General features: G+C 33.0%; 2 protein-coding genes across 7 annotated transcripts; both read left to right on the top strand.

The window, feature by feature from the left end:
* Positions 1–43,061: 43,061 nt before the first annotated feature.
* On the top strand, positions 43,062–44,897 carry LOC121222981 (uncharacterized). The gene is made up of 3 exons (XM_041103850.1): positions 43,062–43,414; positions 43,718–43,846; positions 44,433–44,897. The coding sequence occupies exons 1-3, from the start codon at positions 43,112–43,114 to the stop codon at positions 44,499–44,501; spliced, it is 501 nt and encodes a 166-aa protein (XP_040959784.1). The 5' UTR covers positions 43,062–43,111; the 3' UTR covers positions 44,502–44,897.
* Positions 44,898–45,237: 340 nt separating this feature from the next.
* Positions 45,238–63,579, top strand: LOC107886294 (uncharacterized). 6 transcript variants are annotated; one of them, XM_041103846.1, is made up of 26 exons: positions 45,238–45,633; positions 46,671–46,783; positions 46,967–47,093; positions 47,889–47,987; positions 48,063–48,131; positions 48,241–48,375; positions 48,466–48,534; positions 49,243–49,295; positions 49,416–49,575; positions 50,368–50,532; positions 51,925–52,009; positions 52,101–52,328; positions 52,443–52,537; positions 52,646–52,688; positions 53,362–53,519; positions 54,678–54,788; positions 55,039–55,107; positions 55,225–55,368; positions 55,614–55,688; positions 55,772–55,948; positions 56,061–56,146; positions 61,681–61,735; positions 62,338–62,463; positions 62,553–62,666; positions 63,011–63,139; positions 63,230–63,579. In XM_041103846.1, exons 1-26 carry the CDS (start codon positions 45,514–45,516, stop codon positions 63,293–63,295), a joined length of 2,871 nt encoding a protein of 956 aa, XP_040959780.1. In that variant the 5' UTR covers positions 45,238–45,513; the 3' UTR covers positions 63,296–63,579. The 6 variants fall into 6 exon arrangements, with proteins under 6 accessions (XP_040959780.1, XP_040959779.1, XP_040959778.1 ...); XM_041103845.1 differs by having other exon boundaries at positions 52,437–52,537; XM_041103844.1 differs by having other exon boundaries at positions 52,434–52,537.
* The last annotated feature ends 8,510 nt before the right edge of the window (positions 63,580–72,089 follow it).

The raw sequence follows: 72,089 nt of genomic DNA, 5'->3' as shown, positions 1-72,089 counted from the left end.
TGCGAGCAATGAGTTGAGCCTCAAGACACGCTGAGGTAATTTCAATTTCTATTTTCAAAATTCAACTCATATTGCGAGTAATGAGTTGAACCTCAAGACACGTTGAGGTATTTTCAATTTATGTTTTCAAAAATCAACTCATATTGCGAGAGGTGAGTTGAGCCTCAGTTCACATGCTGAGGTATTTTCAATTTCTATCTTTCAAAAAACAAAATTAACTCATAATGCGGGAGGTGAGTTGAGCCTCGGGGCACGCTGAGGTATGGGCAATTTTTGTTTCTTAATTTATGTTTCAAAATTCAACTCATATTGCGAGAAATGAGTTGAGCCTCAAGACACATTGAGGTAATTTCAATTTCTGTTTTCAAAATTCAACTCAGATTGCGAGAAATGAGTTGAGCCTCAAGACATGCTGAGGTATTTTCAATTTCTGTTTTTCAAAAAAAAATTGACTCATATTGCGAGTAATGAGTTGAACCTCAAGACACGTTGAGGTATTTTCAATTTATGTTTTCAAAAATCAACTCATATTGCGAGAAGTGAGTTGAGCCTCGGTTCACATGCTGAGGTATTTTCAATTTCTATCTTTCAAAAAACAAAATTAACTCATAATGCGGGAGGTGAGTTGAGCCCCAAGACACGTTGAGGTAATTTTTATTTCTATTTTCAAAATTCAACTCATATTGCGAGAAATGAGTTGAGCCTCAAGACACGTTGAGGTAATTTCAATTTCTGTTTTCAAAATTCAACTCAGATTGCGAGAAATGAGTTGAGCCTCAAGACATGCTGAGGTATTTTCAATTTCTGTTTTTCAGAAAAAAATCGACTCATATTGCGAGAGGTGAGTTGAGCCTCAGGACACGCTGAGGTAATTTCAATTTCTGTTTTCAAAAATCAACTCATATTGCGAGTAATAAGTTGAACCTCAAGACACGTTGAGGTATTTTCAATTTATGTTTTCAAAATCAACTCATATTGCGAGAGGTGAGTTGAGCCTCGGTTCACATGCTGAGGTATTTTCAATTTCTATCTTTCAAAAAAAAATTAACTCATAATGCGGGAGGTGAGTTGAGCCTCAGGGTACGCTGAGGTATTGGCAATTTTTGTTTCTTAATTTATGTTTCAAAATTCAACTCATATTGTGAGAAATGAGTTGAGCCTCAAAACACGTTGAGGTAATTTCAATTTCTGTTTTCAAAATTCAACTCAGATTGCGAGAAATGAGTTGAGCCTCAAGACATGCTGAGGTATTTTCAATTTCTGTTTTTCAAAAAAAAATTGACTCATATTGCGAGTAATGAGTTGAGCCTCAAGACACGTTGAGGTATTTTCAATTTATGTTTTCAAAAATCAACTCATATTGCGAGAGGTGAGTTGAGCCTCGGTTCACATGCTGAGGTATTTTCAATTTCTATCTTTCAAAAACAAAATTAACTCATAATGCGGGAGGTGAGTTGAGCCTCGGGGCACGCTGAGGTATTGGCAATTTTTGTTTCTTAATTTATGTTTCAAAGTTCAACTCATATTGCGAGAAATAAGTTGAGCCTCAAGACACGTTGAGGTAATTTCAATTTCTGTTTTCAAAATTCAACTCAGATTGCGAGAAATGAGTTGAGCCTCAAGACATGCTGAGGTATTTTCAATTTCTATTTTTCAGAAAAAAATCGACTCATATTGCGAGTAATGAGTTGAACCTCAAGACACGTTGAGGTATTTTCAATTTATGTTTTCAAAAATCAACTCATATTGCGAGAGGTGAGTTGAGCCTCGGTTCACATGCTGAGGTATTTTCAATTTCTATCTTTCAAAAAACAAAATTAACTCATAATGCAGGAGGTGAGTTGAGCCTCGGGGCACGCTGAGGTATTGGCAATTTTTGTTTCTTAATTTATGTTTCAAAATTCAACTCATATTGCGAGAAATGAGTTGAGCCTCAAGACACGTTGAGGTAATTTCAATTTCTGTTTTCAAAATTCAACTCAGATTGCGAGAAATGAGTTGAGCCTCAAGACATGCTGAGGTATTTTCAATTTCTGTTTTTCAAAAAAAAATCGACTCATATTGCGAGAGGTGAGTTGAGCCTCAAGACATGCTGAGGTATTTTCAATTTCTATTTTTCAAAAAAAAATCGACTCATATTGCGAGTAATGAGTTGAACCTCAAGACACGTTGAGGTATTTTCAATTTATGTTTTCAAAAATCAACTCATATTGCGAGAGGTGAGTTGAGCCTCAGTTCACATGCTGAGGTATTTTCAATTTCTATCTTTCAAAAAAAAATTAACTCATAATGCGGGAGGTGAGTTGAGCCTCGGGGCACGCTGAGGTATTGGCAATTTTTGTTTCTTAATTTATGTTTAAAATTCAACTCATATTGCGAGAAATGAGTTGAACCTCAAGACACGTTGAGGTAATTTCAATTTCTGTTTTCAAAATTCAACTCAGATTGCGAGAAATGAGTTGAGCCTCAAGACATGCTGAGGTATTTTCAATTTCTGTTTTTCAAAAAAAAAATCGACTCATATTGCGAGAGGTGAGTTGAGCCTCAAGACATGCTGAGGTATTTTCAATTTCTATTTTTCAAAAAAAAATCGACTCATATTGCGAGTAATGAGTTGAACCTTAAGACACATTGAGGTATTTTCAATTTATGTTTTCAAAAATCAACTCATATTGCGAGAGGTAAGTTGAGCCTCAGTTCACATGCTGAGGTATTTTCAATTTCTATCTTTCAAAAAAAAATTAACTCATAATGCGGGAGGTGAGTTGAGCCTCGGGCACGCTGAGGTATTGACAATTTTTGTTTCTTAATTTATGTTTCAAAATTCAACTCATATTGCGAGAAATGAGTTGAGCCTCAAGACACGTTGAGGTAATTTCAATTTCTGTTTTCAAAATTCAACTCAGATTGCGAGAAATGAGTTGAGCCTCAAGACATGCTGAGGTATTTTCAATTTCTGTTTTTCAAAAAAAAATCGACTCATATTGCGAGAGCTGAGTTGAGCCTCAGGACACGCTGAGGTAATTTCAATTTCTGTTTTCAAAATTCAACTCATATTGTGAGCAATGAGTTGAACCTCAAGACACGTTGAGGTATTTTCAATTTATGTTTTCAAAAATCAACTCATATTGCGAGAGGTGAGTTGAGCCTCAGTTCACATGCTGAGGTATTTTCAATTTCTATCTTTCAAAAAAAATCAACTCATAATGCGAGAGGTGAGTTGAGCCTCGGGGCACGCTGAGGTATTGGCAATTTTTGTTTCTTAATTTATGTTTCAAAATTCAACTCATATTGCGAGAAATGAGTTGAGCCTCAAGACGCGTTGAGGTAATTTCAATTTCTGTTTTCAAAAAAATCAATTCATATTGCGAGAAATGAGTTGAGCCTCAAGACATGCTGAGGTATTTTCAATTTTTGTCTTTCAAAAAAATCAACTCATTGCGAGAGGTGAGTTGAGCCTCAGGATGCGCTGAGGTAATTTCAATTTCTGTTTTTCAAAAATCAACTTATATTACGAGAGGTGAGTTGAGCCTCAGGGCACGCTGAGGTATTTTCAATTTCTGCTTTCCAATTTCTGCCTTTCAAAAAAAAAGAAAGAAAGAAAATCAACTCATATTGCGAGAGGTGAGTTGAGCCTCAGGACACGCTGAGATAATTTCAATTCCTGTTTGTCAAAATCAACTCATATTACGAGAGGTGAGCTGAGCCTCGGGTCACATGTCAAGTTGCAGCAGAGTTAATCGAGGGCATCAGATCTTGCCTTTCTGAAGTCGCAGAAGAAAAGACTACAAACCTTACCTCATTGAAGCGATAGAAGAACAGATTGAAGTTCTAGATCTCACCTTCCTGAAGATGCAGTGAAGCAAATCAAAGCTACAAATTTTATATCCTTGAAGTTACATTGGAATAGTTTAAAGCTACAAGGCATATATCAAAAGATGCAATAGATTGAACCAAAGCTACAAGATAGGGTGGACTGAAAAGAGACTACATGAACAAGAGAAGCACCAAAAAAGTCGAGACTCGATGAGATTAGGCAAAATTGCCCTTTCTTTGTGTCTTTGCTCTATTCCCGTTATACGACAATGAGCATTTAGCACCCCAAACCCGGCCCAGACGTTATGGTCGGATCCGACATGCCACATCGAAGCATTCAAAACATTTTATATTGTTGATCCAGAAAAACTTACTTAGTGTTTTAAAAGATGATTATAGGTTAAAGTGGATGGAAGCTGTGCACCAGGTAGGAAACCGGAAAAGAGGAGGTGAGTCCATCGGACTGCTTAAGTACCAAGCTCCCTTCGGATCCAATCCTAGACATGCACACCGCCATTGCCACACCTTAACGTCATGTATATTTCTAGGAAACCGATTTGATTAAGTCTTTTTTAGGAAAAGTGATTAATTTTGGAAAATACTTTCATTGCGGAAGCTTTGCTTGTCATCGTGGTATTTTGAAATCAATTGTTGTTTTTGAAAACGCGCCCCAAAGCTTTCCAACTTCAACAGTTAAAATAAGTAATACTTATCTTAGTAACACATATTAACACCATCAAAAATAATTAAGCGGCCTTATTACATTTAAAAACCCAAAACTTCAAACGTAAAAAAAGGATGTCCAGTTCACCAGAAGAAAATCAAACTTTCAGAACGGGTGGCCACTCCGAATTCCCTCACAGCTCTAAGCCCACTATGGTTGGGGATTACCTGCGTGGATGAAAATAAAAGGGGTGAGTTTGGGGAAACTCAGTGTGTAAGGAAAACCCATTCAAAGCCCAAGTCAGCTCAAGCCCATTGGGCCTAAGCCCATTCAGGTAACAGTGATACTGGGCCAGAGCCCTTTTTAGATTACAATAAACTGGGCCTTAGCCCCTTATTCAGATAACAGTATGGCCCATAGGCCCATTTCAAAATACATGCAACATCAATAACATATGCAAGCCCATTTGGGGAGACTACTCAACCCACCAACCACTACACTCCACCCGTACCAGCCCTACACTCCATGTGGGGAATAGCTCAACCCACCTAGCCCAACACTCCACAGTTGCAGCCTTGCTGCTCAATTAACAGTAAATTGAGGCAAAGCCTCCAGTACGTGGACAAGCCACTTTCAGTACTTCCTCCGTCAATATCCCAATCCCATGCATCAGATAATAACAACATGGCATGCAGTAAATAACAACAGTCAAACATGCATTTAGGTCAATTTAACCCTAGGGGTATTTCGGTAATTTACCTACTAGGGGTAAAACTGTAAATTTTCCACTTTTAAAGTTATTTCAGTAATTTATCTATTTTAGGGTTTTTCATGCATATTCCTAATTTTCACGTACTAACAGAATCACGTACCGAGGGTTCTTACCGAATTGGGCCCGTTGGCCCATCATTCCAATTTTGGCCCATTAAGCCCAAAAATATCGAGGGCACAGAAATCATGCACTTTGCAATCCAAACATTGCATCTTACCGAAAACATTAATCGATTTACCTCACGAGCATTCGCACACTCACAAATCTACAAAATACCGGTTTTCGGCATTTCGGTATTTCGGCTTTTGCTGATCTAGACTAAGAAAGAGGGTGTTAGTTACACACCTGTTTGCGACGATATGCTGACGAGATCCACACACGAACTGCCTACAATTGGATTACTAACACGTTAATCTAACTATTCAAATACAAACTACATATTAACCCCTTACAATATTCGGCCAACCACACCTACAGATCATAGTAAGCTTATAAGAAATCAATAAGCAACTCATTAACAAATTTTTGTCAATGTTTACCACATAATCATAATTTCACTGCAAGCTGTCTTCCTGAGCAACAGTCACTAAATCATTTATAACTGGAGCTACTAAACTCCAAATCAAGTGCCGTTAATTTTCCCTGAAAATAGACTCATATATCTTATATCCATAAAATTTTCAGAATTTTTGGTTTGGCCAATCAATACCAGATTTTCTCAAAGTTTCGCATGTTTCACTGTTTGACTAATCTGACCACTCTTCATTACGAATCAAATTTCTCATTTTACAGAATTCAAAATATGTTCTCGTTTATTCCATTTGAAACTAGACTTATTAAACTTTAATCACATAATTTATGCAGCTTCTAACTCATCTCCCACAATTTATGGTGATTTTCTAAAGTCACGTTATTGCTGCTATCCCAAGCAGATTTATTACCAAATCACTCTTTCACACATAACTTGCATGCATGTTTTTTTTTAAACATGTATATCACCAATCAATCATCACATATCTATGATTTTACTTAAGTATAATCTCCATTTCATCATTTTAAAGCACAACATATTAGCCGATTTTTCCCCTTAGCATCTAAGCACATGCATGCTCATTTGTTTGGCTCAACTTCACATATCTTCCATTTTTCATCAAAAGAACATGAAACAACAACCATTTCCTTCATTTTAATTCATGACCAAATGCTCACAACACAACCAAAAACCAAAATATGCTTCAAGAGTTAAGGTAGAATCAAGAAGAACTCATGAACATCAAGATAGAAGCAAACTACCATGAACTTACCTTCAATTTTCTTCCCCAAGTGACCGAACATTCAAGAGCTTTCTCCTCTCCTTTCTCTTCTCTAACTTTAGGCTATGATGAACAAAGATGGACAAAACTTTGTTCTTTTCACCCCTTTTTCTTTTAATAAAATTTCATATTTCATCCATTTAATTCTTTAATACAAAAGACATGAAATTCCAATCATGGAACATTTACCTAACCCATTATCATGGAACATTTACCTAACCCATTCTCAATTTGTACCAATTTGTACCATAAATTATGGATATCAAGTGCACATTTTGTCTACAAAAACATGATGGCTGGCCACTTCATGTAAAATGGGAGGTTTGTCATGCAAATCCTCCTATTTTGCACTCGTATTTATTTGGCCACTTCAATTTAGCCTATAGCATTTTCAAACATTTTCACATAGGTCCTATTTCATAATTTCACCTCCTTTTTCTTATGGAACAAAAAAAATTAACTAAAATTGCCGGGTTCTATCTTAAGCTTGGGCCTTCTAGAGGCCCACTAACATAGTTAAACCTATGCCAACATTCACAGAATTCCCGAAAATTGGGGCGTTACAGAGCAAAGAGGGGCAGCTGTTATAGGCCAATTTTGGGCCCATTCACATTAAACCCCATAAGCCCATTTACATTACAGTACCCGGAGCCCAATAAGATAAACCCAATTACCCATTTACCCCTTTTAACTACCCAAACCCGAATGGCCCATTTACACCCAAATCCTTTGACCCATTTACAACTATTACCCCTAACCCTAAGCTAGCCCAACCAAAACCTTAGTCCCTAAATTCGACTGACTCAGCCACTTGCCTCTCCCCAATCTCTCATGTTGTCTGCCACCAGCACCATCACACACTCCCACCACACCTGCAAAGACAGAGGAAGGAAGCAAGCACGCAACAATAGTAAAAAATAATAGAAAAAGAACTTGTAAAGGGTATAAAAGCCGAAATGAGATCAATGTACAGGGGGCTGTTTTGAGAAATAAAAATATCAGATCTTTGAAATAAAAGCCGAACAATGTTTTAGTACACAAAAATAAATAAAGCAGTCCAAAGAAAAAGAGTCAAAAACGCCAAAACAGTAGCCGAAACCTTAAGGTGATTTTCCTTTTTTTAAATCGGTTTCTTTTACTCCTTTCTCGTTTACTCAATCACATATACATATATATACATATATTATTAAGCAAAAAAAATTACCTTTTCTGGTCACCGGTAGTGGCCGGCGGCGGCGGCCGACGACGGTCCAGCGATCAGACTGGTGACCGGTCCATGGCCGGAAGTCCTCTTCTCTCTCCCTTCTCTCTTCCTTCTCTCCCTTTTTTTTTCTTTCTCTCTTCACCAAATGATTTTTTTTTGTTAATTTTGGCCTTTATATAGCCTCCCAAAACAATGTCGTTTTGGGGGCTGCCATTTAACCCCAAAACGACGTCGTTTTGATGCGACCCGGTCCAACCCGACCCGACCCGCCTCAGGATCCGCGTGTTTTTGGAAAATGGGGAATTTGCGCATACGGTCCTTCCGCGTTTTCAAGCTTTTGCAATCAAGTTTTTTTTATTTTAAAATTTTCCCCATGAAGTTGTTGCGCTTTTCAATTTAGTCCCCACTGATATATTGTGTTTTGATGGGAAGGAATACTTGCTATTTTAGTCCTCCCAGGTTATGCGCGTGTAGCATTTTGATCATTTTTCTTTATTTCTCTTTAAAATTACCTCAAAACTTTGTTTTTGTTCAAAATTTAGTCCTTTTTTAGATTTTAGTTTATTTTCGTATTATCTTTGTTATTTTATTCCATTTTAAATATTATTCAATTATCGTTATTATTATATTAGTGTATATTTTTTTTACATACGTATATGTATTTATATCTACAAGTATTTTTTAAATTATTTTATTTTAATATTATTATATTATGTTTAGTTTTTTTGAATTTCTATATTATTATTATTATTGTTACTTATTATTATTACTGTTATGTACATATTATTTATACTATACTTAATATTATTATTATCATTATTATTATTATATTTACTATTATTATTTATAAATATTAGTGTATATTTTATTTTAATATCATTATATTATGTTTACTTTTTTGAATTTCTATGTTATTATTATTATTGTTACTTATTATTATTACTGTTATGTACATATTATTTATACTATACTTAATATTATTATTATTATTATTATTATTATTATTATTACATTACTATTATTATTTATAAATATTAGTGTATATTTTTATTATATATGTTTATATATACTCTTTACGTATGGTATTTTTTAACATTATTATATTTACTATTATATTTGTATATCTAATATATTATATTTTATTTTCCTTACCTCATTATTACGTCATACTTTCTTTTGTATTTTGATTATTATTATTATTATTATTATTATTATTATTATTATTATTATTATTATTATTAATAGGTACTTTTAACATTATTGTTTCTAATATGTAAATGCTATGTAAATACTTTTAATACCATATTATGTATGTATTATTATTATATCTATTTTTATCCCTATTATATTGTTAATATTAGTATATACATTTTATTATACGAGTATATATATACTTTTATACATAGTATTATTTTCATATATCATTATATTTATTACTATACCTATTATTTTCACTGTCATCATTTATTATTTTATTTTAATATTATTATGTATATATTTTTCATATACGTCGTGTACATACATTTTTCAATATTTATTTTTTATATATATATATGTATATATTATATATATTTTAACATTACTAGTTATATATTTTTACTATCTTATGTATATACTTCAAACACTATATATAGTATATTTCTAACACTATTACTATTTATATATATATATATTACGTACATACTCTCAATATCTTTATTATGTATATATTCATTGTTTTTATTTCACGTTAGATGCTATTATTACGTTTAATATATCGCATGCATAGTTATTGTTTTAAAATTTTGTCATATTTATTATTTGTTTCAATGTATTTCCAACTAGTTTATTTTTTGTCTCCCGCCCATTTTATATCATTCTGTTGTTCATTACTTTAAAGATTTTTATTCATGTTTTTATTAATTTCAATAAATAAAGCAATGTTTCGCATTCTGGAACGTCGAAGAATTGTGCCCTAACTTACGGGGTTTCGATTCTCTCGTTGGTTCTAAATAGCTAAATATCCTTTTGAGTTTTGAAATACACGGATTTCCAATATAAATTAAAAGATGACCTTATGCTCGGGAATTCATGGTATTGTATCCTAACTTACGGGATGTGATACTCCGATATCTCGAGATAAGGAAATCTTTAAACAAATTGATTTAAGCCAATTCAAGAATTTTAAAATCAGTATTAATAGAAAAGATCGTATTTCAAGTCCCTTGCCGATTTTTAATTTTCGACATTAAGACACTAACTAATCAATTCGGTACCAATTTTTGGGTGTGTCGAGGGTGCTAATCCTTCCTTGCACGTAACTGACTCCCGAACTCATTCTCTCAAGTTTCGTAGACCAAAGGCTTTGTTTTAGTAAACTAAAATTGATTTATTAAAACAAAGGTGATCCGATCACACCTAATAAAAGATCGGTGGCGACTCCCATTTTAATTTTCACTTTCAAACAAAGTCGATCCCCGTTTTCAAAAGAATGGTTTCGACAATATATATATATGTAAGTTTAGCCACACATAGATATATGCAATATTTATCTTTTAACATAAAAATTTGTGTTTCAACCACACATATATTTTTATATATATAATTTACATTTTTCTTTTTATTATATTAAAAACTAAAAATTAAAATTGTATAAATAACAAGAAACATGACATAATAATAAACTAACAATAATAAAATTAAAAGTCAATTCAAACTTGATTCAGATCTGACCTAAACAAAATATAGTTACTACAACTGTCCCTTTTTGCATGTTGCAGAGTCAGAAACAATTCAAAGACAAAAAGTTGTTATTTTGTTTGGGATAATGAACTTATTTACCTCGATGTTAATATTGAGGCTCAACCTATTTCTTGAAAATAGATTTGATTTTTGATAAAATGAAAAACTAAAAATAATGATAATCTCAAGGCTTGACCCATTCTGAAAACAAATTTGACTTTTAACAAAATGAAAAATTGAAAGGACCTCGACGGCAATCCTAAAGCTCAACCCATTTTTGAAAATAGATTCGACTTTTGATAAATTTAAAACTAAAAGGATCTCGACGAAAATCTCGAGGTTCGACCCATTTTCGAAAATGAATTCGACTTTTAATAAAATGAAAAAAAAACTAAAAGGACCTCAATAGCAACCCCGAGGTTCAACCCATTTTTTGAAAACATGTTCAAATTTTGACAAAATTAAACTAAAAGAAACTCGACGACAATCTCGAGGCTCAATCCATTTTCGAAAATGGATTTGACTTTTAATAAAAATGAAAAAACTTAAAAGGACCTTGATGACAATTTCGAGGTTCAACCCGTTTTCGAAAATGAATTTGACTTTAATAAAATGAAAAAAACTGAAAGGACCTTAATAACAATCCCGAGGCTCAACCCATATTAGAAAACAAGTGTGACTTTTGATAAAATGAAAACTAAAATGACCTCGATGACAATCTCAAGGCTCGATCCATTTTCGAAAATGGATCCAACTTTTAATAAAATGAAAGAAAACTAAAAGGACCCTGATGAAAACTCGAGGCTCAACCCATTTTTGGAAATAGATTTCACTTGATAAAATGAAAAACTAAAAGCCTCCATGAAAATCTCAAGTTTGAAAACAATTTGGGTGAATTTTGAACTTCTTTAATAAACTTGTGTGGAACCAGAATCTGAAAAGACTTTTTGGACGAAACCAAAATTTGAAAAATAGACTTGGCCAAACCAAAACTTCGACAATGGACCTAGATGAAACCAGAAATTCTAGAATTAACCTAGGCAAAACCATAAAATTTGGAACGAACTTGGGTGAAACCAGAATTTGGAAGGACTTACTGGGTGAAACCAAAACTTCAACAATGGACCTGGGCAAAACCATAACTTCGACAATAGACCTGGGTGAAACTAGAACTTCGACAATAGAGTGAGTAAAATCAAAATTTGAAAGGACTTACTAGGCAAAACCAAAACTTTGACAGTGGACCTAGATGAAACCAGAAATTCTAGAATTAACCTAGGCAGAACCAGAAATATTGGAAAGAACCTAGGTGAAACCAAAATTTGAAAGGACTTACTGGGCAAAACTAGAACTTAGACAATGGACTTGGGCAAAACTAGAACGTTTGGAACAAACCTGGGCCGAACAAGAATTTGAAAGGACTTACTAGATGAAACCATAACTTCAATAATGGACTTGGGCGAAACTATAAATCTCTGAACAAACTTGGGTGGAACCAAAATTTGAAAGGACTTACTAGGCGAAACCAGGATTTCAGAAATGGACCTGGTCAAAACCAGAATTTGAAAATTAAACCTGGGTGAAACAAGAATCTCTTGAAAATTAACTTGGGTGAAACCAAGATTTGCATATACCTATTGGATGAAACCAGAACTTGGAAAATAAACAGATAGTGAAGAAACTTTGAATTGTAATGACAAGATCAATTTTGTAAAGGTTCACAAAAAGTGCATTTATGCATGCGTTCCCTGTTATAAATGTGCATACTTGACAGTGATGCAAAAAATCCAAGATAATGCAAATGCTTCATAAAGCAGTGCAAATGTTATTATGATACCAATAAAATATGATTATTGTTTCGTGACTAAATAACCACATGCATATGCTCTTGAATGATGCAAATGCTTCATAAACCAGTGCAAATATTATGATATCAATAAAATATGATTATAGTTTCATGACTAAAATAACCACATGCATATGTTCTTGAATGATGCAAATGCATGGACGCATAAGGTGCCTTGCCTTGGTCACTCTTCTCTAATTCGGCTTGATCTTCCTAACTCATTTCGCTTGCAAATCAGAATGCATTTTCAACACTCATGACCCACATTGTATAATTTATTTTCAAATGTTTCATTGTCTTTTGCCCCAACAGTTTTTCATACTAAACTTTCACACTCTCATGACTTGTCTTTTCTCTGTGCCCTTTAGTAGAATAACCCTTGTCCCTTTTGAACATCATGCCAAAAAATTTCCAAAACAACTGTTTATCTTGTGAAAAAAATTGAGCTAAAAAATTTTGAGTGTGGCACCTGAAACTCGGCCGGAACGGTCCAACTCGAATCTCGAACGTCACATTAGCCACCGAAGTGACTTTTCGCTTAAATTACCACAAAGCGCACCAACAGACCAATCACACCACACAATCATTCAGAGAATATCTAAAATCCTAAAACCATGCTTCCACTACACTACTCTGATCGTCAAATCAACAACAAGGCTAATTCACAATATAATATTTAATAAACAATTACCTTGAAAACTTTAGTTGAACATACATGCATGCAGTAGGTATTTTTAAAAGAGCTATATTTGTAAGGACTTGGAAAACCATTTTGTTCAAAAATAAATGATTAGATCTAAATCCTAATGTAGTAAAATGTTGGAAAAAAACTCCATTTCACAAGGTCTGAAAATAGTATTATAGAATTCATACGTATAAGTCTTATTTTGTAAAATTTATGAAAGCATCTTGCACAACCTCATAACATTATTAATTAATTAGTTAGCAGGCACTTAACAGTTTACATGACTTGACCAAATTTTACGTTACATCTCATGCATACCAAGCACATGTTTGTATCCAAATGATACATAAGACATATAAGGCTTACCTCGATGACCAACGACTTTTCAATCTGCACTTACAAGTTAGTCGAACAGTTATCCAAACCAATTATCAAACAATCACAATCTATCATTCAATCATCAGTAATATCACGCAATGATTAAAGTTTTAAATCAAACAATTAAAGAGTCTATAATGTCCAATTACAACCCGACAATTATAAGTAAGTCTAATACTAAATCTCATAATTTGGTCCCACATTGTCTTCCTCATTGGATTTGGGAACACAACAACATACCTAGGTATAGCCTCGTTATGGGTCACTTGGTTGGCTCACTTCCCCACCTCTTCACAAGCTAAATCATTACAATGATATAAAAGAGTGGGTAAACTTATTGAAGCTTAGTAAGTGCTCAAATATACTACAAATAAACACATTGGTTATGTTAAAAGGTGACATACTTTAACGGTTCAAATATTATTAAAGTCTATGCAACATAGTAACCCACACGATACAACAATTCTCATATAATAAGCAGTGCACATATAATAAGTAATTTTCATAAAATGGGCATATCACATAAATGATCAATTTGCACCAAACATCTATTCATATGAAATAACAGTTCATACCAAATGATAGCTCATGCAAAATAATAATTCATATGAAATATCAGTTCATACCGAATAATAGTTTATGCAAGATAACATTTCATACTCCATCATAACTAATATATTTCAAATAATTATAAATTGACATTTTTTTATTATGAAACATATAGGGGACTCTATCATCACTTATAAGTGGACTCTATCACCACACATTGGATAAACAGGTCTCCCTATAACGCCTCATTTTTGGACTCAAAGAGTCCTACGCTGTCTTCGATATAAGTGTAGCACGAATGCTCACACTCTCTAAACAAAGCACACTATCTACGGCGAATGGAGCTATACTCGACATTCCCTTATCTCTCCAACGCATGCCCATCATAATAAAAAAGGTGAGTACATATAAACCTATGGCATGCCAACTATATCCAATGGTTCTATAAGGTCACAATGCCAACATATCTCTTTTAACACATTCACAATATTCAGTATAATAAGGCTTACAATTAAGCAGAGCTCGTACAATATAGCATAGTTCGCAATTCACAATTTGTAATAGAACATGATTTACAAATAATATAACTTGCATGCAACATGTATTGCACTCGTAATCATAGTTCACATATCATTCATGTCATAGCTCACATAAATTATAGTTTGCATATTTTATTAAGCATAGGGTATGTAATAGCTTAGCTTACATACAATACAACTCAAAATCACACAATACACAGTTTGGGAAATTAATACATTTCGTCATATTAATACAGATCACCAAATTAACACAGTTCGCCGTAATAATATAATCACCAAGTTAACATGGTTCACAATATTACACAATACACAAATATAATTGGGTCAGACTAAAGTTGAGCTCTCACCTAGCATTTCATGATAATATAATTTTGCACTAATCAAAGCTTGCATTATCGTACAACTCATAATTCTCATGCGGGTTCGTGCATGCATAAATATGCCTTATCAATAGAATTCGCATGTGTATATTATTTATTTTTATATTTGTTCGCAAGCACTACATAATTATATACAAATATATATTACATATATATACATACCTATTTAGTGATCTTTGTTCGTCAAATTTTAATGTACATTAAAATTCCATAAATATATATTATATAGAACCAAACCCATAAATATATAATATATATAATAAGACCAATGCATATATAATAAGACCCACACATATAATATAATATAATATATGTATAATAACCCATGCATATATACATATTACAAACCCCACTCACATATATATATTTTATATAACACCAAAACCAACATACATATTTATTATCTATATAACAACGCCACGCCTATATATATTACATATAACACAAAACTTGCACATATATATTATATATATAACAAAACCATGCACACATATTTATATTATATATACACCAACCAATTTAGTGCAACAACTCACAAATATATGTATACTCACTTAGTGCAACAACTCACTGTTAGTAATATGCACCACACACAACCGTTAATGTACAATCCACTCACACATGCAACAATTAAATTCACAATTGACACACACTTATCATGCAAAGTACATAGTTTACAGCTATGGACTGTCTATTTTATTCCTATAGCTGCATGCACATCTTAAATTCATGCATTTGACTCATTAAAATCGCACAACATGTATTCCTAACACTCAACAAAATTGCAATGGTTTGCATCAAGAGAAATAAAGGTTTGCATATTAATTAAGAAATGGTTCGCATATGTTACCTTAGCATGCGTACTAGAGTTTAAATGTAGTATATCGATCACTCACATTAGTTCTTGCTTCAACTACCATGCGCAAGTAAGTTTTAATTTGCCTTTTTTAATGCTTGTAGAGGCTCCCAAATACTTGACACTTTACATACACATCAAGCACAATAAAAAGGCATTATTAATAGCAAGATACATAATCAATTTATTCCAAAATCACAGATCCAACCTCTTAACTTTTATACAAAAGAATTAACTAGTTTTGTTGAACTAGGTGTTTAACCACTCAAACTTTGTTTCTAAGTTTAGATTTCAACTTCATACATCTTAAATATCATCTAATTACAAATCTAAACCATCAACTTTACCCAATTAAATCGATCTAACTTTTTTGGAAAAAATCAAGCTTATGTGATATTTTGAAAGGGGAAAACATTCAATTTGCTTAAATTCATTATGGATTTATTAAAGAAGACCAAAAGCCTTTTAATTAGATCAAAATGAATTAGAGATCACTTTAAAACCAAAGGTTAGCCAAGAAATACGAGATCTACCACTTTTAAGTAAAAAATCAACTTAAAATCAAGTAATATATTGAGATCTTGATTAAACAATTTAAATCTCGAATTGAAATAACAGTTCACTTAGTTTAATCATAAGAAGTTAGAATCTCACTTCAATTTTGCAAAATTGACGAGCTATGGAGCTAATTTGAGCTAAAACGTGTGAAGATCTCTTGAGGATTTTAAGGATGAAGATATGAGTGTTTTTCAAAATTGAAAAGAAATTTTGTGTATAGAGATCTTATGAATAAAAAAGGATGAACTAATTTTGAAAGAAAAACTTTGATTTGGTGTTTACAAAATTTTTGAAGAAGATGAAGATTGGGAGAGAAGAAGACGTGGGGGTTGTTAAATAGGCACAAAATTTTTCAAATAGGTCATTGGTTTTCAATTAAAACCAATTCCAAAATTATTTTCAAATCAAACCTCGTTTTTAAAAATCTATTTTAACCACATTAATTCTTGGACACTTAATTTTAATTTCCTGACCTAAAATTATTAATTCTAATTATTCTAATATTTTATCCAATTAATTTTGAATAATTTGATTATCTAACCTATTTACGAGTTCCAGTTCACTAACCTCTGATCCTACTTACCCAATTCTACTAACCTGATTTTTGGGGTGTGACATTGAGTCTTTTGAATATTGTTGATCCCTAGATAAAAAAAAATCTTTGGGCTTAATTTTAGCAATTTCCAAAGTGAAAGGTTTAATAGAACAAGTCCTTGGTTGCTTTAGGAACTATTTGGTAAGAGAAATATGCCCCACATCCTAGACTCACAAGTGAAACAACTTTATAAAAACATGAATTTCTTTAAAATCAAGTAAATGAGTTATTCTTTGTCTTTGAAACTTATAACCTTTTGACACATGTAAATTTTGGCTGTGGCAATGAAAAAAACAAGGGTTTCTAATGTCAAATTTCCAAAAAATAAAAATAAAAAATAAGATGATGAGTTGGGATTCCTTTTTGTTTCTTATTTTCTTCATAACCAATTTCCATGATATTGTTAACTTAGTGGCAACCTTTGAATTCCATTTTTTTCTCTAGACTACCCGTTTTGGGTTTTCACCCTAAAACTTATTCTTTCTCTTTTTTGTTTGCTTCTCTTTCTATCGTGCATTAGAAAATTTAGACTTCTTCCAAAAGTAAGATGAGAACTCTAAGAAATGAGATAAGATTTGAGGACAAAATTTCTGACTTAGATATTTATACAAGATCAAAATGGACTTGAAAAGCACGTATTGTAGGACTAAACAAGTATTTAAGGGTAATTAAACCAAGATCATTTTTCATGAAGAACTTCTTTACTCATTCCCCTTCAATTTTTCTTTCTCATTTCCTTTTAATTTTTCTCTTTCTTTTTTTCTTTTTTCTTTTTCATTTTTCATTTCATTTTCTTTTACTTGATTTGCATCAACATTTTCCCTTATTTCATAAGGAAATATTTCATAGTAGACTAAAATAGAACATCTTCAATTATTCAAACAAATATTCTTATTCATTGCCCCCTAATGTAGAGGGTAATCCTTGGTTAAGGTTAATTTAAAAAAAAGATTTATTCGGGCTCAAAAAGGAAAACAATGAATAATTTTTTTTCTATTTGTGAATGGAATAAGAAAAATGGTCATTTATCATTTCAAGCATGAATAACATCATCAAAATAATTCCTTAGAGGACTAGAAAATCAAAATTCTATTTTACTTTTTAGATAACTATGAAACCTTAAATACATGATATCTCAATTCAAATTTCTTTTTCTTAGAATTTGTGGGCTTTCTTACCATATTGATGCCCCAACTTGAATATCTTGTAAAATAGTTACTATGCAAGAAACATTTCAAACTACAAGTCTTCAGAATTTTACTGAAAAAAAAGGAAACAAATTTGTGTTCTACGTTGCTCAAGGTAAAAAGGAAAGGACCTTTAATCTTGGACTTTTCTCCAAGAATTGGGTGGTCTTGTTTTGTCACTGGTTGTTGAAATACAGGTCATGGGTGAATAGTCGAAGGGTTAATGTCTTGTGACTACAAGAAAGATGCAGGAAGTATAAACTTGTCACAAACCAAAATGCTAAAATCCCAAGTCATAAAAAATAATTTCATTCATTTGATTTTCATAGAATTTAAAGGATATTTAAACATTTCTTACATTGCCTGTAGCCTAAGATTTGTGTTCCTATATTCTTTATTGTCTCAAGTTTAGTTCAAGGATTATCAAGCTTTTAGAACATCAAGATGTCATGCATTAACAATTCAAGGGGTGTAAATAGGAGTAAGTCTAAAAAGTTTAGGATAAGGTCTCATTTCTAGTTAATGATCAATCAATCTTCTCAAAACTTGATGCTAGTCTAAAGCAAAAATCCTTTTGAAAATTATTTTCAAGCAAAGATTCCACAACATTTGTCAAATTTATTTCGTTAAAGAAACATGAAATGCAACACTTGAAAATTAAAATTATAAAACAAAGAGACAAGGATATTCTAAGAAAGACTTGCACAAGTTTCTCAAGACGAACTTTAACTACAACTCTTTTGCATGCTTCATTTCTCCATTATGGTAGCCACTTCCAACTATCCATTGTTGAAAAGAGCTTGAACCTTTCTATTCAAACACATGCAATTCTCTATGGAATGGACCTAAATCCCATCATGGTAATCAAATAATGCGTTCTCATCATACCAACTTGGATATGAAGGCTAAAGGGGGCTCCACTAAAACTTTTGTCAGAAATTGTTTCTCAATAAGCTTGGGCAACAACTCAAAGTAAGATACAGGGAGTAGTTAAAATTGATCTCTTCTTTGAACATTCTTTGACAATCCTTTACTTGTACTAGATAGATCAATAGATAGAGGTGTATATACTACAAAAGGTGGGGTAGTGGCAAGGCCTTGGAGATAAATTGCTAAGTGATAAAACTATGGGACCATCGAGTGTGAGTATGTCCCTTGAGAAGTATTGTTCTTAAAAGGGAAAGATGTAGGGCCATGAGAATATAAAGCACTATTTCCTATCATGACTTGGATATTTTCCTTTTTTTTCCTTAGGATCAAACACCTTACTTTCTTTGAGTTTCCCACTCTTTATGGAATTTTCAATCATCTCCACCGAGAGTACTATGTGAACATAATTCTTTGTGGAATTGCAAACAATTTTATCATAGCATGAGGATTGTAATGTGCTCACAAACTACATATTAGTCTCTCTCTCTCTCTATCAATGGTGGTTGCATTTGGGCTGCCATGTCTCTCCACCTCTGTGCATATTGTTTGAAGCTCTTAGTAGCTTCCTTTCTCATATTCTACAAAGAGACGCAATCTGGAACCATACCAATGATATGTTTATACTAATCTAGAAAAGCTCTAGCCAGGTCCTTCCATGATTGTATATTGTTCCGGCTTAATTGGATATACCATCTTGCTCTAAATCCTATAATACTGTCTTGAAAACAACATATCAAGATTTTTTTTCATTATTCACGTGCCCAAACATTTTTCTATAAAGTATTGTAATTTGGGCCATAGGGTAACTTGTCCTAGCATACTTCTCAAAATCAAGAGTATTGAACTTTGGTTGATTAATCAGATCAGGTACCAAGCTTAACTCTCTTGCAATTATTCCACTAAGCATTTCCATATCTTCTATCATCTGTAATCTCTCATCTAATAACGATTATTTTTCTTGATCTTTAAGTGACACAAATGGTGTGACGTTACTACTTATCAACTTTTTCTATTCGATGGATTTATCTGTATTCGTAATAATCGGTTGGTTTCGATCATCCTGGGTTCCTGGCATGCAGTAGTTGTTGAACTAGTGTAGTTAAATGACACTTTGCTAGTTAGTGATGCTATTTGGTGGTTCTTGTTGTTATACCCTAAAAATTTTAGTCTTTGAGAAATAATAAGTATTTTAAATGTTAATTAAGCATTTAAAGAGAAATTATGAATAATGAAAGTTAGTAAAGACTAAATTACAAATTTTTGAAAGTTAAAGAATAAAATGCAAATTTACCATTTTTGGAAAGGAGGTGAAAGTGAATAATTATTTTTGATGAATGTGATAGGGATATGTATTGATATTTGGAAATGGAAAATTGAAATAGGGACTAAATTGAATAAAATAACAAATATAGGGACTAAAGTACAAGTTTCCCATCTTTATGGTAGAGGGACCTAAATATTATTTTTCCATTTTAATTGATATTTGGAGACATAATGTTGGGATTAAAATTTCTATGCAATGAGGTGTAAAGGAGAGAGAATTTATGGAAATTAAGGTTTAAAAGTGTTGAAGTTTGATTGGATGATATAATAAATGGATTAAATTGAAAAAGAAGTGTAAAACTTTCTACATAATTGGAAGTTTGAATAGGAACAACTTGGGTCATCAAAAAATAAAAGGGAAAGAAAGGAAAGAAAGAGAATGAGAAAAAGAAAGAAAAGGAAAAAGAAAAAAAAATATCTTAATTTCATATCCTAAAGTGCTATGAGAATATTCTCAATCATCGAAATAACTTAGATGAAGATGAAAGTGAAGCGAAAGCTTGAGAAAGTAAGGAGAAATGTTAATTTTAAGTGAAGAAATAGGTAAGTACTTAATTGAATTCAAGTTGGTTTATTTTAATTTGACTATTTGAGTATTTGAATTTTAATATGAAATAATTAATAAGATATTATTATGATTATTGAATATGTTTATTGTACTTTGTAGTGAATATATAATTAAATGTATGTTAGGACTGTAAGAAATTATAAAGTGATAATTTAGTGATTAATGAATTTTATGAAATTAATGATTAAATTATAAGGAGTGAAAATTTTTTTATTTATCATCGATTGATGAGTGAATAGATGTAGAATAGTAAAATTACTATAAAGAGGACCAAATTGTAAAGAGTTAAAAATTTGATATGTGAAATAAATATGTAGCACCCAAAAATAGGGCCTAGGAGTTTTAAGGTATTTTAGGAATTTTAGCCTTAGAGTGTTCAAAATTTTTGCGACGTGGTATATTAGAAATGTTTTTTACTATGGTTTTTAGAAAATTAAATCAATTTCTGAAAATGGATTTTAAATACCTTTAATTTTGAAAATAAGAACTGGTTTGTAAAAGAGTCAAAACTTACTGTTTTTAAAAGGAAATTAAACCAAATTTTTCCACCCTATTTTCCCCTTCATCTTTATAAAACCTAAGTTAGTCTCTTGTCCATATTTCTGTTTTGCCGTCCATTGCATTCCAAAGCTCCTCTTATTCAATTTTGATTCTCAAACTTAATTTCTTAGATTTTTATCATTCCCCAAGCCATAAATCTCCATAGTGTTTCAAGAAAAACATCCAAAAACACCATAGATTTCTCTATTGTTGAATTTTTGGGTCTTTCGGGTTTTCGATAAACTAAGGTAACAGTTCAATTCTTAATTAGTTTTAAATGATATCTGATCTTATAAACGGAATTTTTATCCATTAAGTCGCATGTTTTAAATGGAAGCCAAAAATTGGGTCATTAATGGTAGATTTCGGGTAAAAATATGGTTTTAAAGTATTTTTCAATTATTTTTTACATGATTAGAAGGTTTATAAACTTACTTTGAAGTTTCGTTCTAGACTTCTTGAGTTTTAATGAATTTTCATTAAAATTTCCATGAACTTGTCCAAAATGTTGATACCATTAAGTGGGTGATTTTGTGTAGTTTAAAGGTTGGGAATTAGTCCTAGGTGAACTATAAGATGAACGGAATTGGTTTTAGGTGGAAAATTGAGTATAGACCGAGATATTTAGATTTAAAGTTTGTTATGTTAAAGGTTTTGGTTACATGATAACTTATCTTAGACTTATGTGTTTTGGTTGCTCATGGTGAGTTTTTAGCTGATTTTTGAATGTATTGTTGTGTGAATTATTGTGTTGAATTCAGATTCGTTAAGACCATCTACGAGTTAGGAAAGGCTAGTTTGAGCTTTCGACTTTTCGGTGAAAAAATATTGGTGAGTGTTTGGAATACTTGCTTATAGACATGATTCAATGCGTTATTTGAGAATTTAGTAGTAGCTTAAACCCTACTCTAAATTCTGAGTGTAAGCTTTCTCATACCTATATTATCTTGTGAACTATGTGCTTATGTGTTTATGAATATGTGAATTGAGATGAGATGCTATATCATGTGATATGTGGTTATGATAATTATTGTGAAAATGCAAATGTGTACTTGTTATGTATATGTTAAATGTTTGACAGTGTTTTGATAAAAATGCAAATATTCAGTGGTAATGCACAGAAAATTGGTAACTGATATGTGTTTGATTTCGGATATTTTGGCCTTGTGATCTTGAAACCATTAAATATAGTTGACATGCCATAGGATTGTGAGTACTTACCTATATGTATAATGATTTTGGCATTGGGGCCTTAGGACATGTTGGAGGGATAAGGGAATATGAGCTAACCTCCATTCAACGGGACATGTAAAGGGAAATAAGGAGAACGTTAGCTTTATGCTTCACTTTTGGGACATGTTTAACTCTATGAGTTTATGTGGTGTGTTGGAGATTCGTGTATCCGATGAGTGGTGATAGTGCCTACTGTTACGTTTCATAACTCAAGTGTTAATTTATATATAAACATGTTTTTGAGTATTGTGATATATGCTTAAATGTTATGTGATTATATGTGTATTGTGATATATGCTTAAATGTTATGTGATTACATGTGTAATGTGATATATGCTTAAAAGTGAATGTGATTACCATGTAAATGAACTAGTAAATAATGCAAGAGTGAGTATAATATGATACTAGAATTGGATCTGCTAAAGTTGTGCTATATTGTTGTTTCATTAATGCTTGATGAATTGTTTGCATGGTAGTTGTTCTAGGCATTCACTAAGCTTGTTAAGCTCACCAACTCCTTTTAAACCCTTGTAGAGTAGTTAAGTGCCAATTTGAGCGGTGTGGTTCCGAGGGGTGATCCAAGCAAGTCCATTTTCGTGATTTCGTAGGTGTTAGTTATTTGTTTATGTTTTGGGAATAAGGCAATGTAGTAAACTTTTATTGGTATTTACCATGATGTTTTGGATGCTTCCATAGATTATTTGTTCCTAAGTTTATGAGATTAGTTTCATATTACGTTGATTATTGCACAGACTTGCTTTCGATGTTTGAGACTATTACTACGGTCATTTTGATGTTTATTTGATGATGATATGATAACATGATGAATTGGTACAAGTTGGAATGACTTATATGCTTAAAAATATTGTATTTTTCTAATCTGAAGTAGATGTATCGATATTCATGTTGTAAAAATGATACCTCTATGATTTTGAAATGTGCAAAAGTTAGAATTGTAAATTGGTATCAATACCCTATCACGAGTATTGATACTCGGGGTAAATATATCGACACTCTATGAGAAGTAATGATAATTTTCGACAGTATGATTTTTGTGTGAAAAACTAAATGTTGATTTAGTACCGATTTCATACAATATCAATATCGTGCAAGGAAAATATCGATACCCATTTTCTAGTATCGATACCTACGTGTTTAACTTGGAAATTTTGCTAAGTGATCCGAATGCATGTTCAATTATTGCTATAAGTGTAATAGCCCGTTTTTAGTCAAATTAGAACAGTGGTTTTGAGACCAAAAATCCTAGGTCAAAATATTTATTTTATTATTATTTTAATGTCAACAAAATGATAGTATTATTGTGTAAAAATTTCGTTAAGAAATTTTATCGTTTAAGTGCTTAATTTGATAAAAAGGACTAAATCGCGTAAAGTGTAAAACTTGAGTTCTAATAGCTAAAGGTGTCTAATAGCTATGGAACCTTAAAGTAGAGGTCCTTATGTTGTAATTAAACCATTTTTATTATGAGTGGACTTTTATGGACATCTTTTGAATGATTTTAAAGGTTAATGTATAAGGTTATATAGGTAATTTAATTAATAAGATAAGTAAAATAACAAAAACAAAGAATATCATCTTTTTTTTCAACCTTTGCTGAAATTCTCAACCTAAAAAACCATGGGAATAGCTTGAAAAATTCGGTCTTGCATGTAAGTTCAATTTTGTCCCCTTTTTAATGATTTTTATGTTTTTGAGATCGTTGCAGCTTAATCTAGCTAGCCCAGGGAATAATTTGCAAAACTTTTAAAGGTTTAGGGTTTTTCCATTGATGAATACATGTGTATTTTGATGTTTGATGATAGAAAATGTATGCTTGTTGTTAGATAAACAACATTTGTAAAGTGATTTTTGATAAAATTTCCAATTAGAGATTAAATTGTGAAATGTGTAAAATTTGTGGTTAATAAATGAAAAATATGGGTTGCTATGGGTCTATATGAAATTCGGCTAGCATGGGTAGGGACCTAATTGCATGAATTTGTATTTTTATGAGATAAGGACTAAATTGTAAAAATCTTAAAATATTAGGGGTAAAAGTGTAAAGTTGCCATAATATGCATTTTGGGCTAAACTGAATAGAATGATAATTGAATAAGTTAAATTTGATATTATATAGATCAAGAAAAACGAAGTTCAGATTTAGATCGGGGGAAAAACAAAGTGTTAGACTAATTGACTTATTTCATCGTTTTTGCATTCGAGGTAAGTTCGTATGTTAATAAACATTAATATAATTGAATTTTACATGCTTTATTATTGAATTATTTGTGAATATGACCTTGCGAATATGTTCGACGACAATTCGACAAATGTGAAATCCTAGTTGAACATTAAGAATAGATTAGGATACGAATGACATGTCGTTAGGGGTTATGTGATTTGGGTGCTAGTCCGTACGTCCTACCAGTGGCTGAGTTATCTGGCATGTGTTGTAGAATCTCGTCAGCTTGTGTGAGAAGCACCGTGTAGCTATGTCATGACCGTCAGCTTGTGTGAGCAGACCCGTTGATAGATCGAGGGTGAGCATTTTATGTGATATGAGATTGAGATAACTTCGGCTATGTATTGGCACTTAGAGTGCTAGATTCTCGAGTATCCGATAGTATTCCAAATGGTTCAACGGGTATATCAAGGATAGGGGTGAGTATGAGATCAATACGAGTTTGTATAGGTATGTACGGGAACTATACAATTATCGAATTGAAGAAGATAATGGAAATTGTCTTGAATCTTTGAATTGAATACATGTTTTAAATTATGCTTCAAATTTGAATTTCATTATATGATGTTTATGTTATTGAATTTTTGGTTGGTAAGTTTTACTTACTTAGCATATGAGCTTACTAAGCTTTATAGCTTACTTTGTTTACTTTTCTATGTTTTATAGTGAATTTCGAAGCTAGCTCGAATTGGTAGTCGTTGGAGATTGCATCACAGTATCGAGCTTCTACTTTGATACTTTTGAGCTTATGTATTTGGTTATATGGCATATATAGGAGTTATAGTCATTTTGGTATATAGTTTGGTAATGGATTTAGCCATTTGAATTGGCTTGTAAATGTTAAGTGTTTGGTTTTGTGTATAGCCATGAGAGTTGGCTTATTTTGGTATTTTTGGTGATGTACATATATGTACAAATTGGCCTTTGTCATGCTCTAGGTAAATGCTATGTAGATACTTGTGATGAATGGTTGTTTGTGAATTGGGATTTTGGAAACCAAATGGTTGAAATTAGAAGTTGATATGCTTATGGTTTTATGGTAAAATAATGTATGTATGAAGTTAATCATTTAGATAAAAACTGTGACTGTGATTGGCAAGTTTTGCATAGACAATTTATGATGTTATGAGCATTATAGTTTTTGGTACAGAAATAACATGAAATAGATTTTATTAAGATTGGTTGGAATGCCTATTTATGCCATGCTTTGTGCCATTTGGTTATGTAGGTGATTGAAAGTTTGAGTGAGAAAAATGGCTTGGCAAATAGCCTATTTTTGTCCACACGGGTAGAGACGCGGGCGTGTGTCTCAGCCGTGTGTGACACACGGTCAAGTGACACTGTAACACCCTTACCCGTACCCGAGGCCAGGATAAGGTATGAGGCGTTACCGGACAAACATACAAACATTAAACTAAAATATGGGTCATAAAATTTCATTCATATTTCAAAACGTTCATTCACTTACACATAGTCCCTTATTTGAGTCTACGAAGCCCAAAACATACTTTAGAAAGGGTTCAGGACTAAACCGAGAACTTAGGAAAATCTTGGAAATTTCATGCTTTAAGGCTCCACACGCCCGTGTCCCAAAGTCATGTTCCATACACGGCTGAGACACATGGTCGTGTCTCTGCTTGTGTGGAATATACCTAAGCTATTTTCCAAACTTTGGTCAACCTTAATCTCTTACACACTTATACAAAATCAAAAGCATATAACATGGTATTCATTTAATGATTAAATATTCTCAATTAAACCACAAACATAGCATTTGTATATCATCATACATGTGTCTCTCATACTCATTTTACCTTGTTTATTATAGCACCACTTATACATTTATACCAAGATTATCATCTTACCAAATATCTTCAGCTTAATCATCAAGCATTCATATTTAAAACTAGATCATATCTTTATAAAATACCACAATTCAGATGCGCAAATAACATGTTTGCCTAAAACATTTTAATTCAACTCTATACCCTACAAGCATTACATTGAGACTAGTCATATATATATATATATTGAGACTAGTCATATATATATATACATGTCATGATACATATCATTATCTTTCTGTTTTCTTATAAACACATATCATTTATTTCATTATATCAATATTTCATATACCATAGTTTCCATGTATTCCACATATATTTATTTTCCTCCTCCTCCTCTCCATTCCACATCCTTAATGTATATAGCATTCTTGTAAGTACGATTTCACAATTTACTAATAAATGCTCACATCAAACTGTCCACTCGAGTCATAGTCACTTACTTATTTATAATTCGAGCTACAGAGCTCCAAATTAAGATCCGTAAATTTATCCTGAAACTAGACTCACATATCTTTCCACCATAAAATTTTCATAATTTTTGGTTTAGCAAATTAGTACAGTTTATTCATTAAAATTTCCCCTATTTCACATTCTGGCAGTTCTAACCTCTCTTCACTAAAAGTTAATTATCTCATAGTACAGAACTCGGATAATGTTCTTGTTGATTTATCTTGAAAATAGACTCATTATGGATTTTAAAAATATAATTTTAAGCCTCTAATTATTTTTATCCAAATTTTTGTGATTTTCCAAAGTCAGGACAGGGGATCACGTAATCATTCTGAACCAGTCTCACAAAAACATAAATATCTCAAAATATAGAACTCCTTTTCTTGATCTGTTTCTTTTATATGAAAATAGACTCATTAAGATTTAATTTGATATCTTATTTAGTCTCTAATTAAATTTCTACTATTTTTGGTGATTTTTCAAAATCACGTCACTGCTACTGTCCAAAACAGTTTTATTGCTAATTCACTCTTTCACACTTTCTTTGTATTAACCTCATTTTAACATACATATCACAAATCATTTTCACCACATTTCATACATCACAAGTATAGGCCCATGATCACAAGGTCACCATAAAATCATCCTCATGTATAACTTACTTGTTTATAACCTTACCACATCCTGGTCACTTAATGAACACATCATTCACATAACCAAGTTCATGCACTTATTCATCACAAAACTCACAAAGCAATACATAGAGAGTCTCCCATTGAACACTTCAGATCAATCCTCGATACTTGGTGGTTTCAGCACATAGCTCCACCCATCATAGAGTTCGACTCTCTTGTACACATGGTGAACACTCAGTACCACCCATGTGACCTAGCCAATTTATCTCGTAGCTCTCTTGTCTACATGGTGTCCTTCACCTGGAACCACGCATGCGACCTAGCTACATATATCCCGTAGCTCTCTTGTCTACATGGTGTACACATAGTATCACCCATGTGACCTAGCTACATCATAATGTCTTGTAGCTCTCTTGTACACATGATGTGCACTCAGCACCATACATGTGACCTAGCTACATACTATCTGTATCATCCAATCTTTCCAAAGGTTCAACCGGGATTTCTCTCTCTTTTCCAACAATTTCACCAATCAAGTAATTATCCACAAACATATTTCCAATATTATTATAAAATATCATAATACAAGTAATATTGATGTATTACTTACATATAAACTTACATCTCATTTAATATCAAGGCAATAACATTAAATTACACATTGCCTTATTAAAAATCATATGAACTTACAATTTCCCATAATATCCATAATCATAGAAATCACATTTATGTATGATAATTCAATGCACTTCATGTACCATAGACATTTTTTTAAATCAATTCATAAACTTGGCACCATAATCATTTAATTTAACATAATTCAATTAATTCACTAAATTTAACTTTCAAATATAAATTACAGCATTATTGCTGTATTATTATCATACCAACTTACATACTTTCAACACCTCAAAAATTATAATAAATATATCAATTTTACATTGAAACATGGATAAATTAATGCTTATTATACATATGAACTTACCTCGATACTAAAACAATCATTTTACCAACTTTCCCAATTTTCGATTTTTCTCTCATTCTAGGTGCAAATCTCATTTTCCGGGATCTAAAACATCATATTTTACTTATTTAATTAATTTACTATTCAAAACAGTCCTTAACTCAAACTTTGGAAAAATTACAATTTTTCCCCTAAACTTTTGCGTATTTACACTTTTTCCCCTAGGCTCGGGAATTAAACTTCATCCCTTATTCTTATGTTTTATGACATGCTGATCACTTTTCCCTTCTATGGAAACATCAAATTCTCACTCTAAAATATACTTATGACTATTAGGTATTTTTACCTATTAATTTTACTCGTTTTCACTCAAAACCGAGTAGCACAAGTTGTCTAACATAATTTAAAACCTCATATTCTATCATAAAACAGCAAAATAAACACATTTCACCTATGGGTATTTTTCCAAATATGAACCCTAGCTTAAATTATTGCTAGAATAAGCTTAATCAAATTACCGGGATTCCAAAAACATAAAGAACTTGAAAAACAGGGTTATAACGGACTTACTATTGAGCTTGGAAAGCTTGAAAACCCTAGCCATGGTTTCCCCCATGCTAATTTCGGCCTCCATGAAAAAGATGAGTCAATTTTGGCTTTGTTTTCCCTTTTTATTTCTTTTAATTACCAAATGACCAAAATGCCCTTCCTTACTAAACTTTCAAAAATTCCATCCATGTCCAATTTTTTCCATCACTTAAAAATAGGTCAAATTTCTATTTAAGACCTCCTAATTAATATTTCAAAGCAATTTCATACTAGAAACTTCTAGAATGCAAGTTTTGCAACTTATTCAATTTAGTCCCTAACTTCAAATTGAGCACTTTATGCATAGAATTTCTTCACGAAATTTTCACACAATCATGCAATCATATCATAGACCTCAAAATAATCATAAAATAATTATTTCTATCTCGGATTTTGTGGTCTCGAAACCTCTGTTCCAACTAGACCCAATTTTGGGCTATTACAAACACGGCCATGTGTCCCGTGGTGTTTAATTAGAAATCAAGTCAGTATTATAACAGCCCGATTTATGGCCTAGTCAAAATAGTGGTCTCGGGACCAAAAATCTGGAGTTGATAAATTATTTTATAATTATTTTGATGTTATAGCATGATTATATGAATGCATGGAAAATTTAGTGAGTCAATTTTGACGTTCGTGAGCTTAATTGAGAAAAATGATTAAATCGCATAAAATGAAAAAGACCTATTTTGATAGCTAAAAGTGCCAAATAGCTAGAGAACCTAAATTGGGGGTCTTTAAAGGGAAATTAGACCCTATGATTGTGCATGGCCAGCCATAGGAGGTAATTTGGTCAAAAAGTCCAAGTTTGGTGGGTTTGGTGGCTAATTTGACTAAAATAGAAATAAAATAAAAGAAAGATGATATCATCCTATTTCCCATTTCTTCACCACCGATTTTTTAGCCATTTTTTGGGGGTTTTGAGCTTCAAAAATTTTAGCAACTTATTCCTCTTACAAGTAAGTGATTTACATACTTTTTTTTGATGATTTTTGCATTTTAGATACCCTTGAAGCATGAGCTTTCAAATGAGGGTACTATTTTGCAAAATGATCAGAGTGTAGGGTTTTTCCATGAAAGAATTTGTAATGTTAGCTGAGCTTTTATGGAAGAAAATAGGTCTTGAGTGTGTTATGAACAACTTTTGTGAAAGCTGTTAGCATGAAAACACCTAAAATGACTATTTTACATAAGTTGTAAAATAGATGTTAAGTATGTGAAATAGTAGGAATTTGGAGTTGCTATAAGAGTAAAAAGGGTTCAGCTAGGCTTAAGATATGAAGAAATTCAATAAAAATAAATTTTCGAGCCTAGGGGTAAAATGGTCATTTTGTCAAAATCTAGGGGCAAAATGGTCATTTTACCAGAGATATGAATTTTCGATTGCTTAATTTTATTTAGTGACTAAATAAGTGCATTTTGTTATTATAGATCAAGAAATACCTAATCTGAACCTAGACCGGGGGAAAACCAAGCAAATTGACTAAATTGACTAGTCGCCACATTTTGTAATCCGAGGTAAGTTGTATGTAAATAATACAACTACAATGTTAACATATGTGTTGAATTGTACTTGAGGTTAATATAACATGAATTGCTTGATTGTGGAATTGAGAAAGCATGATAGTAATAGAGATAGTGGAGTTCCCGTTTGAACCTAAGAAATAAATCAGATATTCATGCCATAACATGTAGGTTATTGTGAGCTAGTTTAAGACATGTCTGGGACATGCATCGACCACATTATTAGAGCCAGTGTAAGACCATGTCTGGGACATGGCATCGGTATTGAGATGAGTGCTAGTGTAAGACATGTCTGAGATATGCATCGGCCTCGAGACGTAAGCTAGTGTAAAACATGTCTGGGACATGCATCGGCTATGAGATGTGTCAGTGTAAGACCATGTCTGGGACATGGCAGCGGCACAGATATACTAGAACTTGTGTAAGACCATGTCTGGGACATGGCGTCGATGTCTGACCCCATATTTGAGGCTAAATGAGTATCCGATAATGTTCCATATGGCTCAACAGTGAAAGTATAATTTAAAGTTAACTAGGAAAGTATAACCGCGTTGTGAGTGGTACAGGTACCTGTTTGGTATATATATATAATGTGAACTCAATTTTATGATATACGATATGTACTGAATATTGATGAGTAAGTGTTACTTATGCCGAATTGTATATTATGAGCTTGTTGATGGATGGTAAAGTTATGTTGTAAATTTATTTATGTGCAACTTACTAAGCTTTATGCTTACTCCCTCTCCTTTTCCATTCTTTTTATAGTGCCGCTTATCTAGCTCAAGGATCAATAGAAGTCAGAGATATCAATCACACTATCAATCGAAGCATTCGGTATAGTTTGATTTATATTTTTGAATATGGCATGTAAAGGGAACTAGACTTGTGTTTTGTGTTATTATCAATTTGGCCAAATGTGTTGGATTGGGATAAATCTCACATTTTGTATTAAGCCTCGAATGATGGCTAATGTTCATTTTGATTTATATACAAAGATGTTATCTTCATAGATGAGTAAAATGCACACATGGAATGTTGTTTATTGTGGCTGATTTGGTTGCTTGGGATAGTCTTATCTTGATTGTGGTTGCTATTATACAGGTTGTGTAAGTAAGGGTGGCAAATAGGCTTGGTAAATAGCCTTATTTTTTCCACACGGGAAGACACTCGGGCGTGTGTCTATACCATGTGTGACGCACGGTCTACCTCATGGGCGTGTGGTCCGACCGTGTGTCCCTTGCACATAAAAATTTCGAGTTAGTATGCATGATAGTAAACACACGGGCAGAGACACGGCCGTGTGTCTCAGCCGTGTGATGGACACAGCCTAGCACACGGGCGTGTGTATTGGCCCTGTGATATTTTTTGGGATGCTGACGTTAGAAACAGAATGTCCATGTTTTCGCACATAGGCTAGGACACAGGCATGTCATGGCCGTGTGGAGGACACAGGTCAGAGACATGTGAAAACCCCTGTAGGTGTGCATTTAGAATTATTTCCATATAGGTGGAGAACACGGGCGTTTTCCTATATTACCTAGGCCGTGTAAGTCGCATGGGCCACCAACACGACCGTGTTGAAATAGACACACGGGCGCTGCCCCTCTACAAGGGCATGTGCCCTGTTTCAAAGTCAAATTTTCTATAGATGGTTTAAGGGTTCGGGTCGATCCCGAATAGTTCCCAATGGTTGATTAGGGGCTCGTAGGCCCACAACAAGAGGTTTAAAGTAGAAATAAAAAAAGTTTTAAATTGGACTGAGTCTGGGTGACTTGTGAACGTTTGTGTGCATGAGATCGAGTTAGGTAATACCTCGTATTTCACTCCAGCATGGGTTATGGATATGGGGTGTTACAAGTATGCTCCACATAGCCCAACACATGGGTGTGTGACTTGGCCATGTGGCATAAGTCAATATACCCTAATGGTTTGGCACGGCCTAGCATACGGCTTGGTACACGGGGATATGAGGCCATTTCGAAGGGCACACAGGCTGGTCACACGGGCATGTGGTTGGCCATGTGACCCAAGTCAGAGAGTTATACAGGGTCGAACACGGGCTGGGACAAGGCCATGTGATCCCATTTCAAATGTCCACACGGACGGGTCACACGATCGTATGTCCCCTGTATTTTGAAAAAAATTCTAAGTTTTTCTGAAAATTTCCTGAGATATTGGTTTAGTCCCGAACCACTTCTAAAGCATGTGTTGGGCCTCGTAGGCTCGTATTAGGGACTTGATGTATGATTGTGATTAGTTAATTGAAAGTGAAAAATGCATGAGAATTGTATGTTTAATTGTGTAATAAGTCTGATAATGCTCCGTAACCCTATTCTAGCGACGGATACAGGTAAGGCGTGTTACATTTATTGTATTAGTGCTACGATTTAGTCGATTCTAGGACTAACGTAGCATGTGTGAGAGTCTAGCTATACATGCCATATATAACCTGTGATAGTGAGACATATCCTGACAATTTAAAACATCTTTTCTTATAGTAAATGGATCCCAATCAAGAAGTGGTTGATGATGTTGAGAGTAATGCGCCAGCCTCCATTCACAGAGTTGCACAATTTGAGTCGAGACCCATATCGGGTGGTTAGGGAGGAGAGGCCTAGGAAGCCTTCTTCCAAATGATGAATGAATGGTTTACTGAGTTTGTCCGAACTAATCTAGCTGCTCAGCAACCTCCACCCCCACCTATTCCCCAACCAGTCCCCGTAGCTCCTTAAGGTTTGGAACCCTTACGATTGAGTAAGCCATCAGTTGATAAAATCCAAAAGTATGGGGCTGAAGAGTTTAGAGCTACCGTTAATGACGATTCTGACAGAGCTAAGTTTTGGCTTAAGAATACGATCAGAGTATTTGATGAACTATCTTGCACACCAGCTGAATGTGTAAAATATGTTGTATCACTTCTGAGAGACACTGCATATCAATGGCGGAATACTTTGATATCTATGGTACCGAGAGAAAGAGTCACATGGGAATTCTTCTAGACCAAGTTCAGAAAGAAATACATTAGTCAACGGTTTATCGATCAAAAGCGAAAAGAGTTTCTAGAGTTGAAACAGGGTAGAATCACCGTGACCGAGTATGAGAGAGAGTTTGTGAGACTCAGTAAATTTGATCGAGAATGTGTCTCCGTTAAGGAAATTATGTGTAAATGATTTGAAGACGGGTTAAACAAATACATCAGACTGTTAGTCGAGATTCTGGAATTGAAGGAATTTTTTGTGTTAGTTGATAGAGCTTGTAAAGCTGAGAAACTTAGCAAAGAAAAGAGAAAAGCTGATTTCGAGGCTAGAGGCTCGAGAAAGAGGTCGATGAGTAAACCATATCACTCTTCATCAAAGAAATCGTGGGAATCGTATAGTCATCCGAATGCTTCAATGGAATATTCTAATAGAGATCGTGGGAAGCAATATACAAGTCCTAAAGCTCAAGCTACTTCAGTATCATTATCACTAGATGTTATCACCGGTACATTTTCTCTCTATGACACTAATGTAATTGCCTTGATTGATCTTGGATATACTCATTCATATGTCTGTATGAATTTAGTGTCTACTAAGAATTTTCCTGTTGAGTCTACCAAATTTGTGATTAAAATATTGAACCCCTTAGGCAAACATGTCCTAGTTGATAAAGTTTGCAAGAATTGTCCTTTGATGACTCGAGGTTACTGTTTTTTAGCAAATTTGATGCTTTTACCGTTTAATGAATTTGATGTGATTCTGGGTATGGATTGGTTGACTCTGCATGATACTGCTGTGAATTGTAGACGAAAGACTATTGAATTGAAATGTTAGAATAATGAAATCCTTCGAATTGAATCTGATTAGTCAAGTGGATTACCTGTTGTGATATCATCGATGTTACCTCAAAAATATCTGAGAAAAGGTTGTAATGCTTACCTTGCGTATGTACTAGATACAAAAGGGTCTGAATCAAAAATTATATCAGTACCAGTAGTTTGTGAACATCCAGATGTGTTTCCAAAAGAATTGCCTGGGTTGCCACCGATCAGAGAAGTTGAGTTTGATATTGAATTAGTATCGAGAACATCACCGATATTGATAGCTCCGTACAGAATGGCTCCGACAGAATTGAAAAAGTTGAAATTTTAGTTGCAAGAGTTAACAGATAGAGGTTTTGTACGACCTAGTTTTTCGCCATGGGGTGCACCAGTGTTATCTGTAAAGAAAAAAGATGGCTCGATAAGATTGTGTATCGATTATCATCAACTCAACAAGGTTACAATTAAGAGTAAGTATCCTTTACCGAGAATTGATGATTTATTTGATTAGTTGAATGGAGTAACTGTATTTTTGAAGATTAATCTAAGATCAGGTTATTATTAATTGCGCGTTAAAGATTTGGATATGCCGAAGACTGCGTTAAGATCAAGGTATGGGCATTATGAATTTCCTGTTATGCCTTTCGGATTAACTAATGCTCTTGCAGTTTTTCTAGGTTTCGTGAATTGGGTCTTTAAATCGTATTTAGACACATTTGTTGTTGTATTCATTGATGACATTCTAATATATTCTTGAGATGAGTCTGAGCATGCTGAACATTTAAGAATTGTATTACAAACATTGAGCGATAAGCAATTGTTTTCTAAATTCAGTAAATGCGAGTTTTGGCTCCGAAAGGTTAGATTTTTGGGACATGTTGTTTTAGCGAAAGGTATTCGAGTTAATCCTAACAAGATTTCAACAGTTGTTGATTGGAAACCACCAAGAAACGTATCCGAAGTTAGAAGTTTTCTGGGATTAGCTGGCTACTATTGGCATTTTGTAAAAGGGTTCTCGATGATAGCTACACTGATGATTCGATTGTTATAGAAAAATGTGAAGTTCAAATGGTCCGAGAAATGCCAACAGAGTTTTGAACAGTTGAAAGCATTGTTAACTGAGGCACCAGTTTTAGTTCAGCCTGAATCAGGTAAAGAGTTTGTGATATTTAGCGACACGTCATTGAACGGTTTGGGATGTGTTTTGATGTAAGAGGGCAAAGTAATAGCTTATGCTTACAGAAAATTGAAACCACATGAAAAGAATTATCCAACGCACGATTTGGAGTTGGTCGCTACTGTGTTCGTGTTGAAAATCTGGCGGCATCATTTATTCGGTGATAAGTGTCATATCTTTACCGACCACAAGAGTTTGAAATATATAATGACTCAGAAAGATTTGAATTTTCAATGACGAAGATGGTTCGAGTTGTTGAAAGACTGTGAATTAGTAATTGATTATGATTCGGGGAAAGCGAATGTAGTCGCAGATGCTCTGAGTAGAAAATCTTTATTTGCTTTACGGGCGATGAACACACAGTTAACCTTGTTTGTTGATGGTTCGATTTTAGCTAAGTTAAAAGCTAAATCATTATTTCTTTAACAAATTTGTAAAGCTCAGAAATGTGACGATGAATTACAAGCTAAAAGAGTACAGTGCGAATCTACTTCTGATTTAGAGCATCAAATCGGATCCAATAATTTTTTGATGTTTTGAGATAGAATATGTGTACCGAGAAACTCCGAGCTTATTCAGAAAATTCTGCATGAAGCACACAGTGGTTGTTTATCTGTTCATCCGGAAAGTACTAAAATGTATAATAATTTGAAACAATTATATTGGTGGTCAGGTATGAAACGAGACATTTCAGAGTTTGTGTCGAGATGATTAGTTTTTCAATAAGTTAAAGCTGAACATCAAGTGCCTTCGGGACTAGTACAGCCAGTGATGACACTAAAATGGAAATGGGATAGAGTTACGATGGATTTTGTATCCGGATTACCCCTATATCCGAAAAGGAAAGATGCTATTTGGGTTGTCATTGATTAACTGATGAAGTCTGCACATTTCATTCCGGTACGTATAGACTATTCACTTGATAAATTAGCTGAAACGTATGTCTCTGAGATTGTTAGATTACATAGGGTGTCGGTTTCTATTATTTAGGATAGAGATCTAAGGTTTACGTCACGATTTTGGAAAATATTGCAATAAGCTTTGGGTACGCGATTGCACTTTAGTACTGCTTTCCATCCTCAAACCAATAGTCAGTCCGAGAAAGTAATTTAGATTCTTGAAGATATGCTTCATTGCCGTGTTTTAGAATTTGAAGGAAATTGGGAGAAATATTTATTGTTGGTTGAATTTGCGTATAACAACAGTTTTTAATCAAGCATAAAGATGGCACAGTATGAAGCTTTCTATGGTCACAAATTTTGAACTCCGTTGTACTGGACCAAGCTTAGTGAGAAAAAGATTCACGGGGTTGATTTGGTTAGAAAGATCGAAGATAAAGTGAAAGTAATTCGCAACAGTTTGAAAGCAGCTTCAGATCGACAGAAATCATATGCGGATTTGAAACGTAAAGACATTGAATTTCAAATCGGCGACAAAGTATTTTTGAAAGTATCTCCGTGGAAGAAGATTCTTCCATTTGTTCGCAAAGGCAAATTGAGTCCGCGATTTATCGGGTCGTATGAGATTATCGAAAGAATAGGGCCAGTGACATATTGACTAGCCTTACCATCATAATTAGAAAAGATCCACAATGTATTTCATGTTTTGATGTTACGTCAATATAGATTAGATCCGTCACACATAATTTCTCCAGCAGAGGTTGAAATTCTGCCTGATATGACATATAGCGAAGAACTGATCAGAATTTTGGCTCGAGAGATTAAAGAGTATAGTCTTAGTGAAGGTTTTGTGGTAATGTCATGGGGTTGAAGAAGCTACGTGGGAACCCGGGGAAGCTATGAAAAAACAGTACCCTAACCTCTTTTTTGGTAAGATTTTTGGAGACGAAAATTTCAAAGGAGAAAAGAGTTGTAACAGCCCGTTTTTAGTCAAATCAGAATAGTGGTTTTAAGACCACAAATCTGAGTTTGAAATATTTATTTTATTATTATTTTAACGTCTACAACATGATAGTATTATTGTGTAAAAATTTCGTTAGGAAATTTTATCGTTTGAGTGCTTAATTTGATAAAAAGGACTAAATCGTATAAAGTGTAAAACTTGAGTTCTAATAGCTAAAGGTGTCTAATAGATATGGAACCTTAAATCAGATGTCCTTATGTTGTAATTAAACCATTGTTATTATGAGTGGACTTTTATAGACATTTTTTAAATGATTTTAAAGGTTAATGTATAAGGTTATATAAACAATTTAATTAATAAGATAAGTAAAATGACAAAAACGAAGACTATCATCATTTTTTTCTCCCTTAGCCAAAATTTTCAACCTAAAACACCATGGGAATAGCTTGAAGAATTTGGTCATTCATCCTTGCTTGCATGTAAATTCAATTTTGTCCCGTTTTTAATGATTTCTATGTTTTTATGATCGTTGCAGCTTAATCTAGCTACCCAGGGACTAATTTGCAAAAAATTTAAAGGTTTAGGGTTTTTCCATTGATGAATACATATGTATTTTGATGTTTGATGATAGAAAATGTATGCTTGTTGTTAGATAAACATGTGTAAAGTGATTTTTGATAAAATTTCCAATTAGGGATTAAATTGTGAAATGTGTAAAATTTGTTGTTAAATTGTGAAATAAATAAAAAATATGGGTTGCTATGGGTCTATATGGGATTCGGCTAGCGTGGGCAGGGACCTAATTGCATGAATTTGCATTTTTATGAGATAAGGACTAAATTGTAAAATTGTTGAAATATTAAGGGCAAAAGTGTAAAGTTGCCATAATATGCATTTTGGGCTAAATTGAATAGAATAATAATTGAATAAGTTAAATTTGATATTATATAGATCAAGAAAAATGAAGTTCGGATTTAGATCGGGGGAAAAAAAAGTGTTGGACTAATCGACTCATTTCATCATTTTTGCATTCGAGGTAAGTTCGTATGTTAATAAACATTAATATAATTGAGTTTTAAATGCTTTATTATTAAATTATTTGTGAATATGACCTTACGGATATGTTCAACAATGATTCGTCAAATCTGAAATCCAGGTTGAACCTTAGGAATAGATTAGGATACAAATGACATGTCATTAAGGGTTATGAGATTTGGGTGCTGGTCCGTAAGTCCACCGGTGGTTCAGTTATTCGACATGTGTTATGGATTCTCATCAGCTTGTGTGAGTAGCACCGCGTAGCTATGTCATGACGGTCAGCGTGTGTGAGCAAACCCGTTGATAGCTCGAGAGTGAGCATTACATCTGATATGAGATTGAGATAGCTTCGGCTATGTATTGGAACTTAGAGTGTTAGATTCCTAAGTATCCGATAGTATTCCAGATGGTTCAACGGGTATATCAAGGACATGTGTAACACCCCTTACCCATGTCCTCCATCGAGACAGGGTATAAGGCATTACTGAACTTAAACACAAACAGTCATGTAAAATTGGGCCATAAAATTTCATTTAAACAAAAAACATTAATTATACGCATTCCTATCGTCCCTTATTTGGGTCTACGAAGCCCAAAACATACATTGGGAGAGGTCTAGAACTAAACCAAGGACTTTGGAAAGTTTTGGGAAAAACTTAGAAAAGTTTTCTCAAGAAACAGGATCACACGCCCGTGTGGACACAAGGGCACGCCTGTGTGTTTTTGACACGCATGTGTCCTCAAGCCGTGTAACTCTCTATTTATGATGTCAACGAATAATTTAAACCACACAGCCAAGACATACGCTCGTGTACTAAGTCCGTGTCCCCCACACAGTTGAGACACACGGTCGTGTCTCAACCTGTGTGGCCAACACTTAGGCTATTTTCGAAGCCTTTAAGTTACCCTTAATCCTTCACATATTTATTTCTGTATTACACATTTAATCCATGGCCATAACTATTTAGATTGGTCATAAAACATTCATCATGCATATATTTCATAACACCAACCATATGTGGCCAACAAGCATAATCACATCACCAGCATTAGAACATAGCATAGATAGATAGGTTCACAAACCATAATCAATATGAGCCACCCTTCATGGCCATATACAAATAACTCAATATAGTCCAATACATTTGTCTAGTCATGTTAACACATATCATAAAAAAAACCAAGTCCCTATACATGCCACTAACTTGAAGGCGCTTAACATATATATATATTAATATTCCAAATGTAATGGTTTGATTGTGTGGTGCTGCCTCTGACGATCTTCAACCCCAAGCTAACCTGTTAACACTAAAGAAAAAGAAAGGAAGGAAGTAGGCTTTATAACTTAGTAAGACCGTATGAAATTAATAAGCAATTTATCAACTTGCTTCTTAAGGTAATACCACCATATTTGCGCTTTTGCATATGTTCAAGTCAAGCTATTTTCTCGAGTTGCAGTCACTAAATTATTTATATCTAGAGCTATACAGCTCCAAATTAAGATCTACTAATTTTTACAGAAACTAGATTCACATATATTTTTACCATAAAAATTTTAGAATTTTTGGTTTAGCCAATAAGTACAGTTTATTCTTTAAAATCACCCCTATTTTGCTGTCTGATAGTTCCACCCCTCTTCACTAAATATGACCAATGATGGCAATGTAAATGTTTGGTTGTAACTAGCCATTGGAATGGCTTGTGAATGACATATTTTGATGTGCTTATATATAGTCTTAATGTGTTTGATAAGTCTTACATGATAAAAAATATATAGGCTCATTATTAATTGATTTGAGTTAGTATAATTAGTAAGATATGCAGGTATGTGAATTGGTTCAATCAGGGGTAATTGAATACTTGGATATATGGGATGTTATAATATGTACTAAACTTGGTTTTAGCTTGATTTAAATGATTGGTATTGCCTTGTGAATGTGTTATAGTGTTGATGTATGTGGAAGACAATTTGGGTAAGAAAAGTGGCCTTGGAAATGGCCTATTTTAGTCCACACGGGCAGAGACACAGGCGTGTGTTTCATCTGTGTGTCATAGGTGTGTGGTCTGACCGTGTCCCCTGCATTTTAAAAATTGAGAAATGAAATGCTCAAAATTATCCACACGGCCTAGTACAGGGGCGCGTGGCTTGGCCATGTGACCTTTGTACCTTATTAATGTAAGTCAGTATGCTTACACGGCCTAACACATGGATGTGTGGCTTGGCCGTGTGTCCCAAGTCAAAGAGTTACACGGGCTGAGACATAGTCGTGTGCCCTACTTTGAATGCCTACATGGCCTGAGACACGGGTGTGTCTCTTGACCGTGTGAACCACACGGCTTGGCCGCACGGGCGTGTGTCCCTTGCACCTAGGAAAAAATTTGAAATTTCACGAAAAAATTCTCTGAATACCTGGTTTAGTCCCGACTTATTTCTAATGATTATTTTGGGCCTCGATGTCTCAAATAAGGGACAAAATGATTGAACATGATTGATTTCTGATATGGATGTTAAATGATATAAAATTACGGTATTTGATCTGTAAATTTTGGTAATGCTCTGTAACCCTATTTTGGCAACGGATAAAGGTTAAGGTGTTACAGAATTACTATCTAACTTAGTAAATTAACAATTATCTAAGTAAAATATAAAAAATGACACAAAATTGCAAATCTTGAAGAGTTTACCACAATTAGCATAAAAGTGTTAGAATAATCATCCTTCCTAGCTTATTATCGTTTAATTCTTTAAAAGATGTTATGGCAAATTCGTGGCTAAATCGAACATTTATTAATCTCAACACACTTAGTAAAATATTTTACTTATTTAATTATTAAACTTACCTCACATGTTTCCATGCTTAATAGATTTACAGTTTCATAAGTAAAATAATTTATAGGGTTATGTAAGGCAATAGTAGGTTTGGTATTATTACATATTTATTCTTTAAATGATTAAACATTATACCATATAAGTATTGTGTCGATTAATTAAAATCTTGTTTAAATTAATTAATTAATTAACTCAAACATTCTTTCACATAAATCATGCAATAAAAATTTCTTCTTGATTTACCCGTATGAATAAATAGATCAAAAAGTGCAGAACATCATTTAACAGAATTAAATGAAACAAACCATGGAGATCAGATCATTACAACACAAATATATTTAAGCTAACATGATATTATTAAAAATCAAATGCTTAATTGAAATCAAGTTATGAATTGAACAAAACAAAAGATGAGAAAAAGAAAGAGAAAACTTTAGCCGATTCTGGTCGTTCTCGAGGCAAGATTCGTTTCTCTTTCCTTTGTTCTTTTGGATTACCACCACAACCAAGCAAATTTCTCCAACAACACTGAATAAGGCTGCTCCCAAGACTTATGCAAAGCTCTTTTTCAAGAGAGGGGGTGGAAAAAGAAAAGGTAAAGCTAGTGGGAGAAGAGAAGAGGATGAGAGTGAATCAAGAGATGGATGAGTGAATGTGTGTGGGATGAGAAAAGAGTAGGTGAAGGGGGTAATTATACTTGAAAATGTCAACTTGAATTGGCTAAAAGTAGTAGCCAATCCCCCTCCTTATGGTTGGCCATGCTAGGTGGAAGGAGAGGTTGAGATAGTTTATTATTTTTAGCTTGTGGCTAGAAAGAAAATGCACGAAAAGAGGAAGGGTTGGACCGTGATTTGAAGAGAGGTTTAAGGGCTATTTTGCAATTGTTATATTCAGCTTAATTACCTAATTTGGGCAACTGTTGGGTTGGCATTGGGCTACTCTGCCCTTAATGGATCAATCCTCTTTAATTTAGCAAAATTGGACCCCTTTCTCTGCATCAGGCTTGGAGTAACTTTAACCCAATTCTTATTGGATTAATTAGATTTTTTTACGAGTACAAGAAGGCTAAATTGGGGTATCCATGTATATAAAATAATCAGTCATCTTCACGTGTTAGATGCTCCGAAGAATGCTTTAGCAATCCAGATGCTCCGAAGAATGCTTTAGCAATCCAGTCTTCTCAAGATGACCGTCGAACTGATCTTTCACCCTTTGTGCAAAACTATAAAAAATTGACCAAATTAAGCAAATTTAGTATAAAGATAACTAAAATTAAAAATGTTTCATAATTAAGTTCAATTTAATTATTTTATAATAAAAGTATAAATTTGACATAATTTACTTAGAAACTACGTGAATTAAGGCTCAAAAGGTGCTGAAAAAAAACTATATATTAGTGTTTCCAAGATGCATACTCCAATGTTCACCAAGAAGAAATAAAAAGAGGTGTTATGCTTTATACAACACCAACTAAGAAGGTTGGGTTGATCGCTAATGGCTCTCAAAAGCCAAAGAAAGATGGTAACCTTAATAAAGATAATCTGTAGTGTGATTATTGTGGGAAGCCACAACATACTAGGGACAAGTGCTGGAAATTACATGGTTGACCCACCAGAGGCCATGGAGGAAAACAAAATAAGTCAAATCAGGGTCAAGCTAACTTGTTTGAGGCTACAAAGCCATCTACAGAAATTGCATCCATTGGAATATTTTCTTTGGATGAAATTCGACATCTCAGATGTCTTCTGTCCCAACTTGACTCTTCCTCGAATCCAACATCCAATTTTTTCAAGTCAGGTAATGTCTTTAATTCTCACAATAATATTGACTCATAGATTATTGATTTTAGTACGAATAGACACATGACAAGTTCCTCTAAAAGTTTTTTATACTCTCTAAGTCAAACAAAAGATAGTGTCTGGATAGCCGGTGGGTCTTTTACTCCTGTAACTGGATCAGGTTCTATCAACTGTACACGCAATATTAAAATATGCTCTGTACTACCTGTTCCTCTTTTTTTGATTAACCTTTTATCTGTTAGTGCCATCAAAATACCTGAAATTGCAAAATTGAGTTTTTTCTGATTATTGTGTATTCTAGGACCTTCAAAGAGGAAGGAAGATTGGCAATGGTAACTTGCATGATGGCTTATTGGCAATGGTAACTTGCATGATGGCTTATATATGTTGGAGGGTAGTGGTGGTTCTATTCAAGCTTTTTTTTTTGGAGGTAATAAGGTTATCAATTAAGAAATAATGCAGTGGCATAGGTGATTAGGACACTGACCGGCTACGCGTGTACACATTAAAACAACAATTTTATATAATAATTTTGAAAGCCTGATTTTACTGTAAATGTGTACTGTCAGTTGCAATATTTATAGTTCTACTGGAACACGAAGTATTCCAAGGGGTCAAACATAAAGGAAAAGGCGATTGAATAATAACTAGCCTACACAATAGAGTCTAAACGCCTACTAATACCATTTTATAGTATGACAACTCATAATAAGATAAGTTTGCAAGAAAATTAAATATTCTATTCTAGGGACTGAATTACAAAGAGTGTAAAATTAAGGGACTATCTAATAATTAACTAATAAGGGTCAACTGCTTTTAGGGTCAGCCAGCATAGGCTTCTTTCCCTTCACCTCTATTTTCTTTTATGCTTTTTATTGTCTTTCGAAAGAATAATATCAAGATTTCCCCCATCCCTTTAGGCTTTTGGTCATCGAAATGGTGGACAAGAGAATCTTAGCTACCTCTTAGTCTTTTTACGATTTTCCCTTAAAGCTTGTCTCATTTTCTTTGGCTAGGAGTCTTCTTGGCTTATGTTTCTTTCCACTCCAGCAAGGTCCCTATGTTTGGCGGTGCACTATCTCTGACAAGCCTCGATGGCTTTTACATGATAATGTTGATTTAGTTACACCAAACTATTGTTTTTAGATATTGATGCCACTTTGAAGGATTCGAATCTCCTTATGTCAATGACTCCTAACGATGTCCATGGTGGCAACGATGGCCATTCCTTAGGTCTTTGCTTTGATTTATGCTCTCCCTTGGTGGTGGATGTCTTGGTTGAGACTAGAGTTGTCTCACATGATCGAGCTTTTTTGACCACGTCTCAGCCCTTCATTGTTGTTAACGTTAATGGTGACAAATGGGTTTTTTTTATTACAAGGATTAGGCTTGGTGTCGTTGATTTTAATGTATTATCTTTCTGAGCTTTGGACCATTTTGTTTATACTTAAATGTGGTTGGGATAAATGAAACACTTCTTTTAAAAAAATTGTAATTTATAATTTATATTCTATAATGTTTATGAGAAAAGTTGATTAAGTTTGTGTGATCCAAACTCAGTTAAATAATTATCAAAAACTCTTATGAAATAATATACATTATTACAAAGTTAATTTTATCATTTTAAATCATATAAACTTTAAGAAAACGCATTTGATAATATTCGAAACCAAAATATAATAATTTGAAATATTTTAATTTTAACATTTTAATTAAAATTTATTTTTTTCTAAAACTTAAATTAAATTAAATTATTTATATAGATTTCGTGTACGAGTAAATCATAATCTTGTAATAATAGCACAGGGAAATAAAAAAAGAAACGGTGAGGAAAACAAGCGGGAGCAAATAGCCTCAGAAAACGAAAAGCGTAAAAAGAAAAAATTAAAGGCAAGACGGAGAACAAATTTTTTTTTTCAAAAATTCATAATTTTATTCTCTCCTTTTTAATAAGAAAGATTTCATTTGATTGATGATCGATTCCTCCCACGCAAAGCAAAGAAAACTGCAGTGCAGACTAGTATTGCTGGAAAAAAAAGGAAAGCCCTGAATTTTTTTGTTCTTTTCGAGCAAAAAAAAAAAAAGAAAGGAAAATTAATGGATGATGAAGTTGTCCAAAGAGTATTCCAAGAAGGAGGACGAGACTATTTCCAGCAACAACCTTCAACTTCAACTTCGTCTTCTTCTTCTATTCTCCAATCTCTCCCTCTTCATGTGGTCAGTCCCCCTTCAATTTCTGTTTTAAAGAAAATAGTTCTAGTTGTTCTTAGTTTTTCGAGGGTTGTTGGTTAATTTTTAATTCTTCAATGAAATTTGGGTTCTGAAGAATTTCTGTTATTAGACATTTTTATTGTTTTGTAGGTTCAAAAGACAAGTACTGAATCTTGGGTAATCTAGGAAACAAATACGTTTTCCTTTTTTCTTTCTACTTATGTTATTGAATCATGATCAGCATTTGCTTTATTTGTGCTTTATTAAGTGTTTTTTGTTTTGTAAAAATGTTTGGAATTTGTGATTGTTCAGTGTCTCATTTTACTTAATGTCATTTTGAGCTATGGTATGTCAACCTATTATTTCAATCTTTTTATTCTGCCTCTGTCATTGATGATTGCTCAATTTGCTGCTTGATAGATTGATGATTTTCCTATTATTAGAAAACAATAAATTCTAGATGATATCATCCAAGGTGTCTTCTGGCTTCGACTCTTGATACAAGTATGGAAGTCTCTAAATAAACTTGACAATTATCAATCCAGAGATTGTGCTGATTAGGGTTGAATATGCTACTTAAGCAAAAATCAGTTGCATCTTAAATATGTCACACATACACACACTCTTTTCCTAAATTTTCGTCAAATTTCTTGTATGTTTGAAAGTTGTTATCTTCCTTCTTTTTCTTGTCCTTCACTGGTTCCTGTGTTGTTAAGGTAAACTCCATTGACAAAGCTAAACCATATTGTTGGTATCAATATATATATATACGTGTATGGCTTGAACTTTGAATAACTTGGTTAATGACTTTTGGTAAGCATATTTGATTGTTGTGTTGGTTGCTTATGTTTTATATTGTGGTGCTCTGAATCCTAGTTTTCAAAATTTTCTATGTCAAGTTCATCCTGTATGATCTTGAAGTACTAGTATTTGGTCTCATGTGAACTTCTTAGTTGCACTCTGTTTATTGTTTGAGTTTATCTGTTAATGTTCTTTGAAAGTTTATTTTGAGAGTGATGATTGTTTGGGTTGGAATGATGCAGTCATTTGATCATGGCTATTATTTGCTTGTAAAATCCATACAAGAACTCAGAGAGAAAAAGGAGGGTCTTGTCACAGTTGGCATTGGTGGTCCCAGTGGATCAGGCAAAACTAGGTATGCATGCTATTCTGATTCTGTTTAGTTTTCTGGCGTCTCTCCCTCTACTAATTATCTATCTATTTGCTTTTCAAAAGAAAGCTTGTAAGAAGCAGGACAAATGGTGCTGCATGCTTTTTTTTATTTTATTTTCTTATAATAATGTTTTTGGGTTTATTTGGTGGTTCCAATTTCCAAAAGCTTAGCAGAGAAGGTAGCATCTGTTATCGGTTGCACTGTTATACCAATGGAGAACTACCGGGGTGGAACTGATGAAGGGACTGATTTGGATTCAATAGATTTTGATGCATTGATCCGAAATCTTGAGGTTTGTACATTTCTTTATAATGGTTCAATATGTATCTATTTGGTTAAATTGAACCATTTTAGAAATTCTACAAGTCCTTCAACATCCTTTTGATGTTTAAAGATGTGGGGAAAATATTATTGAGGGATGGATAAGTATGTGAAAGTGTTCTGTAACCTGTGGTGTATATATGTAGGATTTGGAAAAAAATTTGGACACAGGACATGAATGCTTGTGTTCCTAAACTGTCCTTCTATAACCATACTGACAGTTTCTGCCTGATAAAACTGTTATTTGGATTTAGTTATATGTTTCGTAGTTTTAGTCAATTTATTTCTTTTTCATTTTAAAATACTAAACAACTTATACGTTCTGGTATTTTTTTATTAGATTCCAAGTAACATATGAGTCGTATTGAAAATAACTAATTGGTCATGCAATTTTTTTTCTAAAGTAGCAGACCAGTTTAGTTTTGCTTTTAAACCTAATCCTATTATAACATTTATCAATTAAATTTAAAACTTAGGTTTTATTTTTTCACTTCTGTATATTGAAAAGTATTGCTTTTAATGTTGACGTTGACCACATGATTCTTCATATGTTGAGCACATAAGGAAACGGCCAGTTGCTGGTAAATGCAATTTTTCAGTGAATGGCTGTTGTTTGCAGACTTGTTTAAGTTAACATATGACTGAATTGTTTTTTGCTTATATATTCATCTCATTTATTGTCTAGGTAAAATTTTATCTGCATCTCAGTATGTTTGGGGCATTCTAAATGCATATATATTTGCCCTCTGTTTTTGGTTGAACACAGGATTTGACAGAAGGGAAAGATACTAAGATACCAGTATTTGATTTTCATCAAAAGAAACGTGTTGGCTCCAAAGCTATAAAGAGTGCTATGTCTGGTGTGGTAAGAAAGTGTAAAAATAGGATCTATCTCATATTATGGCTGCTTTGGACTTAAAAGGCTCATACATTTTGTTAGGTAATAGTTGATGGTACTTATGCTCTGCATGCAAAATTGCGCTCTCTGCTTGATATCCGGGTTGCAGTGGTAATATCTTCTTTCCCTAAGAACTAGGTTTGATAAAGCCTTGGTGGAGTTATCAGTTTTTTTCATCAGCTTTTGACATAATGCTTCTGAATATTTCGTTGTGTATCAGGTTGGTGGTGTTCATTTTAGTCTTCTTTCCAAGGTTCGATACGATATAGGAGATTCTTGCTCACTGGATTACCTTATTGATAGCATTTTCCCTTTGTTTAGAAAGCACATTGAGCCAGACCTTCATCATGCACAGGTTTTTTCTTCTGTTTTTGTTGTTTTTCTTTATGTTCTTACTTATTGGAATTTAACTGGCAATTCCTCATTAATGGAGTTTATCATGCAGATTAGAATTAACAACAGCTTTGTATCATCATTTAGAGAAGCAATCTACAAGCTGAAATGCCGAAGTGAGGTATGTGATACTTTGTATCTTATTGTCACATAAAATTCTCAGCATTGCCATACATAAAAGATGAATAGAGAATTCATAAATGTGTTTGGAGTCAAGAAAGAATGTACATTTTCATAAACACTGTGAAATTATCTTGATTGAGTTTAGACTTATTTGGTAATTTGTTCTCAAGCTCATATTTGGACCTTGGATATCTTCTCGTTGCAAAGTTTTGTAATTTGGACACTGGCTATTGCAGTTTAAGTGGTGAATATGTGAGCTGCCGTAAAGTTTCTTGATCTTGAGTTCTGCTTAAAAACTGAGCTGCATATGGCAATTAGGTGTAACTGAAGTTTTGTAGCCATTTTGATATTACTATTGGTCAGACAAGTTCTTTCATATACATATGTGAAAGACAAAGTAAAGGTGTAATTGATTTGCCGTATTAAGTTATAAGTGGACATGCACATAGAAAAAAATGGGAAGGAGTGGACACAACAACATAGAAAACTCTAAATATATTTCCCCCTGCCCAAGAAAAAAAAGAAATGAACAAAAAAATTGATTAGTTGGTTATCGGTGGCTGTCTTGAGTGAACTGTTACTGGAACAAACCTATAGGTATTCCTCTTCTTTAATGCATAAAAATTAAGAGTTAGTTATTTTTTGTTGCATTGTTAATCAGTTACCCCCTTTAAAGTCTCATTTGGACATTATATTGCTGTGGCAGTCACCTGATGGACAGTCTACCTTTTTCCTTAAAGATGAGGCACAAACTGATAAGTGAGTGGTTCTGACTATTATCACATACCATCTATTTGCAGAGTGTTAGTTATATATGTCTCTCAGGGCTTTACTCTTTTAAAGTTTTGGGAATAAAATGAAAACTTCATTTTGCTTTAGCTTCATTGAGATGTACCTTAGACCCCCATCGGCTAATGAAGAAGCGCGGATAAATGATTGGATTAAGGTGCGACAATCTGGTATTCGATATTATCTGTCACTTGGGGATCAGAGAATTGTGGACAAAAATTTCATCATCAGACCAAAAGCTGAATTTGAGGTCAGGCTTTCTGTCCTTGATTGCAGTTGTAGTGTGGTAGTTGTTGTCAAACTGAAAAATTCTGCTCTCTAATTTGTCATTGATGTTTTCTTTCTCTGTGTTACTGTTGAAATGGTTTTACATGCAGTAGTGTAGCTAAGGGGGTTGGGGTGGAAGCAGGGTTCATGTCTTCCCTTGGCTATTGAAACTTTGTATGGTTATGTGTTTCCCTTTTAAAATTACTAATTTTGTAGTTGATGCAGTAGCTTTTATAAGTTGCTAACTTCTTCCATTTTATATCCAATAACTTTATTTTGTCTTCATTCCTTTTATTATAGGTGTTATTATACTCAAGTTTTCAACTCTCTAAATTAAGGATGCTTTTTTTTATCAATTAAATAAATGTGTTTTTTTCTTATGGAATGAAATAAGTAGCTGACGCTAATTGTTTTTTGTGAAATGAGCAATATTGTGCAATAATACAACTAGTATTTTGCCACAATAGCAATATGCAATATGATTTAAAAGTAAGGTTTCTGGTGATCAAAACACCTTTTTTTGGTCCTCAATCTTGTTCTTCTGAATCATTTAAAAAGATATTATATGACATTTTGATTTAGGAGTGTTTGTAACAAACCATCAAAAAATGAGCTCAATCTGTATTCTAGGATTGTTACTTTTTATCTTTCTAATTGTATAAAAGACATGCTTCTTTGTGGTGGAAACTTATGTTGCAAATCATCTCATAGTTAGCTCATTTGCTCTAACTTAATGTGGTTCTTTTTACCCATTCTTATATCTAATTTTGAACAGGTTGGACGGATGACTCTTGGTGGACTCCTGGCTTTGGGCTACAATGTTGTAGTCAGTTATAAAAGGGCATCAACATCAGTTAATATTGGCAGTCTTTCCCTGTCACTTGAAACAATTGATACGCTTGGGGAAACCTTCTTGGTGCTTAGGGGCACAGATAGGAAAGTATGAACTTAATTTCTTCCAGGAGGAAACATTTCAGATTTTCTTTAGTGCGTTATATTTTCGTCAAGTATTCCCGATTTACCTTCAGAAAATATTAATATAATTTGCATTGATTGGAAGACACTTCAGCAAAAAGTTCTTTTCTCAACGTATGTTGCTTATTTGTCAGTTATTTGTGGATTTTGACTGACACTTCCATGTCTGTATATGTGTTGCTTTTTGATTTTAGGTGAGTTTTGATAAATGAGATAATTGTGAAGAGATGTCCATTAGTCATGCTTAATAATCGAGGCTATCTTCTAGATGCTTTTCATTGAGAGCTGACCTTGATATAAGTGATATATGTAAAAAAAATGACCAGTCAAAAAAGTGTTTCTATTGTTTGGTTCAGCTTTAAATGAGAGTGACAAGATGCAATTGCTTAAGTATCATACTGAAAACTTAAAATGAGAACCAGAATTGCAGTGTGCTTTGACTGACTTTTACATGCTTTATTCCTTCTTTTTCTTCTAGTACAGCCATTTCTTGTCTTCTTTGTATGTTGACCTTGAATTTCTTTCTGTTTTTGTTTTTGTTTTTGTTTTTTTTCCTTTTCCTTTTATTTTCTTTCAATTTTGTGCGTTGATTCTTTTTTATTGCAAGAAAACAAGAACATTATGTAAACTGGAAGAAATTTAGATGGCTTAGAAGCTTTTGCTTGCAAAGCCTTAAATTAATTCTTTTTTGGATTATACACAATTGTGGAATATAGATTACATCGTTGAATATGAATTTCATGAACTTGGGATTCTGTATTTCTTGAAATTACCCCTGCTTAGGTGTCAAACATATCATCCATTTATATGTTGGAAAGCTTAGGAGGTTCCTGCTAAGCTGGGGTGCTTGTTTATGGCTGTCCTTGCCTGAAATGACCTGGGTTATTATTCTCTCAATTCAAAGATGTTAAACACTTTTTGAAATGCCAAAATGCAATCAGTCAATCCATCTATAATGTACTTAAAATGTTTCTTGTTTTATTTGAACCAAAATTCATTGGCTTTGCTACTAGCCTACCATTTTACTGATATAGGTTATATCTACTGTGTTTTGATTCTCAGATGTCTTCTTTGCTGTATGTTTGTATTCATGTTCTATCTGTTTGTTATATGTCAAGTTGTCAACTTTACTGTTTAGCTTCAGTTCCAAGATTTTATTTTAAACATGTATGTTGTCCAAGTCTAATATATTACATGTTATCTTCTTGCAAAGTTCCAATCTTTATCTGTTGTGTTTGGTTTTTTTGTGGTAAGAATTTGGGTTAGCAAGTGAATATAATCTCCCATCTTCACCAGTCTATGTAAAAACAGTTGATGAAAAAGTTATGTTTGATTTGGTTGCTATACTGTTGCATAGACAGTTGGAGCAGAAGCATTACGGATGGGAATTACTGGACAATGGCTAACTAAATCATATCTGGAAATGATTCTTGAAAGAAAAGGTTGTTCATTAGACATGATCTCTATCAAACTTTTCTCTGTCAATGCTACTATTGTTGGTTATCTTTTTTCTCAAGTCAATTCCACTTTCAGGTGTTCCACGCCTGAATACTCCTCCACTTGTTTCTGCCACATCTGTCTCTCATAATCAAGAAAAAGACATTGCAGCACCAAAGCCTATTCGTACCACTCCAAACCTTGTTTCCCGGCTAGAGGATTTAGCTCAGCCTTGGACTCGCTCTCCAACAAAATCAAAAATGGAGCCTGTATTACCAACATGGCATTTTGCCTCATCAGATCGTTCACATGGCGGTTTAGTAGGTATGCCTCCTCTATGTGGACAGCTCGATAACTTAAGTATTTCCTTTCCTCAAGTACATCATGGAGGAGTTTCAATGTACTTCATGCGTAGACTTTCTCATGTAGCAGCTACAGGTTCTTCTGCTTTCAGGGATACAATGAAACTTGCTCCAATGCCTGATTCATATGACTTGGACCGAGGCTTGCTCCTTGCTGTGCAGGGAATCCAGGTAATGAAGGAAGAGCTCTTATAATGAAAAGGCTTGTACTGTTAAATTGTGATCAGAATACCAGTCATGTCCAAAGCTGATGCCCTTTCTTTTGGTTTTCATTTTCAGTTTTTGTTGGAGAATAAAAGTGTTCCAGTTATAGTTGGAATTGGTAATATTAAAAAAAAATGCTCCTCTCTCTCCCTCCCTCCTCTCTTGGTTGGTTTATCATATTCCTTTCCTATGTCTCTCTAGTTTAGTTGCTTGTTCATATGAACTTCTTATGAAGTTTCAAATAATGTTTTGAGTGTGTGAAACTAGTCCTAGCAGGGATGGTTCTTTTCATTAACTTAGAGTCTGGCTGGCTTGACTTTTGAAAGTGTGTGGGCTACTTTTTGGTCAAACAGTTTTCTTAGCTCTCTTTAGATTACCGCATGATAAATTCTTTGATAGTTGTTACACTATCAGCACTAAAAAAATATGAAAAGTAGTAATACTATGCTTTCACTAGGATTTAGAATTTTATTTGCCACTGTCACATTTTATGGATCTTAATTCCTGTACTGTAAATCTTCTGGCAATTTTGATATCCAATGCTTTCTTCCTATTTTTTTATTTAAGTGCTTGGTTAAATGTGAGAATTAGCGTCTCAAAATCTAATCCACGCTTCTTCATATTTCTTGGTTTACCTGGCAGACTATGTGAATTCTGAACTATGTAAATGACTTGCAAGTTCTTGACCTATGAAACAAGAAAGAAATAAGTTCATGTCATTTTTCAGAATCGCTATTGTCCCTTCTGATTGCAAAACTCATATGCTGTTGATAACTCACCTGCTTTTGCAGGTGGTCCTAGTGGATCCGGAAAGACTAGCTTGGCACATAAAACGGCAAATATTGTTGGTTGTGAAGTAGTTTCCCTTGAAAGCTATTTTAAACCAGAGCAAGTTAAGGATTTCAAATACGATGATTTTAACTCTCTCGATTTGCCTTTGCTTTCTAAGGTAAATTTCTATATTTGTGTAATTTGATTAAATTATAATACATGTCTTAAGGATTAGGGCTGAATGAGGCATTGAACTTCAGTTGAACCATTATAGTGACAAATGATGCAGCTTGAAACTAAGCTTAACTAAAGGTTTGTAAAGATTAAGATTACGTGGTTAACTAAATTGCAGTTCTGGCTTCACTTAATTTTCACGAGCTTATTGATCATTTAGTAACACCAATTGTCTATTTCTATCAATAAACATTGTATTACTTAATTTCAGATGTAGGACATTAAGAAAAAGTTGTCGTCATATATATAAAGTATATGTACCTACATATGTGTGTGTTTAATTATTCTTTTTTCTTTCTTTTAATTATGAAATGTATTTGACAAATACTACCTTTTTCAATACTTCTAGTTAATGTGTATACTATACATGAAATATTATCTGTAATATTCATTTTTACCATGTAGAAATGAATAGTAAATTGTAATGATAATAAAGAATAATTTATCTAAACAACATCCACGTTTACATATAAAAATATAAAAGTCTAATTTATATGGTACCATATTAATTTCAGTGTAGACAGATTTTAATTTGACATTTCAGATTGAATTGAATATGTTCAAACAATTAGTTATTATTATAGGAAGTATATAATTTCTATTGTAGTTTATTTTTTTGTTTTAGAATATTGATTATACTTATATATATTTCATTTCTTTATATATTTGTTGTAGTATATTTATATTACTTTATTGGCCGCTTTTTATAAATTAAAACATTCATTTTACTGTTATTGCATAAAAAAATGTTATATTAATGTCATTCCTCTTATAAATATCGGCGGGAGTGGAAACATTGTTTTCAAAATCATTGGAAGCAATAAACTCTTGTTCTCAGCATCTGTGAAAACTGTGTTTTCTTTTACTTTCTGAAAATAAAAGCAGTCACCTAGAGTATCTTTGTTTTCATTTTAAAAATAGTAAAAACCATATAAAATATAAGAAATTAACTCATTCAAGGAGAGCTTGATGGTATCCAGAATGTTGATATAGATGAAAGAAATGCATATTATTAATATTTTGCATACCTTGCGGGTGTGATTTTGACCAGAAAGTTTTGCACTGATCAGTAATGCCTCACGGTTGTATTTGTCTTGTGCAGAACATTGGTGACATAAAGCATGGTCGAAAGACAAAAATACCTGTATTCAACTTGGAGACTGGTTCTCGTAGTTGTTTCAAAGAGCTTGAAATTTCTGAAGATTGTGGTGTGGTCTGTTACATGTTCATTTCAGTGCTGTCGAAGATTTTTTTTTTTTAATGATTATATTTATTGAAATATAACAAGCTAAAATAATCAATTACTTAGAATATGAAACATGGATTGCTAAGGTGAACTATTTGTTCTTTCTTATCCAAGATGCCTGATAGTTGTTCTGCAATTGAAACTCTTTCTGAGTTGTTCTCTTTATTTGGATTAAAACTTGTATAACTTTTCAAATTTATTTTTTTCTGTTGACCAGATCATTTTTGAGGGGGTTTATGCTTTGCATCCTGAAATCAGGAAATCCCTTGACTTGTGGATTGCTGTTGTAAGATGACTTCCCTAATCCTCCTTTAGGGCTTGATATTTTCTTGTGATGTACGTATTATCTTGTTTTCTTTGGGAAAAAATGGGCTATTAAGTTGGTTTTTGGCTGCAAAACCAGGTTGGAGGTGTTCATTCACACTTGATTTCTCGAGTTCAAAGAGACAAAAGCAGAGTGGGGTGTTTTATGTCCCAAAATGAGATCATGATGACAGTGTTTCCAATATTCCAGCAGCATATTGAACCGCATCTTGTTCATGCACATGTCAGTAGTCTATGAATATCTCAAGCTTTTAGTACACGTGCTTGGACATATCAGAAAATTTTTGGTATTTCTTTCTGTTTTTTGAACAGGCACACATGTTGGTAAAGTATTTTACTGTTTGTATGTATTTAACCTACTCATGGCAATATGTATTGCATAGATGCATGCAAAGGTATGGTTCTTTGAGCAGCAACTCTGACAACAAAGTGAATTGTGTGTTGCAATGGTTTTTCATATTATTGCAGCTCAAAATTAGAAATGACTTTGATCCTGTTCTTTCTCCCGAGAGTTCACTATTCGTTTTGAAGAGTAATAAACAAGTAAGTATTATAAAGACTATGATCTAAAACTCATGGCCCAGCCTTGTTACTGACAAGCTATTCCTACTTATTCATGGTATCAGGTGGCCTATCAAGATATTTTAAATATTCTTGACTCTGCGAAGTTCTGTAGTTCTGTTCAGAATTTCATTGATATATATTTAAGGCTTCCTGGAACTCCTGCAAATGGGCACATAGCTGAGAGTGACTGTGTACGTGTCAGAATATGTGAGGGCAGATTTGCGTTACTAATACGAGAGGTGAGTAGTAATATTTATGTAAAATTCCTTTTAGCCTATGCAATGTAGTTGCTTTTTCTAATACTGTAGCAAATAGCTGATATTTTGATTCCTTCTGTATTCTCTTTGTTAGCCGATTAGGGAGGGGAATTTCATCATTCAGCCCAAAGTGGATTTTGACATTAGCATTAGTACAGTGTCTGGCCTTCTTAACCTTGGGTAAGTTAGATATTAATGTTGATGTTCACTAGAATTTTGCTATAACGGAATGTTATTTTATGATAGGTATTGAATAAAAATGGTTTGTATTGTGATGTTAATGCCTCTTATTGTCAATTAGAAAGAGGTTTGAGCAGTCATTTCCCAGGATTAATCCAAAGGTCTCACAATTCTCTTTTTCTTCTCTTGAAAAAAGAGAAGGGGGATTAAGAGGTACTGTTGAACAAAACTTTTGGATATTAAAGGGAGAGGAAGTTAAGTTTGAAAGTTTTCAAGAGAGTATTTAATAAAATTGTTCTGTATTTTATTAACTGAAGAACTGAATTTAAATAGAGGAAATGGTCATAACCTAACTTTGGGAAAATAATTCTCTTATTCTAATAAACTACTAAAGATAGAATAAAATATTCCTAAAAAATCTCAATTGATTTATTTTAAGATTTATCTACCTAAATAACTTTAAAAAAGATCCCCAAAATAAATGGGTTTCACGTATTTCAACATCCTCCCTCAAGTTGGTGCATTTATATCAATCATGCCCAACTTGCTTACAAGAAAATCAAAGCTTGTCTTAGGGAACCCTTTGGTGAGTATGTCAGCAGTCTATTGTTTTAAAGGAACAAACGGCAAGCACACTTGGCCTTTTTCAATCTTCTCCTTGATAAAGTGTCTATCAATCTCAACATGTTTAGTTTTGTCATGCTAGACTGGGTTGTGAGCAATACTAATGGCAACTTTGCTATCACAGTACAACTTATTGGTGAAGTTATTGGTTTCCTCAGGTCTTCCATAATTCTTTTTAACCACATCATTTCACAAATTCCTTGAGCCATCGATCTAAACTCAGCCTCTGCACTACTTGCTACAACACTTTGTTTTTTGCTTTGTTAAGTCACAAGGTTTCCCTAAACAAATGTACAGTATCCTGATGTAGATCTCCTATCTGTTGTTGAGCCTACCCAATCTGCATCTATATAAGCTTCAATTCCTCTTTGTTTAGATTTCTCGAAGAATAAGCCCTTACTAGGTGAGCTCTTCAAGTATCTCAGAATCCAAAACACTGTTTCTTCATGTTCCTCCATTGGGGAGTGCATAAATTGACTCACTAAGCTTATTGCAAAAGCTATGTCTAGCCTTGTATGTGATAAGTAAATTAACTTACTAACTAATCTCTGGTACTGCCTTTTATCAACTAGTCGTCTTTCTTTATTTTTGAATTTTACATTTGGATCAATTGGTGTGTCAGCTAGGCGTCAACCACTCATCCCAGCCTCTTTTAAAAGACCAATCACATATTTTTTCTGAGAGACCACAAGACCTTTTTTGATTGAACAATTTCCATTCCAAGAAAGTGACCAAAGTTTTTGATCTCAAACTCCAATGCTAGATGCTCCTTGAGACGCCTTATTTCATCCACATTATCTTCTGTAATAATCATATCGACATAAACTATAATAACTGCTATTCTACCTCTTTGTGAGTGTCGATAGAATATTGTGTGATCAGCTTGCCTTTGTGAGTAACCTTGTTTTTAACAACTTGAGTGAACTGTTCAAACCAAGCTTGAGGAGACTGTTTTAAACCATACAAAGATTTTCTGAGCTTACATACTTGAGTTCCAAATTTTTCTTCAAAACTTGGAGGAGGATCCGTGTAAACTTTTTTTTCAAGTTTCTCATTTAGGAAAGCATTCTTCACATCTAGCTACTGTAAAGACCAATCAAGATTAACAACAATTGATAAAAAAATTCTAATAGAATTTAACTTGGCTATTGGAGAAAATTTTTCAAGATAGTCTATCCCATATGTTTGAGTGTACCCTTTAGCCACCACTCGGGCTTTGTATCTACCTAGAGATCCTTTTGGTTTGAATTTGGTTGTGCACACCTATTTATAGCCCACTGTTTTTTTTTATATAGGTAATTCCACTATTTCCTATGTACCTGTTTTTTCAAAAGCGAGCATCTCCTCTAAAATGGCCTCCTTCTATTTAGGAACTTGTAAAGCATCTTTCACATTTTTGGGTGTTTTCACAGTTTCGAGACATGAAACAAAGGCTGATAATGTTGAAGACAATGTTTTATAGTACACAAAGTTAAACATGGGATATTTGACAACATTTTTGACACATTTTCTTTTAGCAATTGGAATATCTAAATCAGAAAATTCCTTGGTTGGATTATGAGTTTTACCTGGACTTTTGACAAGATCTTGCGGGTCGGATTCTTGGTGATGAATCTGGTGGATTTCACTTTCTTGATTTCCATTTCTTCTTTAGTAAACCAATAACTCTTTTGTTTGTTCTTTGTTCTCATGATTAGACTCTACACCTTCATACTCCTTTCTATTAACAATATTAACATCATTAGTTTATGTGTTAATCATAAATTTGCATTCCCCATTATTAGAATCCTTATGTTGTATAATCCTAGTCTTTTCTTGATTAATTATTAAATCTTAATATAATTCTCTCCCTGAAGGTTAGAATCAAAGTAAGATTGTGTTTCAACAAATGTGACATCTATGGTAACAATAATCTTCCTATCAATTGGATAATAATATTTGTAATCCTTTTTATTAGAAGCATATTCAACAAAGGCACATTTTTGGGGTCTAGGATCTAGTTTATTTTGGTTGTGAAGATGAACAAAAGCAGTACACCCAAAAACTCGGAGAGATAAATCTATGATCAATTTAGAGTTAGGAAAGTTATCTTTAAAAAGATTGAAAGGAGTTCTATAGTTTAGAGTTTTACTGGGCATTCTATTAATAAGATATGTAGTTGTTAATAAGGTTTCGCCCCAAAGATAACATGGTACCTGACTAGTGAACATTAAGGCTCTAGTTATTTTCAAAAGATGGCGGTTTTTTCTTTCTGCAATCCCATTCTGTTGTGGTATATTTGTACAAGAGTTTTGGTGGACTATTCTATGTTTGATTAAGAAAATGCCTAATTGGTCACTAAAAAATTCTCTACCATTGTCACTCCAAAGTACATCTATTTTCGCACCGAATTATGTTTTTACTAGCATAAAAAGATTGAAACATATTTTTAACTTCAGACAAATTTTTAATAAAAACACCCAACAAATGTGAGTATGATCATCAATAAATGTGACAAACCAACATTTTTCAAAAAAAATTGAGACTCAAAGATCCCCAAACATCACTATGTTTTAACGAAAAAGGTTTGGAAGCTTTATATTTTTCAGGTAAAAAGAATGACAAATGATGTTTAGCCAATTCACAAAATTCATAGTGATATGAAGGAGTTTTATTTTTAAATAGATCAGGTAACTAATATCTTAAATAGTAAAAATTAGGGTGTCCTCAAATCGTAATTTTATCAAAACTAGAAATAGATTTTAAACATAAGAGTAGTTGTTGGTCGACTTAGATGGTTGTCATCAAGAAAGTAAATTCCACAGATTCTTTAGCATTGCGAAAGTAAATTCCACAGATTCTTTAGCATTGCTAATCATTCTCCCTAAGACCATATTCTGAAATTTACATATAGAATTCGAAGACTGGGATAATTTACTGGCCGATATGAGATTACAAGCTAGATTTGGCACATGTAAAATCAAGGAAGGTGAAATTTTGATAGTGCCTTTCCCGACTATTGTCAAGAACAGCTCATCTACTACTTTGATCTTTTTGTTTCCTGTACAAGGTGTGTAAGTTGAGAAAAAAAAATGACTACTAGTCATATGATCACTAGCTCCAGAATTAACAATCCACGTGTTTGTTTTACAAGGCTTAACACTGAAAAAAATAGAGAAATCAGTATCTAGTTGGGCAAAGGAGGAAGAAGGATTATTGGATGAGTTAGGAACAAAAGAATTCATCCGAAACTGTGGTGATTGAAAAAGCTTGTATAGATGCTCTTATTGTTCCTTAGTGAATGGAGACTCTTCCAGAGAACTTTGCTACTCATGATTTTCATTAGTCGTTTGGAAAGCTCTACTATTATCTGGTTGTGAACCACGACCATTGCCACCCTTTTTTTTTCCATTCGCCGGTTTTTCATGAAGCTTCCAACATGTTTCTCGAGTGTGCCAATATTTTTTGCAGTGGTCGTACCAAGGTTTTTTTCTTTTGTCACTGTTATCATTATTTTTAACAGTTACAAGAGTAGAACTATCATCATTAGCTTCAAATCTTGGCCTTAACATTACTTTTCTTCTTGTCTCCTCTCTTCTAACCTCAGATCTCACGGAGTGTTGAAGCAATTTTTTTCCTAGGATTTGATATCTCACTTCATCAAATTCTTTATTGGAACCAGCTAGAAATAAATATGCTTGCTCATTCTCTTTTTTTTTTTTTTAAATAGCTTTTACACCATCTCCGGGACATTTTCATTCATCATTATAACACTAATCCAGTTCTTATCAAAGAGACATCATCTCGTTATAATAAAAAGCAACTTCCTTTTCCCCTTGTCTAGCCTTCCAAAGTTTTATTTTTAACTGAAAGATCCGTGAAGCTTTTTTTAAATTTGAATAGGTGTCTTTCACAGCGTACCAAACATCTTTAACAATCGGGAGAAAAAGAAAAAGTTTATCTATGGATGCTTTTATGCAATTAATAAGCCACACAATTATCATAGAATTTTCTGACTTCCACTTGCTCATCTTTGGATCGCCCACCTCTAGTTGCTTGACTTCTCCAGTTAAATGACCTAGCTTTCCACGCCCATCAATTGCTAACTTTATGGGTTGCGACCATTCGAGATAATTCTTGCAATTCAACTTGTGAGATGTCAGTTGAAAAGAGAGGTGAGACACCTTTGTCCCTTGAGTCATTGCACTCTCGATAATTGTTTCAACGGTAGAACTTTCTACCTCCGGTTGATTGCTGGATCTCTTATCTCCAGTGAAAGTTGTTTTAACCATGATGCTACTGGAGATTTAACCTAGCTCAGATGCAGTTTTCAAGAGAGTATTTAATAAAACTGTTCTGTATTTTATTAACTGAAGAACTAAATTTAAATTGAGGAAAGAGTCATAACCTAACTGGGAAAATAATTCCCTAACTGGGAAAATAATTCCCTTATTCTAATAAACTACTAAACGATAAAATAAAATATTCTACTAAAAGATAAAATAACTATTCTTAAAAAATTTCTTATCTATCTAAATAAGATTTTTTTACCTAAATACCTTTATAAAATATCCCCAAAATATATGGGGTTTCACATATTTCATCAAAGTCGATATTCTTCTGTATGAGTTTTGCAAACTCTAATGGATGTGTAGTTTTACGAGTGGTAACTTATGAAAAAGTGGCATAAAATATTCAACTTCTTGGATCTTATCTGCTGACACTGCTATTCTTGATGATTGGGCTCAAACATTCACATCATCTGTTTTGGTATAGATTGTAGTTTTGATTTTCAGACCCTACATATTTGGAAATTTTTTGTATTAGGCATACTCTGCTATTTTCAGTTTTCTTTTTACCTCCTCCATGCATTACTCACTGATAAGTTCATGATTGATTGATTGGGTATTCTATTCCTTCCCTGATGGCAGGTATCAAGCTGTAGCCTACATTGAAGCATCTGCACTGATCTACCAAGATGGCAAGGTAATATTAGTTTGGATTTTATAATACTCATTTTGTGTTAACATGAGTGGCTTTTAAATTAAAAAAATTAGTTGTGACCAAAAGCGTAGGCTTCTAGTTTTTCAATGTTCTGACTTCATTCTAACTTGTGATTTAATGCTGAATTTTCCTTTCTACTCTGGGTCATCTCTGAAGTTTGCCTCTACTTCAATTTAGTTGAATTTTGTCTTTAAACCTTGATTTGAGTAACTCTGGACAAAATTATATCCTGTTTGTCTTTTATTAAAATGAAAAATAATATGATGTGGATCTTCTGGATTAGTTTGTCTTTGCTAGCTCTGAGTATTGCTTTCTTGTGAGTATATTTTATTGATTCACCTTGAAAGTGTGAAGGATTTAGTTGCCAAACTATTATTCAATCTTCTACACCTGTATCTAATACCATTGAAAACCACACTGTTCTTATCCATTTATATTTTATTTATCTGTTTTTTTTTTTTTTTTGGATAAAGGCTATTCTTGAACATGAGTCAATCAGTGTTCATAGGTGTGGGATTTTTTTAACTTCAATTATTTCTGACATATATGAGCTCTTGTCTTTATGCACTCGGTGCCGGCTTTAGATTCTTATTGAGGTTGACCATCTACAAGATGCCCCTAGCCCTTACCTACAGATCAAAGGGGTCAATAAAGAGGCTGTGGCAGCTGCGGGTTCAGCATTGAAACTGGATGGGTCATACACGACAAAGGTTTGGCCTTTGTTTGTGTGAGATATTTCTGTATTTCTTCCATTTTTGTCTATTATTTAAACTTGATAGGACTCATATTTATCTTGTAGAGTTATCTCCAAATAATTTTGGAAAGATTACCTCTTGTGGAAAGAAGTTACAGTGGAATTCACACTCATCAAGCTGCAAGGTTGCAGGAACTTGTGGAGTCTATACAATCCCAGGTGTTTATTGTTAAACAAAATTAAGCTATCAGCACATGTCGATATTCTAGATAGCCTCTAACGTAAACTTCTTCATCTAATGTTTATGCTGAATAAGAATCAGAGTTACCATGGCAATCTACATATCCATGGTTATTTAGAATCTGCCTCTCAACAAAGATTTGATTTCTACGAATAGCATCGGAAGGATATGATTTGAAAATCAGATGACAGACACGTAAATTTTATTTGCATATTCTTGATAATTTGAAGTCCGCATGTTACTAAAAATCTAGTTTTTATGCGGTAGAATTTGCTCCATTTAAGATTGGTACCAATTTTCTTTATATTTAATAATGGTTTAGTGGACCAAACAGGGTGGCAGTACACCATCAGAATCGTCACAGAGTAGGGAGGTTTCTCCAATGGATGGCATAATAGAAGACATGCAATGCCGGATTCGAAGGCTTGAACGATGGCATACCATAAATACGGTACTCTCCCTACCATTTCCTTCTATTATTTCCCCCTGCTTGATTGTAGCTGATGGAACCAATCACTTCTTACTTTTGTGTTTATTGCAGGTGCTTTGGACGTTTTTGATGTCTGCTCTGATTGGTTATTCACTTTACCAAAGAAAGCGACAATGACATGACTTCCTCCTACACATTTTTCTATCCCATTTTGGTACAGTTAAGTGCTAGAAGCTGACCCCAAAATATTCTTACGAATTCTCAAATGTCTGCCTTGCAATCAAACTCATATGGCAGCCAAATTACAGGCTTACAGAGAATATTATTGTTTTATTTCCTCGATTTTCATTCTGTAAATACGAAATTGTAAACATACGGTTCAAAAGTGGGAACCCTCTGTTCTTTCTTTCCCACTTGTTTTTTTACTTGAGCTAAATAAATCAGTGCCACCACTTTTTCAAGATATTATTGCAAAGTTTATCCCCAAATTGCATGGGATAGCTTGATTTTTGTGTTTAGGGACAAGTAAATTAGGTTATTAAGTTTTATTTGAGGTTATTCGAGGCATAGAGCTATATTATTTTACAGAAAAAATTTGACTTTCAGCACGCTGTTTTTTGGGGTTAATTAAAGGTATTTAGCTATAAACGCTTCTATCATCATCAATAATATGAATTTTATGGATTTGTGCGCTCTTATTTTTATTTTATTTTATATGTTTTTATTTATGCCGTGTATGAATTTATACGGTATATTGCATTATTATTTATTGTGATTTATTGGTTGGTTTGTATTTGTAAAATCTTATTGAGTTTACTGTGATTTATTGGTGGTTGGTTTATTATAAGATTGGGGGAAAAAATATTATCTTTTTATCTGGTGTGACTTTTAATCAGATCATCAATTCTTTTTATTATTAAAATAAGTAATATTATTTGATATATTAATTTTTCACTTAAAAAAATAAATTATGTATTTGGTGAGATATGAACTCATGTAAATTACTTCCCTCAATTATATATATTAATAATGTATTCGATTGAGTTGGTATCACAAATTAATTCAACGACTTAAGATTGATGACATTACTATGATAAATAATTTGATCTATTTTTTTTTCATTTTAATAATACACAAATTTGTTGATTGAGTTTTAGTTTGATTAGCATTGGTATTATTACCAATGAAGGAGGACATAGGTTCGAAAGCGTTGAACTTTATTATTTTTCTATTTATGGGCTGGGGAGGGTTATGGGTAATTTTAAACATTATGTTAAAAAAAAACCAAATATGATAAGAACCTATAATAAGATTATTAAAAAAATAACAAACATATTTAATGTGTTGTTAGTAATTAGTTTTAAAACCATATGTTTTATTAGGGTTTTTTACCTATATAATATAAAATTTTAAAAAATACCAAAATGGCATGTTTAAAAAATTATGTACCAAAATGTACATTCAAAAAGGTGGAGGGTGGTGCATAGGCAACACCATCTTAGGATTCTGACAGAATTTGGCTTTTTTATTAAAATAACCCAAATAATTTAATTAAGTATCAAAATGACTTATTTTTTTAATTAAACACGAAAATGACCCTAAATCTATAGTAAAAGTTGGTGAAGCCAAATTATATGGCGTCACCAACTTGTCACGTCAGCAGGGAGCATAAAAAAATTAATTTTTTGGTGGAGCAATGTAGAATGACGTCAACTGTATGAATATAAGGGAAATACTGCAATTTCTAGAAAAATAGGGGACTTCAAAATAATTTTCCATTTTCTGGTGGAGCCAATTTAAATGGCGCCACCAACCTGACACGCTACTTCTAATTTTTTTTACTTTTTTTATATCTTTTGTCTTTTTCTTTAATTTTTTTCTTTTTTTTTAAGTTTTATATTTTTTCTTATTTTATTTTATTTTATTTTTATTAATTTTAAAAAATTTGAAATGTATATTTGAAATGTTTTATAATATATATTTTTTAAAATTTTAAATTATTTTTTTAAATTTTAAATATATATATTTGAAATTATTTCTTATAAATTTTAAAAATATATTTTTGATATTAATTTTTCTAAATTTTAAATATTATTTTTTAAATATTAAATATATTTTTTTAATATTATTTAAAAATTAAAATTTTTAAATAAAATTGTTATAAAAATTTTTAAAAAGGTTTAAATATCTTTAAAAATATCAATTTTTACATAGAATTTTTTAAATTATCATTTTTAATTATTTTTAAAGATGTTTAAATATTTTAAAATTTTTATTAAAAATTTTATTTAAAAATTTTAAATGTTTAAATGTTTTATATTATTAAAAAATAAAAAAAATAATAAATTTGAAAGATCATATGTCTAAATTTGAAAGATCATATTTCAGAAATATATATTTAAAATTTTAAAAAATAATTTAAAAATAATATTTAAAATTTTAAAAAATATATATTATAAAAAAATTTAAATATACATTTCAAAATTTTTAAAATTAATAACAAAAATTAAATAAAATAAATAAACAAAATAAAATAAGAAAAAAATATAAAACTTAAAAAAAGAAAAAAAAATAAAGAAAAAGACAAGTTAAAAAAAAGTAAAAAAAAATCAGAAGCAGCATGTCAGAGTCTGGTGGAGCCATTTAAATTGGCTCCACGAAAAAAGGGAAAATTGTTTTGAAGTCCCCTATTTTTCTAGAAATTGCAATATTTCCTTTATATTTATACAGGTGACGCCATTCTACATGGCTCCACCAAAAAATTAATTTTTTTATGCTCCCTGCTGACGTGGCAAGTTGGTGGTGCCATATAATTTGGCTCCACCAACTTTTATTGTAAATTTAGGGTCATTTTCGTGTTTAATTAAAAAAGCAGGTCGTTTTGATACTTAATTAAATTATTTGAGTTATTTTGATAAAAAAGCCACAGAATTTGCATGAAAACAAAAAATAAAAAATGATGGAGGCAGCTTAATAGATAGCACTTAAAGAAAATACAAGTCAAATACGACTAGTATACTATAAAAATCGGAACCAAAACCTAACCCGCTCTCATAGATGGGACAGCATAATGGGTCACGCCTAGGGAAGAGGCGACACCTAATGGTCACGCCTTCGACAGAGGCAGCACCACCGGTCACGCCACTCCATAGGCGGCACCGGCCAGCGGTGGCAGGCAATGGAACGGGTCATGGCTTCAGCCTGTAAGTTGTGTGTTTGGGAACCTTATAATGGTTCCCAATGCCCATTTTTTGCCGGAAGAGAAAGTTTTTGAAGAAAAGAAGAGAAGAAGAAGGAGAAGGAGAAGGAGAGGGCGGGAAGGAAAGGGAAGGGAACAAGAAAGAAAAAAAAAGAAGCAGAATAGAGAGAGGGAAGGAGAAAGAGAAAGAAAAAAAATAGAAAAACAAGAAAGAGAAGGAAAAAAAAAGAAAACGAAAGGAGAGTTTGTTGTTTAAGGAAGATTAGGTGTTTAAGAAAAGGTAATTTTTTTTATAAATTAATGTTAATGTTAATTTGTTTTTGTTGTTATTATTATTGCTTTAATTCGGATTTAATTTTTAATTTTATTTTTGTAAGGTATTATTTGGTTAAAAAGAGCTATTAAGGTATGTTTGTATTTATTTTATATTTTCATTCATTCATAATCTATTTTTAATTTATTTTTAATGTTTATTGAAGTAAAAAAGTCTATTTATGTTATGTACAAATAATGTTTTATTTTTTTATGTAATTTATTTGTTATGTGTGTTTTAGGTTGATTAGATTTATTTTTATGTAATTTATTTGGCATGTTATTTTGATTATTTCAATATAATTTTTTTTTATTTTTTATGTAGGTAAAAGATGATACCATTGATATAGAATTTGTGAATGGGACTATTGAGTTGAAATTTATGAGATAAATTAGGAATTAGTTTATATGTTCTAATTTATTTAAAGATTTTATAATTGAGAATAAGAGTTTATGTTTCTAAATTTTATTTTATGTTTTTTATAAATATTATAAATGAAATTTCTTTTGAATCCTTCTATGCAAAATAAATTATATTTTTTGACAATAATTAAGTTGGCATGATATTATATATATTATATTTTAAACCAATACATTTTACTTATTATCATTTTAAAAAAATAAAAAATATTTGTATTTATTATGTTGAGATAGTTTATGTTATGTATAGTTTATGTTATGTTTTTGTTATATATATTTTTTTATTGGCATGTTTTTATTATTTTAATATAATTTTTTTTTTGTTTTTATGTAGGTAAAAGATTAAACCATTGAGATGGAATTTGTGAATGAGACCATTGAGTTGGAATTTATAAGATATATTTATTTTGTTACTGTAGTATAGCAAAAAATATGACATAGACAAAACTGTTTGGTATTTTTTTGTAATTAAAAGCAATATATAAAATTTAGATATTGTGATAAATATTTAAAATCTATCAAACTTTAAAATTAATAACCGAAATTTGTTTCAAAATTGCAAGTATTGCAATGGGTTTATTGATTAAGAACAATGGTCACATATCAAACACAGTTAATAATATGGTAATATATTGTTATTTGTTAATCACAAATTCCCTTAAAAAAAGATCTACGTCATTTACGAAAATAAATTATGTTATTATAACTATTTTCTATAATTTAATATTGTCAGGGCCTGTACCGCGCATTAAGGGTTCGGGTGAATGGTTTAGAATATTCCCCGGATGAACGAATAATGCCATACTTGGAGTTAACTGGATTCGGGTCAGCAGCATTGATCCGGACGTTGATTTGCAGTACGATTTAATATCTGCATTGGTCGAGTGTTAGCGCCCAGAGACCCACACTTTTCATTTGCTGTGTGGGGAGTGCACTGTCACTCTGGAGGATGTTGCATTGCAGCTTGGTGTAACGCCCCCTTACCCGAGACCGTCGCCGGAGTCGAGCATGAGACATTGCTAAACTTATTTTAGCATTTAAACAAGTTAAAAAAAATTTCATAGTAAACTGTCCATCTGCGTCACAGTTGTAAAAAAAATCATATCTCGAGTTATGAAACTCAAAATCCAATTGTGTAAATTTTTCTTGAAACTAGACTCATATATCTACTTACTAATTTTTTCTAGAATTTTTGGTAGGGCCAATTAGTACAGTTTATTAGTTAAAATCTCCCTTGTTTCAGGGTTCGGCTACTTTGATCCCTATGCACTACGAATCAAATTTCTTCCTGTACAGAGATCCAATGACTATGCCATTTGTTTCGCTTAAAAATAAACTCAATAAGGAATCCATACATATAAAGTGTGAGTTATAATTATTTTTACACAATTTATGGTGAATTTCTAAAGACAGAACAGGGGATCCAAAAATTGCTCTGACCCTATTTCACCAAAACGTAAATATTTCATAAAATAAAACTTTTTTACCCATTTTGTTTCTTCCACATGAAAATAGATTCATTAAGCTTCAACTAAATATTTTATTCATCATCTAATTCTATATCTACTAATTTTAGTGATTTTTCAAACTCACGTCACTGCTGCTATATGATTCTGTTTTATAGCCAATTTCACCATTTTATGGATTTTCATAGATTAATTAGCACATAAAGCATACGTGTTATCAAATATAATCTCGATTAGCCACTCCAATAGATAATCATTCTCAAACATTTCCATGCCATCCATGAGCTATATCATAAGATTATATACACAAAAGGATTATAATGCTATACATGCCATATTCCCAAAATATGCAAGCCACCATACCGAGATGGTCAGTTGATAGTGTGAGCGTGTCTCCGACCGTCCTGATCTCCAAACTGGCTTGTCAAAACTATAAGGAATGGAAGGGAGGGGGTAAGCATAAATGCTTAGTAAGTTCACATGCAAATAACAAATAACTTAACAAAGTAATTATACCAACCAACATTAGCATAATATCACCAAAACATATATCACATTTCTATTCATCATTCATCGTCTTACTACATTATTGTTGTCGTATCAAGTCTCAACCCGAGGGTTAAGTACATACCTGTCCAAAGTGCCCATTCCACACCACTTACCAATACGTCACTTGCATCTTGAGTATTCTTCCATTTCACTAGAATTTTACCCATTGAACACATCGGAATATAACTCGGATACATGGAAAATTTGCACATAAGTGCCACATATGTAGCCAAGCTACCATGTAACCCGCCCATAAGCGAACTCGGACTCAACTCAACGAGCTCGAGCGTTTGCATCCATAACTGAGCTCGGACTCAACTCAACGAGCTCGGACATTCGCATCCATAAGTGAACTCGGACTCGACTCAACGAGCTCGGATGCCCAAATATCCTAATCTATTCCTAAGGTTCAACGGGACTTTCCTTGTTCGTACTCCTTTACAATTCTCCTTGGAATACCAATGACGATACTTCGGTAGTCTTTCACATTTTTCACATAATTCATAAATTTTTTTTATGTTGTCCAACAATGACCACAAAGCATAGAATTGCATGATAGCAATCATAATATCGTATAAATAGCATTAAATGATTTAAAATAACGGTTATATTACAATATTTACATATGAACTTACCTCGATACAAAATGAGAATAGTCGAGCCTATTCCTCGTAAACTTTATTTTTCCCCCGATCTCGACTTGAATCTCTTTTCTCTTGATCTATAATACCAAATTAATTTATTTAATACACACATTCATCAAAACATCCCCTAATACGAACTTTTGCAAAATTACCATATGCCCCTAAATTTTCACATATTTACACTTTTTTCCCAAGGCTCGTAAATTAAACCTCATCCTATTTTCTTATGTTTTATGACATGTCGATCATTTTTCCCTTCTATAGCAACATCAAATTCACACTCTAACATGTACTTATGAATATTAGGTATTTTTACCGATTATGTCATTTTACTCGTTTTTACTAAAAATCACTTAGCAAAAGTTGTTTAACACAATCTCAAACTTCATATTCTACCATAAAACATCAAAATTCATACATATCATCCATGATTAAAATTTTAAATATAGACCCTAGCTCAAAATATTGGTAGAAATAGGTAAACCGAGCTACGAGGATTTCAAAAATGTAAAGAACATTAAAAACGGGCATAGAAATCACTTACAATCAAGGCTTAAAAGTGTTGAAACCCTAGCTATGATGGAGAGCAAAATTTGGCAGCAACTTATGGAGAAGATGATCATTTTTTTGTTATTCTTCCCATTTTATTTCATTTAATATCCAAATGATCAAAATGCCCTTCCTTACTAAACTTTCAAAAATTCCATCCATGTCCAATTTTTGTCCATAAACTTAGGAATTGGTAAAATTCTATTTAAGAGCTCCTAATTAATATTTCAAAGCAATTTCATACTAGAAACTTCTAGAATGCAAGTTTTGTAACTTATTCAATTTAGTCCCTAACTTCACATTAAGCACTTTATGCATAGAATTTCTTCACAAATCATGCAATCTTATCATAGACCTTAAAATAATCACAAAATAATTATTTCTATCTCAAATTTGTGGTCTCAAAACCATTATTCCGATTAGGCCCTAATTCGGGATATCACACTTGGTCCCAATTAACGGGAGTGTCGTAACGGGCGCAAATACTATAGCTGAGCTGGCTACCCTTTCCTCGCCTAACGATGCTGAGTCCAAATTTATGGGTTTGAGATTTTCATGGTTGAAAGCCAATTTTGAACATTTATCAATTAATGCCACTACGTAGGAGGTGATGTACGCAACTCGAGCGTACATTATGCATATTATAAGGGGTGTATTGATGTCGGATGCGAACAACAACAGGGTTCATTTGATGTATTTACCCCTATTAGCTGATTTGCAGAATGTTCGCTCGTATAGTTGGGGTTTCGCAGTTCTGGCTATGTTGTATCGTGTTGGACGACAAAGCCTGATGCCGTAGACATAGGCGGATGCCTTATATTGTTGCAGTTATGGGCTCTTTATCGGATGCCATTCTTGGCATCGGCTAGGCACCAAGCATATTTATTTCCACTAGTGAACAGGTGATAAAATTTAACTTGTTATAGTAATTAATTGACATTTTTTTTCTAATGATACTATTCTAATGATACTATTCTAACATGTAATTTGTTTTCGTAGATGGAGTTTTTATCCGGGTATCGGGAGGTCATACACTGTCCCGATATATCGTCTGATGATTGAACAATATGCCGGGGAAGGGATAAGCTATTCCAATATTCGTGACATGTAATTACTTTGTATATCTTACTCGAACAGTGTTAAATTTTAACCATGTTATTAATTGTGCAGTTTATTTGGATGTTGTATCGGAGACCAAACATTACGGCTGTTATACCCTCAGCTGCCCAGATTCATTCTCACTTGTGGTGTATTAACGAACCAATTATCAATTTTCAGACAGTTGAGTGGTATAACGAGAATCGAGTACTTTAGCAATTTGGTTGCATCTAGTATATCCCGAATCCACCAATGCAGATGGTGAAGATTCACGGTATTAACAAAAGAGGAAAACAGGAAATCATTGGAGGGTTGTGCACCAGAAATATATTGCAGTGTGGGATAATCGGATGGCATGGAGACATCAGATGGATATTTCTTCCAATTTTTAACCATCGTTAGAGTACATACAATGGTACTCTAGTATGGGAAAACCATATTTACTTGGTGGGTAGTCAACTGTAGTCCCCCCGCACATGCATCGACTTAGGGCATTCGAGTCAGTGCTTGATATAGAAGCCAAGCCAGAGCCAAAGCCCGAGCCCGAGCTTGAGCCCAAGCTCAAGCTCGAGCCCGAGCCCGAGCCTGAGCCTGAGCCCGAGCCCAAACGGTCGCATACACATTCCGCTTATAGTTCTTATCATCCGGAGTTGCAGGTCAATGACTATTTCCCGGGCTCGTCAGGACACAGATATCATTCTGGGTTTGATATCTTTAGTCCAGCACCACCGTAG

The sequence above is a fragment of the Gossypium hirsutum genome, chromosome A03 (assembly GCF_007990345.1).
Source record: "Gossypium hirsutum isolate 1008001.06 chromosome A03, Gossypium_hirsutum_v2.1, whole genome shotgun sequence".
Taxonomy (NCBI): Eukaryota; Viridiplantae; Streptophyta; class Magnoliopsida; order Malvales; family Malvaceae; genus Gossypium; species Gossypium hirsutum.
The sequence above is the reverse complement of the archived record's forward strand: the minus strand, read 5'-3'. Positions and strand labels throughout refer to the sequence as shown.

Excerpts from the sequence above, each read along its gene's own strand:
- LOC121222981 (XM_041103850.1), top strand. The coding sequence starts at position 43,112 with ATGGCTCTCAAAAGCCAAAGAAAGATGGTAACCTTAATAAAGATAATC. Across the intron at positions 43,415-43,717 it reads ATCCAATTTTTTCAAGTCAG|GACCTTCAAAGAGGAAGGAA; the intron begins GTAATGTCTTTA and ends TGTGTATTCTAG. Across the intron at positions 43,847-44,432 it reads TCAAGCTTTTTTTTTTGGAG|GAGTCTTCTTGGCTTATGTT; the intron begins GTAATAAGGTTA and ends TTCTTTGGCTAG.
- LOC107886294 (XM_041103844.1), top strand. The coding sequence starts at position 45,514 with ATGGATGATGAAGTTGTCCAAAGAGTATTCCAAGAAGGAGGACGAGAC. Across the intron at positions 45,634-46,670 it reads AATCTCTCCCTCTTCATGTG|TCATTTGATCATGGCTATTA; the intron begins GTCAGTCCCCCT and ends GGAATGATGCAG. Across the intron at positions 49,296-49,415 it reads GATGAGGCACAAACTGATAA|CTTCATTGAGATGTACCTTA; the intron begins GTGAGTGGTTCT and ends ATTTTGCTTTAG.